Source organism: Thamnophis sirtalis, unplaced genomic scaffold (assembly GCF_051295495.1).
Source record: "Thamnophis sirtalis isolate CommonGarterSnake01/CBP01778 unplaced genomic scaffold, rThaSir2_p1.2 scaffold_11, whole genome shotgun sequence".
NCBI classification, from domain to species: Eukaryota; Metazoa; Chordata; class Lepidosauria; order Squamata; family Natricidae; genus Thamnophis; species Thamnophis sirtalis.
This window is the reverse complement of record NW_028261391.1, coordinates 32482170-32551482: the sequence shown is the minus strand read 5'-3', so window position 1 is coordinate 32551482 and position 69313 is coordinate 32482170. Positions and strand designations below refer to the sequence as shown.

Genomic DNA, 69313 nt, shown 5'->3' with positions numbered 1-69313 from the left:
AGTCTGCCTGTAAGTCTAAAAACCTAGAGAAGGAAAGGAAATTAAGTTTATAAATCATTTAAAGCTTTCATCTTTTTTTCCCTTGCTTACTCCTGGCTTATTTTTGATATTCAGAATTTGAAAACTCACCTGGAAAAACAGATTATGCTCCAACCAGGGAACTGTGTCTGGGGTTTATGTTCCATCCATTTTGGTAATAAATTATTATTGTACTTTTTGTGTTGAAACCTGGCAGGGTGAAGAACTAAAACACTGGGTTTTTTTAAAAAAGGTAACTTTCAAGGGGTGCAGACAGAGCATGCCCCAAGCTAGCTATGGAATTCTGGGAGTTGGTCCACACCTCTTAAAGATGCCAAGCTTAAAAACACAGAGTTTTGTGTATGGAAACAAAGGAAGCAAAAAATCTGGAAGCTGTTCTGAAGAATTAATATGTATGATCCAGGAGGAGTCCCAATGTCCTTTCAGATCTCATCAACAAAAAGAAAACAAAAAGGTACCTGTGAATTGTTCTCAAGCCTGTGGATTATTCTGATCTATTCTTGGGTACGTCTTTCAGAACATGAGGCTTTCTAATGCATCAGTATTACCTTCCAGAAGATCTTACCAGCTGAGCCCTCTTGCATTCTATGGTAGCTTTTGCAATATTATTTTCCAGACTGATGTACAATATTGATACCAGAGCTCTTCTAATGTCTTGATTCTAACATATCTGGAGGATATCTGTTGGCAAAAAGCTGTTTCCTATATTCTGTCATTACCTGAATTTCTTACCCCTGGACAGACTCTGATGCAGCTTCTCTACTATTTCCTCATAAAAGGACTGATACACACACTGAAGATAAGCAACCAGGCATCTTCACAAGTTAGTCAAAATGATTTCATCCTGTGGCTGCATATTCCTTCTTGAGTCTTAAACCTACCCTTGTCGGTACTCCTGGCAAACACAAGAACCCACTAATTGGATGTGCCAGATATGAAAGGTTAAAATGAGTTTGGATAGTTTGAAGCTTCATTGCACATATGCAGATCTACCTAGCATGGCTAGTTAATGGTTGTTTAGCATATCACAAGAACCTAAAAGAATGGGGAATGTTAAATAAATTATGGTTGCTAAGCAGGCCTGCAGGAAAGTAGGCTTTATAAGGTTTGTTGTGCACTATTGAGCACACTGTTTTCAAGAAAAGTTCACAGCTTATCTGAAAATATATTTTATTTGCTCAGAGCAGTGATTCTGCTCTGGGCTTCAGTTAACATTGTTAACCTAGTTTACAGTGAATTTTTATTTGATTAGATAACAGAATAACTTCTGAATTCTGGCATCAGTGCTTCAGATGCTACTGGATTTCTCTTTAGGTTTTGCTGGTTGAAGTAAAAGAGATTACTCAAGAGTAGCAACACATTACCTTAATATGTTGTCTGAATACAATTCCTTTAAAATATATTTTCCTTTAAAAAGTGTTTTTCTGAATTTGGTAGCTTTAAGAAGCTGCAATCTGGATTTGAAAGTTCACACAAAGGTAATAAGAGTTTCCCTTGTGAAACAATTTTTTATCCTCTCTGGGATATTTTCCAGGAGAAAAGATATATTAGAGCCAAAAATTAATAATTCCAAGTATATTAATAATTGATTTAGAGAAGGGGGTTTGCCTAAGTTCACAGAAGGATCCTGACCAAGCAACGACCTGGATTTGCACATTTTTTTAGTACCATGAACCCTTAAAGAAACCTAAGCATTTGCCTAGGGCAGCATGATGGCTAGGAGCACTGGCAGGCACTAAGTGACTTGGGTGAACATCGGAAAGCAGAAAAAGAGTACAGAAAATCCTAACTCTTTGTTGCCATCTGATAGTTATTAGGATTTTACTATTTATATCTGGGTACTTGTAGCTTTGGCATAACCTGCTGATACCAAGCCATCCCCAAGAGATCACTCTGAGCTACCACTGCTGACATTTGTCCCTGAGAATGATTAATATATGCAAGTCTTGGACACAGATGCAAGTCTTTTCCTTCAAATGAAACTAGTGTACTTGCCTTTTAACTGAATACTTATGGTAGAAAGGGAGGCATCATCTCTCTTATTGCCCCAAAAGCTCTATTTCCCCTTGCCAGAAACAAATAAGATACATTAGAGATAATCCAGTCACAGAAATACTGATGTCTAGAAAAAGAGGCCCCTCTTCTTAAAACTGAACTTTGAGTCCAATTGCACTTTGTATCTGTTCACTGTCCTCAAGTATTTTTTTAAAAGAAGGGAAATGTTTACAGTGATGTGGACCTTGACTCAATAGTTAAGATGTTAAAGTGCAAGAGATAGTACTTCAGTTAAAATAACTCCCGAGATACAAATGGGGAGTAAGGTTTCTAATAAAGTTCAAATGTGTTTGCTTAGTTCCAACATGTTAGGTCTGTTTGTTATGCCAGTTTTGAGATCAATGACCAATTTAGGGCACATTAAATATTTCCTTTCTTCGTCTCAGCTTAAAGATTGGTGGACCATTTGTTTCAAAGCTTTGACTAAAAACAAAAAGCAAACAGGATAAATGCAGACGCCCTGCAAATTCAATCAACCATATGTACACTTGGGCAACTCCCATAAAATAGCAAAAGAAATAAAGAGCTTGATGAAATACAAATGGAACCACCAAACATTTTTCTTGAATAAATATTTATTTATATATTTCTACAATTTATCAAGCAGCTTTAACTTGTTGAAACAAATGCCTTGGCAGAATGCCTTAGCAATGTGTTCTGTCATTTGAATCTGTACCTGCAATATTACCTTATAATATAAATTGTAAAATTAATATAATTCCAAACAGAACCTGTTTTCAATAGTATTTTGTTTCACGCTGTCTGCTTTAATTGAAAGATGCAACCCCCCCCCAAAAGAACCCATCAATTTTTGCTTGTTGAAGTCTGTAAAAGAGATTAATTGCTCAAGAGTAGCATTTGAGGAGCTAGACTGATAGATCTTGTCTTTGTCCATCTTGAAATAACTGTTTGCTTTTAATTCATATGACTGCTTGATCCATCCCTTCATCTGAAATATTTTAGTTCATGCACAATATAAATCTTGAGTATAAAAATGCAGGTGCTTCCATTTGGAGACACTTCCAAACAAATGTGCTTTTAATCTGCATGGAGATCTCACTGGGTCAACTCTACCATTAGGCAAAAAGAGATGACCGTTCCATGAAACTCAGTTATTACATACAGTGAGTAATGCTGGGAAATGGGAGAAGCATCTGTCTCAGTCTACATAACTGGATTGGCTTTGGGAAGCCAGGCATCTTGATTAGGGAAGATCAGCACACTGTTTTGCCCAATGTTTTGCAGAACTGCCCTATCACTGAGGGCTCTGGTCAGTGTGCTTTTAAAAATTATTCTCCTTTGGTATCTTTTGCTTCTTTTATGTGCTACTTATTGTAAATATCACTTTGGGAGACAAAGAGCAACAGATGAAACACAGAGAGCTATTATAGGCTTCTAATCCAGATTGGAAGCTATGCTGATGTGGTCTCCTGCTGCTTTCTCTTCACAATCAAAACAGTGAATCTATGTGCCTGTTTAAACATATGAGAATACATGCAATTTGGCCTTTAGGAGCCATACAAAGGAGTGTTCTTATGCCAGTTTAGATTAATACCTAAACATGAGTCAGTATGGGAAATGAAATAGGAGTGACTAATGCTACCTACATAATTACATTTGACTAAATGTAACTCTGCATGGTACACTCTCGAAGAATTGCAAAATATGCACTCTAGGCCAGGCTATCTTTGAACAATAGAATAACAGAGTTGATAGGGACCTTGCAGGCATTCTATCTAGTCCAATCCCCTGCTCAAACAGGAAACTCTATACCATTTCAGACAAATGGTTGTCCAATCTCTTCTTAAAAACCTCCAGTGTTGGAGCACCACAACTTCTCAAGGCAAGTTGTTTTATTGATTTCTTGTCAGGAAATTCCTCATTTCTAGGTTGGTTCTTTTCTTGATTAATTTCCAGCCATTGCTTTTTGGTCTATCTTCAGATGTTTTGGAGAATATATTGACTTCCTCTTCTTTATGGCAGTCGCTTAGATATTGAAACATTATTATGATGTCACTCTTAGTCCTTTTCATTAAACATACCCAATTCCTGAAACCGTTTTTTATATTTTAGTCTCCAGTGCCTTAAACATCTTTGTCATTCTTCCCAGAGTTCCAAAATCTTTTTTATATTGTGACAAAAACTCCAAGACAAAATATTCCAAGTGAATCTTACCAAGGCATCATAAAGTAGTATCATTTCATGTGATCTTGTTTCTATCCCTGTGTTAATGAAGCCTGGGACTATGTTGGTTTTTTTGGCAGCTGCAGCAGACTGGTGGCTCATATTTTAAGTGATTGTCCACTAGGATTCCAAGATTTTTCTCAGTTACTACTACTGAGCCAGGTATCTATGACATACCTGTGCATTTGGTAAAAAATGTAGAACTTTACTTTTCTCACACTGAATTTCATTTTCTTAGATAGGGCCAGTATTCAAGTCTGTTGATATCCTTCTGTACCTTGAATCTATATTTTGAGTGTAGCTATTCCTGCCAATTTGGTATCAACTACATATTTGATCAGTTCTCCTTCTATCCCATTTAAATCATGTATAAAGATATTGAAGAGTACTGGGCTCAAGACAGAGCCTTGGAGGTAGCCCAGTTCATATTTCCCTCCATGTAGATGCAGTTCCATTAAGGATTACACATTGTGATTGGTCAGCCTGTTATGAATTCATCTGGTGATGGCATTGTCTTATCCACCCTTTTTCTATCTTATCAAGTAGTAGGTTGTGGTCTGCTTACTAAAGTTCAAGTAAGTTATATCCACAACATTTCATTTGTCCATTAATTTAGTCACTTTGTTAAAGAATGCAATAACATCTGTCTGGCATGATCTGTTTTTGACAAACCCATGCTGGCTTCTGGTTATGACTTTGTAGACGTTCATAGATTTGTTGCTAATCTTTTCCAGAATTTTCCCAGTTATTGATGTCAGGCTGATAGGTCTGTGGTTTCCTGGATCAATTTCCCCACCCCCACTTTCATCCCTTTTTTGAACATTAGCCCTTTTCTAATCAACTGGTAGTTCCCTGGTGCTCCAAGATCTTTGAAAGATACAGTTTGGTGGTTCTGAGATCATGTCTGCAGTTCCCTCAGAACCTTGGTGTGTAATCCATCTAGACCTGATGATATGAATGTGTCTCATAGGGGATGGATAGGGTTAGGGTTAGTCTTGCCATTTTCTTATTTTATTTCTTGCATTCCTAATCTGCATTTTACAGTATTTTTTTTGATAGTAAATGTTTTACATTTACATACAGTTCTTAAAATTCCCAACTCCACCTAGCCCTTGATTAACACTTTCCTGTTTAGCGACTGTTTCAGGTTAAAATGTCTCTAAAAAGTGCTCCTCACATTTACAACTGGTCCTTACAATTACAATTGTCACAGCATCCAGCAGTCATGTGATCAGCATTTATATGCCTCACAGCCCAGGTGAGACCATATGATGTCTCACAATGAATGTTGTTTTGCAATGGAGTTGCCAGTCTCAACTGTGATTGTTTTTCTAGGATTACCTATAGTTTGTCATATAATCATTCTCAGAACCTTCCAAAACAAAGAAATGGTTGTTCCTCAGTTCTAAAAACTAACTGAATGAGTGAAGGTTTCCCTAATCCTAGTCTAACCCCTTATAGAAATTCAATACATGATTCCACAGTTACTATTATACCATTCCCCTCAGCCCTACAATAGTGAGAATTGATGGGGTTTGCAGTTTTGCTGGGCTACTTGCTACCGACTCCTGCTTCAAAGGATAGCCAACCATGACCTCCATTTGCCCACCACTGAGATAACTAGTAATCCAGCATCACGTTGCTCTTCAAAATGTGGATTTTCCATATTTATCTATTTGGTCTATATTTTGACTTTCCCTGTGACTAACACATTTGTAAAATATTTGTATTAAAAATTGCAACCAGTCCATTTTAGAAGACATTCTACTATATATCCTCATAATGCCAGGATTGCAATGACATCTCTGTTGGTCAAGTTACTGGGGAATCCTTTGCTGACTTCTCCAGTAGCTACTTTATATGTACACAAACTATTGGTGATGATGATGAATAGTATTGTCAGAATGGCCTCACTTAAAGCTTACATGACCTGTTGACTTTACCCTATCTGTTCATTTCTTTCCTATCTGTTGACTTTAGCCTGTCTGCTGATTTTACCCTGATTGCTGTGACACAGTAACACTTTGACTACTGCTGCCACTGCAATATTTTCTCTCCCCCAATACAGAGAAAAAAACTAATAATTTAATAAAAATGAAAACAGAATACTCTTAACAATCATAGAAATAGTAAGGAAAGTGATCCATTCTAATTGCTTGTACAATAGAAAATCTTGCAATTGCAACTTTCCTGACTGATGTTCAGGATTTTCCTTAAGTGTTTCAGTTCTGATGGTTCTTAAAATCTCACCAAAGACTGTATCAAAAGAGACAAAGAAAACAGTTGCATTTCCACATACAGATAGTCCTCAACTTACAATTATAATTGATCCCAAATTTCCATTCTTAAGCAAGGCAGTTAAGTGAGTTTTGCCTCATTTTAAACCTTTTTTTCTCCAATTAAGCAAATTACTGCAGATGGGAAATGAATCATGTGGTCATTAAACGGATGTGGCTTCCTCCCACTGACTTTGTGATTGACTGGGAAAGTTACAAATGGAGATCACATGACCTCAGGAAAGTGATATTACAAAATCACCATCAATCAATTGTATAAATAAACTTATACAATTAACACCTACAAGAGCCGAGGTGGCGCAGTGGTTAAATGCAGCACTGCAGGCTACTTCAGCTGACTGCAGTTCTGTAGTTCGACTGTTCAAATCTCACCGGCTCAGGGTTGACTCAGCCTTCCATCCTTCCGAGGTGGGTCAAATGAGGACCCGGATTGTTGTGGGGGGCAATATGCTGACTCTGTAAACCGCTTAGAGAGGGCTGAAAGCCCTATGAAGCGGTATATAAGTCTAACTGCTATTTTAATGTCATCAAACAATAGCTACCTATTTCAGAGCCTTGAGTAGGGCCCAGTAGGTGGATAAAAATGCCAAATCCAGTATAAACATCTGGCTGAATGTGTGACCAACCATAATAATATCAATCATAATAAACATGAATAAAACATAACAAAACCAAATAAAATATGAGTAACAGAAAAATAACTTAAAAGTGGCAATGTTAAATTATTTCGGATAATTTTTGGAAAAGTTCTGCATAAGCAGCTTATAGAACCTCAAAAAGAATGTAGTGAATATTAATTCTAATGGAAAGTATTTCTCAGCAGCTGAAAAACAGTACCCCTGGCCTCACTTGCCCTTAATTCACAAGACTCTAATATGGTTAAAAGCTTCTCCTTCCAAGAATAAGCTGTTTGGGCCAGATTAGTAGAAGATGGACTTGGGGCTGTATAAATTAATACCAGCACCAGCATTTTAAATTGAGTTGGAAATATTTTGGTAATGGGGAGGGACTGACACACAGGAATAATCTAATATTCATGAGTACCTGAAATGGTCCCCCAAAATTCATTTTCCTTAGCACCAAGTACTTAAATGCCTACTCCTATCTCCACAATAATTTCCAAAAAGGGGAACATTACAATAATTATCAAATATGTCTAGATTGGACACAATTACAGTCTGTTTCAAGATTGCAAGCATCATCCTTGTCAGAAAGAGACACTAATAATTTCCTGAACCCAACTAACCACACCTTCCTCCTATGCCCTAAAGGAGACAAGAAGAGCAGGGATCAAGAGCACAGGTGAACTTCCAGTCATACTGACTGCCTTAGAAAGTTCCATTTTAAATCTTTCATTTGCTATACTGTATACATTTTACAAGGTTTATTGAAATCAAATTTGCAACAAGGAGTCAAAGGCAGAAGACAAATGTTTCCCGATTTAACACTACAGTATATTTTATACCCTTCCTTCAAATCGGCCAAATACAAACGCTGAGTTCTCCCGACGTCATTCATGATTTCCTCCTACAGCGGCAGCACGACCATGAGAGACCAGGAAGCCCAGTACCTGTATTTTAAATTTTTGTTTAGCCTCGGAAGTTAAATTATTAACGCCATTAGCCAATATGGATCTGCATAATAAATTGCCTTCACATGATCAGGTGGCTTGAGAACAAGACTGTACAACGTTGGCGAGAGGCTAATAACGGTGGCAACAATGCTTTAATTCTATCAATTGGGCAGTGCCTGAGCAGTGGACACGCTGGCGTTTAATTTGCAAAGCATAAATGGTATTTCCAGGCAGCTTTCCCCTTTAGCCTCTGCCGCTGCTGTAGCTAGTTCATTGTGTCACCACCACCACCAGCCGCCGCCGCTTTCCTCCAGCGCCCGTGACCCTAAAGCAAAAAATGACCGAGAGTAACCCTGGCGCTGTTCTCTCCCGCGCGCGTGCTTCCCCCCCTCTCACCGACACAACCGTTTTAGAACGTAATAGAGCCAGCCCCTCGCGCGCCACCCTGCGCGAACCAATGAGGATCCGCTGCTGCGGCATACGGAATGAGGATGGACCGCCGCGGCGATTGTGAGGTGCGCCAGCTCGAGGCGGAAGGAGGGGGAGGGGGAGGCTCATCACGGAGACTTGGGCCTTGTTCATTGGCTCGGCGGGGCTGGACCGCCCAAGGCTGGAGTTAACGCGACACCCGCAGAGGGGGCTCCCGGCACACACGAGGAGCGTCGCTTTACCAGCTTCTCCTCTGGCCGCAGTGGTGAGTTCGGCGGGAGCCGGGAAAGGGTACGGAGTGTTTGTGGAGGGAAGAGCGGAGGGGCTTGGAGGACGAGGGCCCCTTTCAGGACCGCGTTGGGAGCCTCCCAGGCTGTGGCAGAGCAAGCGAGGAAGGAAGGAAGGAAGGAAGGCAGTCTTTTCTTAACAGGAGCGGGATCAGGGCCGACCCAGCACGGGCTTGAGGAAGACCCCCGGGGGTGCCTGTGGGAAGCAGGCGAAAGGCTTTGGAACGGCGTCAGACCCGAGAGGCCTGCTGCATAGTTCCAGAATTTATTAATAGGGTTAATCCTGCACGATTTTATAGCATGCAATTCCTCTTCCTGCTTCCACAGTAACCCGGGTTAGGCCGGTGAAGGCTGCAACTCGGTGTAAGCTTACCGGCGAATAAGTCGTGTACGTGGTGAAATGGGGCGAGCTCCTTTTTGAGTAAATGTTTCTGGCTGCCTTGTGTATCCACTTCTTACCTTGCCGTAACCTGCCTCAAGCATGTTCATAGTTGCATCTGATAAATGATACTTCTTGCCACATGTGCAAATTTTAAGCATTATTCACTCACGATGATGCTTTCTTGAGTTCATCCTTGAAGTGTCATCCTGTGCATATTGATTCAAAATAAGCTCCATTATATCCGCTATACTTTCCTTGGTAGTAGTAGAAAGTAGGCTTAAGGTGACACTGCCAATTGCCTAATACGATTTCACATTTTTATGCATAAGTTGATTAAATAATTCTGTAATTTTTAACTCTGCATTCATAAGTGATTGTTGGTTTCTATTTATATTAGTAATTGTGAATATAGAAGTAGGACTTGCTCTATTCATCCAAAAAGCATATGAGCATTTATGCACTTGTGCCAGTTCTATTCTTACTACCACTTCTGCAAACTAACATCACTGATATGAGTACACATGTCTTTCTATAAATGGGATTACATGGCCAGAATCCAGAACTGCTTTAGAATAGTTAGGAGAGACTGTTAAATCAATTTATGATACAATATGATAGTAGATAGTATCACTGCAGTAGGTATATAAAATATTTCAGAAGAATAAGGACTTTTTTACTTTACTTTTTACTTTGCTATTTTTTTACTTCTAGACTATTTTTGCTGTGTACAGGTAGTGTATGAGTATGTTAAATTGCCTTTCATGTATAAGAGAGCAACTTTCACCTACTTCTCTAATCCTTACTTCTCTAAAGCTCTGTTTTCATTAATAGAAATTGCGATAGTATCTGGAATATGGTCCAGTAATCTTCATTATGCTTGGTGAATTTATAGAAAGTTGAAAGTAAGTTTACTTGGGACTTTATTTTCACCACAAAGTTCAACTTTGAGACTCATTTTTATAGCCAAAAATAGAAATAGAGGGTCATATTATTTTTTGCTGTGACTTTGCTAGTTGTAAACCTGTTCATAAAATCAATATTAATTTATGACTGGGGAACTGCGTGGTCATCTAATTAGTTTTTTAGGGCCTCTATGATTTTACACAAAGAGGCTTCTAGGGAAAAAAATAACAGTGGATAATTTTCTCTGTCAGTAAAATAAAGCCAATATTTAAATAAGATCAGTATTATACTGAAAATACTGATAGTAAACTATTTTGGGAAACATTTTATTAAATAATCACTTATAACTTTCTGTAGCAGCTGCTAAGGTATAAAGAATTTTCCGAATATCCTTTTGGTTAGTTGATTCTAACCATCTTGCAATTACTTCTCAGACAAGTTTCTTTAAAAAGTTTACCATCAATTTTGGATCATTGATCTGTAGATTCTTTACTTCAGGCATATGAAATATATGGCCAGCAGAGCCTTACTTTTTTCAGAATTGTACAACAACATACACATTTGATCTGTATCAGTGCCAATCTATAGATATGCTGCATTTACAGCATGGTGTTTAGCTTCATTTGAGTTAGCATTCTGATGAACAAATAATCTTCAGCATTAAGATATTATAAAACCTGACACTCTGTTCCTGAATTGCTGCATTATTTTCAGAGTTTCAGATTCATGTCATCCACCTTTTGGATCACTTTGCTATAATTGAGATACTATAATCAGAAAGTATGCACTGCTTAGAATTTAGCCGTATCTATTTTATATTAGCAAATAACTTATACTCAGGAAATAATTCTGATGAATCTATATACAAATAAGTGATTACTGTTTCTGATCTCAAATGAGTATTTTAATATTCACTCATCATAGAAGTTTTGAAGGCATGGTTTTTATATACTAATCCTTTTAATTTTTCATTTGATTAGGATTTTCCTTCCTGATTTTTTCCCTTGATGTATTATCTAAGTCAGGGATCCCCAACCCCCAGTCTGGACTGGTATGTCAGAAACCGTGTCACACAAATAAGCGAAGCCCCATCCCCAGTATACTGGCAGCACGAAAAGCCATGCCACCTCCTGGTCCACAGAAAAACCTTTCTCCACAGAACTGGTCCCTGATGCGTAAAAGATTGGATGCCACTGTTCTAACTATTCACTTTTTAAAATGCTATTCATATTAAGGAAATTTATTTTTACTTTTAAAAAACACTTATTTTTAAGAGAACCAACAAGATTCAAAAATATTTTTTTTAAAAACCTTTCAAAATTTATACTATCAGTACACAGATTCTTTTACTGGATGGCCATAATAAAAGCAGAAAAGGAATGATGAAAAGCTACCTCATCCAACTGCTCTATATGCAAAAAGTGCCTTTTACACTTAACAATTGCAATTCCTAGAATGGGAGCCTTGCAGACAATCACCCTATCACTTACCATATGGGCTGCTGCAATATGTTCTACATGGTGCTATTGATGAAGACCACTTAGAAATTTGTTGGTCCAGAATGTGTGGGCCATACCATGTTATGGCCATATGATGCCTCTGCTCCATGACCTGTAATAGTTGCCTTCTAGCATGCAGGTACAATTCAAAGTTTTAGTTACCGGTCATAATGACTTTCATGGCATAGACCTGACTATCTGAAGAACCATCTCTCTGATGGTTTTTGCCCCATCCTGGACCATTATACAGAATAAGAATGCTCATATTGAATAAATACTTGGGTTATCGCTCAGATTTTTCTACAGGTACAATTTAAGTAAATAATAAGATATAAGTGTAGGTAATTAATATTGGAGCTGTTTAAAACTACACATTTAATCCTAATAGTATAATGATAGTAATATACTATACATTTTGAATTTTCTAAAGCAAGAAAATAAACAGTATTATGAGGATTGATAATTATCCTAGTTATAAGAGATACACATTGCAAACAGGTCTTTTCTTTATGAATTCATATCAGAAATAATAGACTAGGTAAACTACCCTACATACATGTTTAAAGCTCATCTGTGTATAAACCAACTCTTTGACCAAGATGTTGTGAAAAATGTATCACCCATAGATACACTGATTCTTAAAGTTTTTGTATCCTTTAGTATTCACTATTGACTTATCCATGGATAATCCATGGGTTTCCATTTTTTACCTATTTTGATTAAAAATTTGAGTGTCGGCTTATCCTCAGTTGGATATATTCACTAGTATATACAAGTTATATACATACTTTAAAAAGTATTAATGTATATACTTGTGGATAACCCTATCTATATAGAAGGAAATAAATTTAACAAGTCGAAACTAATTTTGGCATCTAAAACTCTTGTTTTATTTTAAGTATATCAGTGGTGGGTTCTGGATTCACCCACATGGACGCGCATGGTGCGGGCGCAAATGCATGCATGCGTGCATGCATCATGCTTGCAACGCTTCCGCAAGCCTCTGTGATGCTCCAGCTGCTTGGCAGGGCATTGCACAGGTGCTGTACGCGCCATGCACATGCGTGGAAGCGCCAAAGGCTTAAAACACAGGTAAGGAGCTCGGGCAGGAGGGTGGGCCCTCTGGAGCACCGTACCGGAATGGTATCCGGTGCTCCGGGCAGGCTCCGGTACGCCTGTACTGGGGCATACCACCTGCAACCCACCACTGAAGTATATACAGTATGGTAGGTTTATTCTCCAGTAGCTTTAAATTACAAAATCCATTCTACTCAGCCAACCGTTGTGGACATGCTAGTTGTCAGCAATGGTAGTTAAATGCATTTCAATGGTATCCTTTTCAGATAGGCAAACACTGGGCCCAAACATTATATAACAAACCAGGAGTGGTTGAATTTGTGTAATATATAACATTAAAACAAAGCCTATGATGCATTAGGGGTACATGTAAACCTAGTCTGATAGTGTTGTGTATAACATACATATATACTAGTAAAGAAATATAGGGAATTTCTGTTTTTAAAACATGCATGTCTCTAAGAAATATAATTCTTTGCCCCAGACTATAGTCCTCTGTGTGTTCTTTTTCTACTGTATTTGTCCTTCATTTGGGTTTAGCATGGAAACACTTACTGTTGGAAGAATGAGTGCATTGGAATTTCTTCCAAATGCGTTCCGAATTGGATTTATTGTTTATAATAATGTTTTCAACTTTATTCTATGAAAACACTAAACATCAACTTGTCCCTGTGTAGCTCAATGGATTCTGTGAAGTACTCTGTTGGTGATCCTCAATAAAGTACTATTTAAGGCATACAGAAATAGTATATGTGTGGCACACTTTGCTAGTCAGTGGCCAAAGTAATAATTACAAATGACTGTTTGAGGCATATCTTCCCCAAACAGAACGAAGTCCATTAGAGACAAAATAATTACCAATCTCAATTTTGGTATACTGAGATAAAATGATTGAATTACTCAGATGATGTTTTTGGGGCTTTGGGATTAGAGGAACCTATGAAAGATTTAGAGCTAAAATAAAATAAGATTTTGTTCTAGTTAGATTTATGTGTTACTTGGACGTGTCATTAAAAATATTTAAAATAATGGAATGTTTATTTGGAACTTAGACTACTAGGGCCTAGTATTCATGAACAAGCTGAAGACAAGCTGCTTCCCTTCACCAGTAGTAAGAAAATTTGTTTGAAGTATTTTCCACTTTGATAGAATTATCACCTTATATTGATAGGTACTCCAAATATTAAATGTTACAAACTTCAATTACTTTTTGTTGTATCCGCATCTCATGATACCTCTTCAAAAGCAGTCATTTCATTTGATTAGTAGGAAGAATGATAACAACATTAATTTAGTGCTTACTCGAAGAATTCAGCCGTTAGCCCAATTCAGTCTAAGAATTGCCCCCTTCAAGAATGTGCAATCTAAATTCTTAAGGACCATATTTCAAGTCCCATGATTTGTTCCTAATCTGATCTTGAGCCATTGAGGCCAGTGTAATCAAATTGAAATTTGTATTTACATTCCCTCAATGGTTGCATGTACCCCACTTTCCCATAAACTTGACATCTGTGATTTTAAGTAATGACTTTTATTTCATTTTGAGATAGGATATTGTGTGAGAAATTAAAGCATTGTGTTCTCTCACTATAAGGATATTGTGGAACTAGTCAATCATAAAAAAATAGGCTAAATTATGCTGGATCCTTATGATAGTGTTCCAAGTGCTCATATATGCTGCTTAATAATCTATCTTAGAACATTGCTGAAGATCTTTTTTGAACATTAAGGTAACATTTGCTCTTTTGTGGTCAGTTTTAGAGATTCATATTTAATGGCAATGTTATTTCATCTTTCCCATTCCCTGCAATTCTGTTTTAAAAAGAGCTAATATGAAGGCCTGCAGCTGGTTAGCCACTGTTGCTGGCAGACTACTGAGCTAAAAAAAACCTCACTTGTCTGAAACAACATTTCAAGAATGTTGTTTCAGACAAGTGGGGTTTTTTTTTAGCTGGAGTTGTAATAATAATGTAATAAAATTTAAAGCGTCACTGGTAATTGCAGCGTCCTCCAGTTTATGCGGGAAGCTTTTATTCAATACCATTGTTTGATTTCAAAGTAGAATGCATATTTTCCATCTCTTCAAAATCCTATTGATAGAGTAGAAGGTTCTTTTTTCTTTGGCTCATACCCAACAGCAATATTAGAACAGCTTGTTTATTCTAATACATATCATTATTTATAAGAATAGACTGAATCTGAAACATGCTGTCAAGTTAACATCCAGTTCATCTTTCATAATTTTATTGCACAACCATATTTTCATCTTCAGTTCTGAAGTTTACAGACTGCCTTAAAATTGCTGATTAGTTACTATATAGTTGAATAATGGATTTCAATGAGACAGTGCACAGGTCTGCAATTTAATCTTTTTGTATGGCATAATATGATTAGTGGGCTGGAACATTTGAAAATGATTTAAGAAAGTTTCAACATAACTTGAATATATAATTAATTAAGGGTTTAATCTGTTTAGTTAGAACAATTGAAATTATTTTAATAGGCTATATAATAGCTCTTTGTGTCTGCCTAATAAAAAGTTTTAAAGCCTTCCAATATCACTAAAGTTTAATTCAAAATATGTAGAAAATTATGAAAAGACTGATTTTAAAACAAACTCTGATTAAAAGTCTGTACCGTATCAATCAGCATAAATAATAAGTCTGGAGAATGGGAGCTGCAGTACAAAAAAACCTGAAGGGCACTAGGTTGATTATATATCAGGTTTTCCAAACTGCTGATACTTGAAACACTACATTTCTGCTAAAAAACAAACAAAACGAAACCCACAAAATTGAACACTTTGCCAAATCTGTAATTATTCAAAGGAGAAATATCCCCTCCGCCCAAAAAAGACTCCAGCACAAATCCCTTTTCAACACTAAAGTTGCCTTACTTATCTTTAATAGCGAAGTGCTGTAGCCGCGGTTGAAAGCTAGGTTTGTTATCAATGCCTGAACCTTCCGCCGGGGGGCAGTGAGGGGGGGGGGGGGCTTCCAGTGCCTAGGTCGAGCAACCCCCGATAGTCTTGGCTTGGAGCCGGGCAAAGAACGGGCTGCTACTTGGCCGCCTTTGCGTGAGTCAGAAGTGGGGGCCGGGGAGAAAAGCTACTAGAGTGGAATCGCGTCACAAGGCGGATTTTCCGTTTCCACGGCAACCCCTCTTCGGAGGCTGCGTGTAACCCCAAGGTAGAGGAAATAGATGGCCGGGCGCCTGCCTGAGAAAACGGAGGGTGGGAAGGGCTACCCGGTGGATGGGAGGAAAGCGGGAAAAACTTGCTGCCCTCCCGCCCACCGGGGGCTCTCAGGTAAAGTTTACCCATTAGAGAGCTGCGGTTAAAAAAGAACCCGATATGAATCTGAAAGGTGCTGGATAGCACTATTCATCCACTTGCACCCCATGGGTTCCCAGGAAACACGTATATAAACAACAGATTGCAAGAAAGCTGACTAGTTTGAATCGTGCTATTTAAAAAAAGAGCACTAGAGGGCGGTTGTTTTCTCTAATGTACTTTAATTCACAGTACAAACTTTCCCAATTAAATTGACTTGACTCGTGTTAATCCTGGGAATTTAAAGAATAAATATAGGGAAAATTTTAAAACATTTACAGAAAAGCATTCCTCCTCTGATCCCTTGTTTTTTGTTTTTTATAACTTACTAGCATGGTGCCCCTGGACATGTTTGCCTTTTATTATCCAATGAAGATTAACCATTTTTATATTTAAATCCATTTGGGTTCAAAAATTCACATTTTGAGTTGCTTGTTCTTGATAACAGCCTGCAATGACTGCAATGAGATTTAATATTGTGGAGTATCACAATGAACAGTAGAGTTGGATGTTATTAAACTTGTTTTTTTTTCTGTATTACTGCTAAAAGTCAGATATGTTTAATTCTTGGACAACAGACATGCTTGCTGATTTAAATTGTATTTAAGTTGATTTAAGTTGTAGCCACAGTTATGTTGCTAGCAAATGATATTGTGATATTATTTTTATGTTCTATACTGCCACTGAATAGTGATCAGATGTAGTGAATAGATAACATTTTGTGCCTTCAAGTCAATGTTAATTCCTAGTGATTGCTTGGATTAGACCCTGCACTTTACAAAGTTTTAGAAGTGCTTTGCTATTGTCTTTTTCCTAGGACTCAGATAGACAGTTGGTCCAAAGTCTTCAAGCTGGCTTTGTGCCTAAGTACTAGAATTACTGTCTCTAAGTTTCTTGCCTGATGCCCTAAGCACTACCCAAGCCAGCTCTCAATAGATTACTACATTTACTAGTATACTACATATACTAAGCTATATTTAATACATTTTGTAAGATACATTTGACATAATAGAGCTGAATTGGATTCCTTTAAAATACATTTAATACTGCCTATTTGGAAGGTTAAATACAAATATGCAGAAAACCTTGATGTAATCTTATTCTCAAACTAACCCTAGAATCTTTTTCAATTTACTAATTAAACTAAAATCACAAGGTTTTCTTTAGATGCATTAATATATTTGGTCTGCATTTAATTGTTAGAAACCATAACTACAACTTTTGTTTCAAAAAGATCATTTGAAACATGGTTTTTAAGAAGGAGAGAAATTGTTTTAGCATTTTGAACACCTTCCAGAAATGTGCAACTTGATCAAACATGTTTCTACCATAATGTTCTGGGATAGTAAGTCCAGCGATTTTTCAGCACTGTCCTGCAAGATGCCTTTGGAAATTTACAAAATAGCCAAAACAATGGAAGTCTAACACATAATTATAAGTAACATAATTAGCTATCTTAGTGGCATGCATGTTATATATTAATTTACACAGAGCAAGTAAGCCCATTTTACAATAAAGCAGATTTGAGCAGTCCTAAGCACCCTTAACTGCTCATTTAACCATATTGTGATAGTGAACTCCTGTGGCTATATCAATTGAATTGATGGTGGCTGTCGTAAAAAAAAAATTATGCTATAAGAACTAAATCTATTACTGTACATGCTCGTGAATAAGGCAATCTGCAGTTATCTTTTAACCAAAGCATAAAAATGTGGTATCCTGACCCTTAATATTTTTGCATGTAATTTTCATAATTATCTGGGGAGGCACATTTTTCATGGTAGTTTGGTTAAAAATTTGAGAGTTGGCTTTTCTATAGATGGGCTTCTTTATGAGCATATGCAGGTACCTTTAAAAACTTAAAAACTTAAAAATATATTTTAAAGTACCCGGATATCAAATATACTTGCTGATAAGCCCATCTGTGGATGACTAAATCCAATTTTGAGGTGCACTTTGAGATCTAAAATTCATAGTTCATGCACAAGTCAGTTTGGTAAATAAGTTAATAAGACAAAAAGTTTAAGATTTCATAATAGTTGAAATAGTTGCATTTTTAAAATGAATATATAGTTTAAACTATATAATCATAAACAATCATCTGGTTGTTTCCATTTCTTTGTAATCCAGTATAATGATTTTGTCAACATTGTCTATCAGTAACTGCTTCTTTGAGTCATAAAGTCAAGTGTGTCTCATTGACATTTAACCCTTTTATCTTCTCTCTGCTTTTTGTTCAAGAACCTTTGATTTTGCTTTATTTAAAGACTGTTCCAAAATTGCTTTTCAAAAGTCAACTGGACCTTTTTGTTTTTTCTTGGAAGACATTTCCAAAATGAAATGCACAGGTACAGTATAGGTGGTACCTTGCTCAATAGTAGTAACGGTGAGAGGGATCTTGGAATCCTAGTGGACAACCATTTAAATATGAGCCAGCAGTGTGTAGCAGCTGCCAAAAAAGCCAACAGAGTTCTAGGCTACATAAACAGAGGGATAGAATCAAGATCAAGTGAAGTGTTAATACCACTTCTTAATGCCTTGGTAAGGCCACACTTGGAATACTGCATTCAGTTTTGGTTGCCACGATGTAGAAAAGATGTGGAGACTCTAGAAAGAGTGCAGAGAAGAGCAACAAAAATGACTAGGGGACTGGAGACTAAAACATATGAAGAACGGTTGCAGGAACTGGGTATGTCTAGTTTAATAGAAAGAAGGACTAGGGGAGACATGATAGCAGTGTTCCAATATCTCAGGGGTTGCCACAAAGAAGAAGGAGTCAAACTATTCTCCAAGGCACCTGAGGGTAGAACAAGAAGCAACGGGTGGAAACTAATCAAGGAGAGAAGCAACTTAGAACTGAGGAGAAATTTCCTTACAGTTAGAACAATTAATCAGTGGAACAGCTTGCCTCCAGAAGTTGTGAATGCTCCAACACTGGAAGTCTTTAAGAAGATGTTGGATAGCCATTTGTCTGAAATGGTATAGGGCAGTCATGACGAACCTGTGGCACCTGCGGAGCCATTTGTCAGGGCACGTGAGGCGCTGCCCTGTCAGCTGGCCAGCACACATGTGCACGCTGGCCAGCTGAGTTCACCCTTTTTAAAGCCATTTTTCAGCTTCCCCAGGCTCCAGAGGCTTTATAGGACCATGGGAAGGGCGAAAAGAGCCTCCCTTGCCCCCCCCGGGGGCCCTCCGGAGGCTTCATGAGCTTCCCTGAAGCCTCTGGAGCGCAAAAAACTGGCCCTATGGGCAAACCGGAAATTCAAGAACGGACTTCCGGTTTGCTCGGAGGGTTGTTTTGACTGCTCTGCAGGTCCCTGAAGCCTCCAGAGGGCTTCGGGGCGGGGGGGCTGTTTTCACCCTTCCCAGGCTCCTATAAAGCCTCTGGAGCCTGGGGAGTGCAAAAAAAGCATGGAAAAAATGGGGGAGTGCCTGTAGTGCGTGCATGCGCACTGGGGGGTCGTGCATTGCATTATGGGTGTGGCATGCCCGCACACGACCCCCCCTGCGCTCCCCCACCTATGGCACGCGATCCAAAAAAAGTTCTCCATCGCTGGTATAGGGTTTCCTGCCTAGGCAAGGGGTTAGACTAGAAGACCTCCAAGGTTCCTTCCAACTCTGCTATTGTATTGTATTGCATTTCCTTTCTCATGCAAGAAGCTTCTTCAGTTTTGAGAACTGAAATGAACCTTTTGAAAAGCATCCTTGGGACAACTCTGACCTGGATGAATGAGAATCTCCATAGATATATTCTAAGGACTGTTGTCTTTGTGTTAAGATTTATAAAATAGTTAGGCTTTAGGTTCAGTATCTGTGCTCCCTGTGAGGAATCTGGTTCATTTATTACATTTATCCTCAGTGACAGTCTCTGGTCATGGCATTTAAAAAAATACTGTATATAAAGCAAAACAAATCCATGTGGGAGTAAAAATTTAAAGCTGCTAATGTAGTTTTCTTCTTCCTTATGGTTTTGGGTACGTGGAGTTTAAAGAATTAGAGGACCACACCTATACTACAGAGAGATATAAGAAAATATCTGATAGTATAGGGAGTAGTGTAAGAGGGAAGGGTAGTCAAATCAAAACTGAATGAAAAGACAATTGGATGTGTGGAAAAGATGGAAAAGTTTGGTAGGATGAGACTATGAAACTGACATAATTGGAGTAAGAAGCAGCAGAGACTAACAGTCTTCCAAGCCTTTCAAAGAGAGCAGATTAGCTACAAACCAGCCAGTAGCCAGTAATTGTTTTCTAGTGTGATTTCTGATGCTTCTGACTCCTCTTGAGTGCAGCTTATTCATTGGTAGCTGCATTGTTGGAAGTCTGAGAAAAATACAATTGGTCAGTAGTTTGTCTGGTATTGGAATGTAAACTGATCTTTCTGAGTCCTTTTTGAGAGCTTTATTTTTCAAATTGCACACAGCGATTTTAACTAGATCACTTGTATTGTCATGGCATCGTTACATGATGTATTGTGACTTTTTCCCCCTTGCTAAATCAGGCGTGGGTGTGGCCAGTGTGTGAGGCATCCAGCCTGCAGGTGGTGAATTTGACAGCCCTGAGCTAGATCATTGATAAAATGGTAAAGAGTTCTGCCAGAGTTTTATCAGCTTCTGCAGCTTTATTGTTAGCTATATTTTGGAAACCCAATTAACTTAATTTTCAAGGTTGGTTGGCTCTAATTCAGTGATTAAACTTTCATACCTCTCATTGATTTTTGGCATTTTTTGTACAATTCCATTATTTGTAGTCTCTCTTCTTTGTATAGATAATCTTCATTTAATGACCACAGCTGGTGTCAAAAATTGGGTTGTTAAGCAAAGCAGTTACTAAGTGAAACTGTCACTCTGTTTATCTTATTTCAGCTTTGCTTTGCAGACCTGTGAAGATTGTAAATGCAATGGTCATAGAGTCACTGCTTTTCATCACTGTCCTAATTTGGAATAGTTGATAAATGTGGCAGTCACGAAATGAGTACTACCTGTATTTTCTTTCTCCAGTATATATCACATTTCTCCCTCAGTGTCTTTGCATTATTTATATAAATATGACTCTGCCTTTTCCAGCTGTTTTCTGGAACCCAGTACTGTTGAGCAATTTTATCTATCTCTTGTTTTATTTTCTGCCTTCTGTCAGCTATTTTTCAGTCCCAGGCTAGGTCATCTTCTTTTGGTTTTCTTTTTCCATCTGGGGATATATAGTTAGCTACATGTTCAGTATAACTTGCTTAATAATCTACCATTTAAGTGTTTTATTATTTTAAATAATACAGCATCAAAGAATTACATCAATTATGCATAGCAGATCACATCAAAGTTAAAAGGGGGCATTTGAGCTGTCAAGTACAGTTATCTGCTTAGTGTTGAAAATCAACTAAAGCAGCCACGTCATGTTTTATCCAGCCTCTGCTAAGAAATCCACCAGTCTCTGGTATTTGGTTCCATTTGTAAAACTGGTCTTACTGTTTTTCCAACAGTCCAAATCTGCTCCCTGTTAGTTAAACCCATTATGTCCTGTACTCCGAGATGATAGAAAACAGGTTTTAGCTTTCTCTGTGATGCCTTCAGTCTTTCTTCTCAAACTTGCACATTCTTTGTATCTTCACTTATTGTTTTCCTAAATTTGATTATTGATTGTTGCTGTTTTCTATACCTATTCCATTTTAAAAAACATTTCTATGGATTGGTGCCAAAAACGGAATATTCCTGGGTTGGATGCATTATGAGATGAAATATTTTTAAAACTATACTTGAAAACATTTTTTTTTCTTTCATGCAAAATCAACCTGATGCTGATTCATATTTAATTAGTGATAAATAACTGTTTCAAAATCTCTTTCACAAGTATTGCTGTCAAGGCGGATATTCTCTATCTTATAAATAAATTTATTTTTTTCCTCACTAAAAGTCTTCATAGTTACTGTATCTTTTTTACATTTCATTCTGTTATTGTTTCCCCATTTCTCTAACCTATCAAGAATATTTTTTTACTTTGAAATATTATTTCACTGAGTTTATGTCATCTGCAAATTTGATAGATTAGAATTTAAGATACCTCGTTATTTTGTTTTTAACAAAAGTTTAAGAATACAGGCCTTTAAAAAAAACTGGAATAACATATGCCTTCCTTCAATCATTTGATACTACATTTCCTCTCTGGGATTTCTCAAGCATGATAGATAACAAATATTTGGCCAAACTATGAGCAACTTCCTGTAATACTCCATAATTCAATTTTCTGGCTTCAAAAAATTAAACAAATTCAAAGTAAATAGAAATTCCATGGCTATAATTCTTTCAGTCTCAAGTTTCAATTCTGCTTCCTCAGTTTTTCAGAATTGATTGTTGGAATTGTATCTTTTTTTTAAAAAAAACAACAAGTTGATCCTGTAAAGAAAATTAGAGTTATTCAGTTACTATACACTTATTACTTTTCAGGTTATTTTCAAAATAAACTGAAAAATAACAGATTATTAACTGTTCCATGAAAATGTCAATAAACACTAATCAGTTTATTTTGGATACATCTGAAGAAGTGTTTTCCTTTTTCTTTTTATCCTTTGACATTCTCTGATCTTTAGCTATTCTAGCATCTCTATAATTTAGGATTATGGTACTATTCCTTGCTGACCTATCTTATTTCTTATCTCCTACTCTGTTTCCCAGAAAATAAGAGCTCCCTGGATAATAAGCCCAATCAGGCTTTTGAGCACACACGCTAAAATAAGCCCTTCCCGAAAATATTGCAACACAGCAGCAGCCATTAGGTGCCCATGCTTGCCACCTCCTGCACCTCAAAAAATAATAAGACCTCCCTGAAAATAAGACCAACTGCTTATTTCAGGGGTCAAAAGAAAGACGGTATATGCATGTTGTTTTTAGATCTTTATTCATTTTGGATTGTTTGTTATCCTTTCCCCCTTCTTTGGTACTCTTTTTGCTATTGCGTTTTTAATATCTCTTTTTTAAAGGAACTCCCCTGAATCTCAAACTCTTTTCTCATAAGCTTCTCCTGCCATAGAGTTACTTTTGCTCTGCATATACAAAGTGAACTATACTTACGTCCTGTTTTCATTCAAGTGTATTCTAGCATTGTATGGTTATTATAAAGTTATGGATAGCTATCTTCTTCCATTGTCTGAAAATAATCAGCAAAAAAATCTGCCAGAAAAACTGCCATTCATGATATAGTTCGTAGGAAGACAGCTGTTGTTAGTTTATGACAGCAAAAAGCAGAGGAATATTACAGTATTTTTTCCAACTAAGAATTTTATTAAAAGGTAAACATTTTTGTCAGTTGAGAATGCGTTGAAACAGCTCATGGAAGCATTTGTCAATCCTGATTGTTTTGCTTGGCAGATTTTGTGACACATCAATATAGGTCAGTGATGATGAACTTTTTTGGCACGTGTGCCATAAGGGGGGAGTACAGGGGCGGTCGTGCAAGGGCGTGCTGCACCCACAATGCAATGCATGACCCTCCCAGTGCGCATGCGCACAAGACAGGCGCTCCCCCCATTTTTCCATGCTTTTTTCCACCCTCGCTAGGCTCCAGAGGCTTTATAGCCCCCGGAGCCTTCTGGAGGCTTCAGGGACCTTCAGGAGGCTTTCCTGAAGCATCTGAAGGTCAAAAAACGACCCTATGAGCAAAGTGGAGAACTAAAAAGGACCCTATTCCAGAGGCTTCAGGGAAGCCTCCTGAAGGTCCCTGAAGCCTCCAGAGGGCTTAAACTGATCCTCCGAGGAAACTGGAAATGACTTCCGGTTTGCTTGAAGGGTCCTTTTTAGTCCTCCTGAAGGTCCCTGAAGCCTCCGAAGGGCTTAAACCAACCCTCCGAGCAAACCAGAAGTCCATTCCTGAACTTCCTGTTTGCTCATAGAACCGTTTTTTTGCACTCTGGAGGCTTCAGGGAAGCTCCTGAAACGTACGGAGGGCTTCTGGGGGGCGGGGGAGGCTCTTTTTGCCTTCCCCAGGCTCCTATAAAGCCTCTGGAGCCTAGGGAGGGTGAAAAATGGTTTTAAAAAAGGCTGAACTCAGCTGGCCAGCTAACAGGGCAACGCCTCGTGGACCCTGATAAGTGGCTCCGCTTGCCACATGTTGCACATGTGCCATAGGTTCGCCATCCAATCTTCAACTTATGTTTGTTTAACAACTATTCAGAATTACGATAGCACTGATTGAAGAAAGTTAGGAACCCTTCTTGAATATATAATCCTTGCAGCAACCCTGCAATTGTGATGAAAATTCAGGCATTTGGCATTTTGTCAATCCTTATGTCTGCCTCCAGAAAGCACACAAAAACAGGCAGGCTCTTGCATTGTTTATGAAGTCAACAGAAATTACATTTTTTGAGCTAATAGATTATATGACTTATGACTAAAATTTGGGCTCATTTGTGAGTTGTAAGTTGAGTACTACCTATATTGAGATAATCAAAAACATAAATCACTGTTACTACTTGAAGACTGGAAACCTCCACCCATATAGCCAACAGTATTGCTTTTACTTTTCATCTGCTCCTGATGTATTGTTCAAATGCATTTTTGTGCAAATATGTCTATTTTTAACATTAACTGGAACTCTTCTTCCCTGTTTCCCTGAAACTAAGATCTCTCCACATAGTAAGCCCTCCCCAAAAATATTGCAACACAGCAGCAGCTATGACCATCCTTGCTGCCTCCTGCACCTCAAAAATAATAAAACCTCACCAAAAATAAGGCCAAGTGCGGGGAAACACAGTTCTTTTTCTATTGCTTTGGTCTCTCTTAATAAATTGGAATACAATAGTTAAAGGATACAGTCATGTGAGTCATCCTGCTGTGGATTTCTCTTAAGTCACGTTTGCCTTTCTGTACTAAGATGTTAAGCTCATCTTTCTTATTTTCCAGACTGGAACCATTAGACAATGAAGGTCAGGGACTTAATAAGCAAATATTCTGTTTGTTTATTTTTACTGAATGTTTTAACAGTCTTCTTCCTAAATCTTTATCTTAGGTCCTTGGTTCAGCCTTTTCATTTCAGTTCCCACAGAATTCAGTTTGAAGCCTTCCTGATCAAAGTCACTATGCTTCATTAAGTCATATCAATTCTTATGAGAACAACTCACTTTGGGCCAGTAATCTATTATTTTAAAAGTGTTCCAAGAAATAAAGACATCTTCAATTTAGTACCGTTTCCCAATACTCATTTGTAGGGAACTTTTTAAAAAATCCCCAGTGAAATTCCTGTCGGCTCTCTTATTTATTTATTGTGTGAGCTTTCATTCAGGAAATTGCTGCCACTTGTTCCTTCTGTAGTCTCTGCAGTAGTTTCTGCAGCAGGAAGCATTCACTTGATCATTTTATGGTAATGAACATAAACCAAGTTAGAATATTCAACTGTAGCACTAAATATTTTTTTCAAGAGGGGTTCCTCCTCATTTTTTGGAATGTTAGAGTTCACATGCCTTTCTGTGAATATAGGTCTAAAATAGAAGTTTTTGTTTTCTTATTGAACTTGAAATGATATGGGTAGCTGAAACAACAGTTAAAGGGACACGGAAAAGCATATAATAAAGCCAGCTTCTTCAGATATGAGAAGGACCAAAAATTTATACTTTCTATTATTACAATTAGTGTTTGTAAAGCTCTGTTATGAATCATGGCTGACTGAAGACATCTCTGAAAATGAGAGGAAGCAACTCACTGAAAAATGAAAGACCAATGAGTAGACTGGTCCATTGAATCTCCCTTGTTTCTCTGGAGAGAATTGGAGATAGCCCACGTGTGCTAATGACAGCTCTTCGGGAGGAAACCATAACCACAGAAACTTGAGGATTTAATATGTAATTGGCAGAAAGAAAAAAATACTTAGGAAAGTTTTAAATAAATTGGGATATCAGAGAGATTTGGAATATTGGTGATTTTTGCTAAAAGGTTTGAAAAACGAATGTAATTAAATAATATAAAGCAAGTATATAATATATTTGTGGGAAATAATTGAAACAGATCTAAACTGTATCAGAAACTGATACAGGTTGCAAATGGACACTAGAGGGAAAATGCACAGTGATTAGAATGCAGTACTACAGGCTACTTCTGCTGACTGCCGGCTGTCTGCAATTTGGCAGATCAAATCTCACCAGGCTCAAGGTTGATTCAGTCTTCCATCCTTTCTAGGTGGGTAAAATGAAGACCCAGAGTGTTGGGGGCAATATGCTGACTATTTAAACCGCTTATAGAGGGCTGTACTGTGAAGTGCTATATAAGTCTAAGTGCTATTGCTAAAAGTTCAGGCAAAAAGACTTGAAATGGCTAAACCAGTTACAACTTTTTCGTATCTTGATGTTTTTTCCTTTGAAAAATAGACTAAAATATTAGTAACTAATATTGTAGAGAGGATCGAGATTTCAGAGAATAAATTTTTAGAAGATGATGGGAAAAACTTTTATCTCGCATAGATATTATAGAGTTTGAAGGCATGGAAGACAATAAAATTGAGATTACCAAAATGGGAATTCAAAAGACAAATTAAAAGGATCTGGACATGGAACAGCTTCAAGAATAAATTCTGAACAATGTCTCTATGGAATTTATAAAGTAGTCTTTGAAGACTCATTTAAATGCTAAAGGGTGATGAAAGATCCTGTGATGCCATAGGAATGATTTAATAATTGAGATTGTACAGAACAAAAGAAAGAATATGAAGTTGGACTATTTGACGTGGGATAAACTTCGATATTTTTGATATTTGGGGAACTTGTAATGGACTTTTTGCTGAACTAAGACTGAAAAATGAGAATTTCTAAACTGCATATAGATAAAAGTTAAGTTGTGGGAGAAGAGTTTTTTATTTGTAACTTTAAAAATGGTTGAAAACTGATTATATTAGTTTATGGTTGGGATGATGAAGGTTCATAGCCACTTTATTAGTGTTTTGTTTTTCCTTTTTCTTTTGTTTTCCTTTTTCTGCAGGTTCTGAACTTTTGTTTTTCTTTTTGTATTGTATTAGTTTTATTTTGAGCTAAACTGAGAACTAGATCTGATCTCTGGAATCTTTTTAGTTGTGTTTTAGGATTGAGGGAGAGGGAAAGATTTTACTAGAACTCTAGCTGCTCCTTTCATCAAATGGGACCTTGCAGCTTCAGTTTCAGAACATTCTCAATGATTATGTAGGTTTAACATGCTTAAAATCTTATACCTGCCACCTTCCAAACTGCAAACAATTATGTACAATTTTACTGTGAATAGGACATTTTTTTCCTCCTTGTAAATTCTTTCAGTTATATGGGTTATCTACTAATATCATTTTACCTGTGGTAATTGCAACCCTTTATCTGTGGGCTGAAAATCAGTGTATCCCCTGATTTTGGTGTTTGTTCCAAGAATTCATTAACTTGATAATAGTGTCATAACTTGTTTAATTATTAAAGTTAATTTTAAAATTTTCATATAAACTTCTCTACTGTGCTTGTTGCCATATTTTTTGGAGTATAAGACGGACCAAGGTTTTGAAGAGGCAAATTTTTAAAAAAACTTTTTTCCATTCTGCAAACCTCCGTAAAACAGCTCATTTTTCACGAAAACGGACCCGTTTCCCCCCCTCCAAAAAGGGTATGAATAGCCCTTAGGCGGCTTGTAGAGTGCTCCGGGGGGTGTGTGGAGGGGCCAAAAACGAGCAAAAAACAGCCCTTTTTGTCCAAAAACAAGGGTATGGATAGCCTTTAGGAAGGTTATAGAGTGCTCCTGGGGGCTGGGTGGGGGGCAAAATTGAGCAAAAAATGGCCCATTTTTGTTCATTTCTGCCCTCCCCAGCCCCCAGGAGCTCTCTGAAAGCCTACAAGTTATGCATGGCCATTTTGGTGAAGGGGCGGGGTTTCAGGAGGCCAAAAATGCTGTATTCAGTGTATAAGACGCACCCAGATTTTCAGCCTTTTGAGGAAAAAAGGTGCATCTTATACTCTGAAAAATACAGTAGTTATAGCCAGGTAAATGAATGTGAAGTAATTAGAGTGTTAAGAAAACTTTGTAGATATCATTTTGTATCAATTTAGGTAAAAAATTTATTTCTGTTATTTATTAGTTGTTTATTTCATTTTCATTTTTTATTTTTAGGTTTGCTCAGTCAGTATTTGAACAAACCAAGTGAGGCTGAAGTATCTGGAAATTGTTTCCCTATTGATACCAATCATAACAATGACAAGTCATTTAAGGTTTGTGTTGACCCCTTGTGCTTTCTTTTAGGTTAATTTATCTTCATCAGGTTATCCAGTGAAAAAATGAACACATTTATTTATTTGATTTATGTAGTCATCTATGTCAACAAGTGATTGCAGGGTACATCATAAAATATAGAAACAATTACAACACAATAAATATATATGGCACCAAGTAAAACTATTACTATGGATGGTAATACAGCTAGGAACACACTTGGAATCCCAGGCCTGGGCACATAAGCTAGATTTACAACTAAAGAAAGATTGGGATTGTTATTTTTTCTGTTTCTTAGTTAACAAAATACATATTTGAAAGTAATAAAGGTCATGCCTGTTGTTTAATAGTGTATACAAATAGCAATAAATCAAGATGGGAAGCATTTGAGAATGCAAGCAGATAATCCAGAATGGTACCACATTCAACTTCATAGCAGAGAATATCCAGAATTCTCTTCCAGATTCCCTTTCCAAATAGGAAGGTGTGCACATTAAAAAGTCTTCTCAGCTGCTCATACTCCAGAGCAGTTCCCTTGTTAAAATGGTTGCCTCCTTGTCAATATTCAGGAAGACCAGTAAATTAATTTAAATTTAAAAACCTGAGACAGGGGGAAAAAGAGACCCTTTGCCTAGCTCTCTAAAGACAACATCGTAAGTGCTTAACATGTCTTTCTGAAAATGGTAATCTGCTACTTGGAGGCTGGGTATGTATGTGAGAATATGCTACTTATAAGAAAACCCATTCCCAAATAACTACAATTTTTATAATGGTCTTAAGACCGTTTCTTAACCTACTTTTATGCTATCAGTTATTTATGAAGAGCGAGCAGTCATTTTTCATCAGTTGAATGTATTTCTATATATTCATTGTCAATTACTAATTTGCACTATTTTTTTCACTCTCTTGCAGATATCACAGTAAACATTAATGCAAGTTCTAATGAAATTAACCAAGGTTTAAAGGATACATGATATAACAATATGGCTTAAGAAGCATGGTGAACAAGTAAGGTGTGGTGTTTTTTGTGATTAATATAATTTCTCAAAAATGAAAAGTTTTTCTGGCTTAATACAAGAAGTTGTTTGTGGATCTATGTTCCTGAGAAGGCATATTTATTTTATTCATATTTTTAAACTTCCCTTAACTTTATGGTCGCCATCTGTTCAGTTGGTAAAAATGTTTGTGTATGCGTGCATATAACATCCTAACACATTTTAAGACAATTATAATTACATTACAACATATATTCTGACATATATAATGATGTAGCTGTCAGGGTTCCAAAAAGCATCCAAAAGTAAATCAGAGTCCGAGGCAAAAGATTCCCCAAAGTTCTAATTTATTATGAGAGCCATGTTGGTACATCTGAGAAAACCCGAATCTGAAAGCTTCTAGGTTTTCCCACCCAGTTGAAAGTTCAAGATTCTGCCCCCACATCCACACCATCACACGGTCCATTCTTCCACCGACATGTTGGCAGTTTTCACCCATCCAGTTCCGGCCAGGTGCAGAGACAGAGGATGACCTTGGCTTTCTAGAAAGAATGTTGTTATGGCTACATATCACCTAACTCTGTATAATCCTCCCCCCGCCCATTTTCCCACAATAGAAAATGAATAATAGAAAGTGTGGCAGGTCTGAAGTCCAAAAGAAAAGATGGCTTGCAGACCTGACAGTAGTTTAGTAATTTATCTAAATTAGAGATCACCAGTCTTTTGACTTTTTAAACAAGAATTGAATTTTGTGTAGCATATATTATGGACTAGGTGTAATAAGAAAAAAGCAAGATTTTTTTCTTGCTTTAATCAGGATAGACCCAGGCAGTAATTTGTTCAGGATTCAGGTGAACCTAACAATGTAATTTGTACATTATGCTAAGCTATGGTTTGCTTACTATTGGATTAATAACACTAGGTGATTTCACACAATATATTAGGACACTGTCTGGTTTATGTTTTGTCTTACTATTTTGCATGAGCCCAACCTCTGTGATTCATTCAATAAAACAATGATGATTGGTTAAACAATAAATGAATTACTTTTTGTGTTCCAATCTGCCGAATCTGATATACAGTTCTTGTATTTCTGGTAACATGAATGGAGAAAAAAACTAAGAAACTTAAGAAAATGTCAGGGGGGTGGGGTTGAGAAAAAAAAACCCAATTCAGTAAAAAATACAGTTGCTTTGTATATGAGGATTAGAAACTTTTTTCATTATTTACATTAAGAAAATTTATATAAATGTAATTGATGAAGAAAAAATTATATATTCACTACACACACACTACATACATACATACATGCATGCATGCATACATACATACGTACACACACACACACACACGTACACACACACACACTGGGGCAAAAAAGTATTTAGTCAGCCACCAATTGTACAAGTTCTCACACTTAAAAAGATGAGAGAGGCCTGTAATTGATATCATAGGTAGACCTCAACTGTGAGAGACAAAATGAGAAAACAAATCCAGACAATCACATTGTCTGATTTGGAAAGAATGTTTTTGCAAATTATGGTGGAAAATAAGTATTTGATTACCTACAAACAAGCAAGTTTTCTGGCTCTCACAAACCTGTAATTTCTTCTTTAAGAGGCTCCTCTGTCCTCCACTCATTACCTGTATTAATGTTAGCAGTATAAAACACACCTGTCCACAACCTCAAACAGTCACACTCCAAACTCCACTATGATGAAGACCAAAGAGCTGTTGAAGGACACCAGAAACAAAATTGTAGACCTGTACCAGGCTGGGAAGACTGAATAATAATTAGAAAATGGAAGACATACAAGACCACTGATAATCTCCCTCGATCTGGGGCTCCACATAAGATCTCACCCCGTGGGGTCAAAATGATCATAAGAACGGTGAGCAAAAAACCCAGAATCACATGGGGGGACCTAGTGAATGACCTGCAGAGAGCTGGGACCAATGTACCAGTGTGTTACCATCAGTAACACACTGCACCGCCAGGGACTCAGATCCTGCAGTGCCAGACGTGTCCCTCTGCTTAAGCCAGTACATGTCTGGGCCCGTGTGAAGTTTGCTAGAGCAGTGTTTTTCAACCTTGGCAACTTGAAGATGTCTGGACTTCAACTCCCAGAATTCCCCAGCCAGCGAATGCTGGCTGGGGAATTCTGGGAGTTGAAGTCCAGACATCTTCAAGTTGCCAAGGTTGAAAAACACTGTGCTAGAGAGCATTTGGATGATCCAGAAGAGGACTGGGAGAATGTCATATGGTCAGATGAAACCAAAGTAGAATAGTTTGATGGAAATACAACTCGTTGTGTTTGGAGGAGAGAGAATGCTGAGTTGCATCCAAAGAACATCATACCTACTGTGAAGCACGGGGGTGGCAACATCATGCTTTGGGGTTATTTCTCTGCAAAAGGACCAGGATGATTAATCCATGTACAGGAAAGAATGAGTGGGGCCATGTATCGTGAGATTTTGAGTGCAAACCTCCTTCCATCAGCAAGGGCATTGAAGATGAAACGTGGCTGGGTCTTTCAGCGTAACAATGATCTCAAGCACACCGCCCGGGCAATGAAGGAGTGGCTTCGTAAGAAGCATTTCAAGGTCCTGGAGTGGCCTAGCCAGTCTCCATATCTCAACCCCATAGAAAACCTTTGGAGGGAGTTGAAAGTCTGTGTTGCCCAGTGACAGCCCCAAAACATCACTGCTCTAGAGGAGATCTGCATGGAGGAATGGGCCAGCATACCAGCAACACTGTGTGCCAACCTTGTGAAGACTTACAGAAAACGTTTGACCTCTGTCATTGCCAACAAAGGATATATAACAAAGTATTGAGATGAACTTTTGATATTGACCAAATACTTATTTTCCACCATAATTTGCAAAAAAAAAAAAAAAATTCTTTCCAAATCAGACAATGTGATTGGATTTGTTTTCTCATTTTGTGTCTCATACTTGAAGTCTACCTATGATGTCAATTACAGGCCTCTCTCATCTTTTTAAGTGGGAGAACTTGCACAATTGGTGGCTGACTAAATACTTTTTTGCCCCTGTATGTGTGTGTTTGAGAGCGCGCGTGTGCGTGCACACACATGGTGGCTCAGTGGCTAAGACACTGAGCTTGTCAATCAGAAGGTCGGCAGTTCAGTGGTTCGTATCCCTAGTACCGCGTAACGGAGTGAGCTCCCGTTACTTGTCCCACCTTCTGCCAACCTAGAAGTTCGAAAGCATGTAAAAAAGCAAGTAGAAAAATAGGAACCATCTTTGGTAGGAAGGTAACAGCGTTCCATGTGCCTTTGGCATTTACTCATGTAGGCCACATGACCACGGAGAACATAGTAATACAAGTTGATTTCAAAAATAATAAACCAAATCATAATATAAGATCATTTAGTCCTTCCAAACAAATTTGGTCTTATTTGGAGCCTATGTGCTCATCTTACTTTGTCAGTTAATGGTTTCTAGTACCAAGTGAGAAGGAATATAAATGTGATGGTAGCAGGTAAGGATACTGCATAATCCCAAGTATCCAATTCATTCATGAATTGTAAACTAGTTTACAACTAGTACCAAACTTCTGAGGCTTAGTAAATATCTTCAATTCTCATATCTAATAATGGTTGAGATACTGGATATCAAACATTTTGGCTTAATTAAGTAAATATGGAATAAAATACAACAGCTTTGTCTTGTCTTCCTTTTAATTGCACTTTATAAAAATATATTTGTCTTATTAAATCCTTACGGCTATTATTATGTGACATTATACTTTGTTCCTATTTCAGGTCTTCGTTGGTTTTTATGTGATACATAGGACTTGTCAGGTTCTTCTGAATAACTTACAGTCTTCAAAGATGGATACAATGAAGTTAAAGCATGATATTAATCCTCTTCTTCTTCATATTATAAACTTTGCAGTTTTGGTATACACATTTTTAACTTTTATTCCATGGTATTTATTTTCTGGATCAAAATCTGTCATAACCAAATCAAATCAAATTAAAGCAAAACCAGTGAACAGCACACCTGGAAATGCATATAGATCTGTTAATAGTTTGCACTGCTTAGCATCTGTATTATATCCTGGATGCGATACCCTCGATAAAGCTTTCAAATATGCTCGAAATAAATTTAAGGACAAGAATCTCCTGGGGACAAGGGAAATATTACAAGAAGAAGATGAAATCCAACCATCTGGAAAAGTTTTTAAAAAGGTACATAGTGTCTATTTTTTATGAGAAAGAGGGAAATATTTATAATTTTATTCTCTATGACCTGGAAACTCATTATCCTGCAGTTCAACTTCATCCATGGGCCTGTTGAAACTCTAAAACAACTATAGAAGGTTATTGAGGCAGGATTAACCTTTGCCAAATCAATGCTGATTTTCCTTTTTTCTTTGATTACCTTTCTACCAATTTCTGAAACAGATTTTAAATTGAGCAACCTGCAACTCCCTGCATCCCCACTGAACCCCTTTTTAAAAACTGATGTCACATTTCTTACCTCCAGTTTGTTTGCACTGAGACCAATTTGAGAAAGAAATATATATTTTGCTAACAGATCAGCATTTTCACTTTTGTGTTCTTTAATAATTCTTGGGTTTGTGTGATTTGGATTTGATGCTTTGTTACCTTTTGTGTGGACTCTCAAGATTAGAAATTAGATATATGAATTTCTTCTGAGATGCCCTATACAGAGACTAGCATAGGTGCATGTGTCTTAGAGAGTCCACAAAGCTGTACCCTCACTGGGGATTGCTGCTGAATATGTTTTTATAATGCCCCTGTATTCATCCCAGTGAAATTTTACTTTTAAACTGAGAGGTAACTAGGATGGTGTATCGTGTATGTTTGAGAACAATCCATCAACTATAGGGTTGGATGTGAGGCCTAGACTAGTTTGGAGAGCACTATGACAGATAGGCTGCCTAAGTTGACTCCTGGCATTTTCAAACTCAAAATTGGTAGAGTCTCTCCAAAGAGAAACTTAAAGGTTGGAGTTTGCTATTAGCTCTTATTAACCAGTCTGATTTAAGGAAGAGTCTGAAAACTAGTGGAACCAGATCCACAAGAAAAAAAGAGTAAACAGAATTTAATGAAAGAGGCTCTGGCCCCCATAAAACCAGGACCTGTGCTAAATTGTGAGGTACCTTTTTGATGCAATTTGAAGCTGCAATGCTAACTCTTATAAACTTGGACTGGGCAGCAGCTTCTAACACATTAAAATGTGCAAATGTGGACACCATAAATAAACTGAGAAATAACTTTAGCAAGAAAAATCTTACAAGCTCTGAAAATAGGATGAGTTTGAATGGAAGTATCTTAAGACAGCCATATAAACAAGGGCACATTTTATTTGTTTTTCTTAATTATTTATTATACTGCCTTTATGTTTTACAAAACAAGGTGGAAAACATGCTTAATACTCTTTCCTCCTATTTTCTCCACAATAATAACCCTGTGAGGTGGGCTGGGCTGAGGCAGAATGACTGGAGCAAAGTCATCAAGCCGGGTTTGATACCTAGGGTATTAAAAAGCCTACTGAGCAAGCACAAGTTAGTTATATAACTTATATTTTATAGTTAGTAGTTACAAGTTAGTTATAAAATAAGTTATAACTTATCACTTATAACTAACTATAAAACATAAGTTTTATAACTAACTTTTAGTGCTTTATGTTTAACTTATATTTTATAACTAAATTTAAAATTAATATTAACATTAATAAGTTAGAATAGATAAAAAATTAAGAAGTTAATACATAATAAAGTCTATGAAGAAATAAAAACATATTTTTCTGTAAGGAGGATAATAAAGTAGGCTTCAGATGTGCCTCATTAGGAAGAATTCTCCATATAAACATACTGTATGTTTATATATTATGCCCAGTTTATGATTCAATAGTGTTAAAATTGTGTTGAGAAATTTTAAAACAATGTGTTTCTGATATAGATTAAAAACAAAGCTATCTGAATAAAATTGGACTTTGTGCCAATACATTGATCTGACAATAAATTTAAATCTTACTGCGAATAAGTTGTTTGTAAATGAATAATACTGCTTAAATGATATTTAATTCAATTATTATTAATCTAAATGTTATAGCAAGTAGCACACACTAGAGGGCACAGTTTATCTCTTTATCCTTTTCAAAAACTTAAAAGAGTATATGGATTGCTGTTTTATATATGTGCATGCATGTATTAGACCAACATACTAAATACCGCATTTAAAAGCTGATTGGCTCCGTTATGCTAAGCTGCCTCTTTCTTAGTTGTTGTTCTGATACTAAAAGAGGAAGAATAAAGACAACAAGAGCTATGCCTGGATATAAAGCAGCAATGCAATTACATTGTGCAATTGCTCCAGTAGCCTTAGTTTCTTTAGCTGGAAAAATAGATGCCAAAACAAGAAGTGGTTTAAAAATCAAATTTGTAATTAGTTTTTACATTTGAAATAACCTGTTTAAATCTTAAATATTAAACAATTTTTTTTTAATTTTTAAATTACCTTTATTAATAATGCATGCTTTTTGATTTCTTTGAAACGGCAACATTGAAATGGAGAGGGTCATACAGTTTTTAGATTAAAAGAATCTGAACAGATAGCAAAATTTGAGATTTTCTGTATCTCTTATCTACTGAGGTGTAATATATCTTCTGAAAAAAACTGCACAGAGAACTGGCTGTGACTGGCTGCATGATAAGTTTAAACTATATACATTGTATTATGTAAATCAAATAGAATTTATGGATCATATAGCTATAGTATGCTGGATTGTGTCAGTGAAGAGTGTGCTCACTTTTAGAAATGGACTATGGCAATGTTACTAAATATTTGCTGTTCTTAAGCAGTCCATATAGATAATAGATATCATTTTCATATTTCATAATTGGAAGGCAAAATATCTTATTAAAATATAAATAAGGGTATGTCCAATTGATTACTGTTTTTTAAAATTATATGAACATTTTTAATTTTATAATTTGCTTTCTGGTACATTTTCAACAAAGGTAAATTTTACCCCCTAGATTTAAATTCTGATAAAGAAGAAAAAACATGGGAGGATGACTAAAAGGCAAGAAGAGCACAGGGCACAGGATACATAATTACAGAACATATTTGTATGTGTCTTTGTATGTAGTTTCTATATTGTACATTATAAAATGTACATATGTATAATAAACATTATAAAATGTTTATAAAATTTCAGGTGATACTTGGAGAATATAATTGGCTATCATATGATGATGTTTTTAAAAAAGCTAAAGCATTTGGTGATGGATTAATAATGTTAGGCCAACAACCAAAGACCAATATTGCCATCTTCTGTGAAACTAGAGCAGAATGGATGATTGTAGCACAAGCTTGCTTCATGAACAACTTCCAACGTAAGTATGTGTACAGTATCAGTCTTTGGTGTTTTTCTTCTGTGCCTCTGTGTGTATGCTCGTTTCTGTGCCTCTGTGTGTATGCTCGTTTAACTTAATTATCCCGGCATTCAAAGAGAATCTACAATTCGGAGAAATACTCATCTGGGAATTGTGGAAACTGCAGTTCGAACCTACCTAGATTTTCACAGAAGGGTTGGCCTGTCATCTTTCTGGAATGCCATTCTCTTTTTCAGGGTCCTACCTGGTTTAAGACTGCAGTCTTCTGCCCACTTCTGTGGTAATAATATTTACTAAATCCCAATTACTTTGGAATAAGGATACAATATAGTAATTTGACTGTGATATAGTAGTTTGCTTTAATGGTGAAAGATACTGAGCTACATGCTGAGAGATCTTCCTTTTAAAGCCCAGGAGTCAGCTGAGTGATTTTAGGCTAGTTTTTCTCTCAGCCAAAATAATTGCCGAAAAAACTGTGTGTATTTGTTTGTTACTCACCTGGAGTCAATACTGAGTCAAAAACATACATAAATGTATAATTTGCCTGTAGTAAATTATCAACTCTGGACATGGTATTTTAATTTGTTTATTAAGGCCCTTATAATCTTGAAGCTTGTAGTTCCTACATGGTATCGGACCTGGGTACTTGAGAGACCGCCTCCTGCCAATTACCTCCCTATGACCGATCAGATCCCACAGATTAGGCCTCCTCCGAATTCCATCTGCCAGCCAGTGCCGACTGGCAAATCCCCGGGGGAGGGCCTTCTCTGTGGCTGCTCTGGCCCTCTGGAACGATCTCCCCGTGGAGATCTGGACCCTCACCACCCTCCAGGCTTTCCGCAAAGCCATGAAGATCTGGTTGTTCCGGCAGGCCTGGGGCTGAAGAATTTTCAGCCCCACTTGAAATGTTGTGACTGCTGTTGTTTTTACTTTGTCTGTCTTTTGTCTTATTTGTATCCCCTCCCCCCTTTTGGTTGTTAGCCGCCCCGAGTCCCTCGGGAGTGGGGCGGCATACAAATTAAATAAACTAAACTAAACTATTTCCAGCTGTGGTTTAATTAAGTAAACTGATTTAATCTAGCAAAAAATTGGGCTTTTTACATGTTGAATTAAAGAAGAATAAGGTAGTTTGATTGTAATGTGGCTTAGTACAGAATAACATCCTCATCCACAGTAATATTTTTGCGGTAGAACTCCATCTAAACAGGTCAGTTGTGAAGTATGGACAGAAATTAATTTGTAAACTTTAATCTCAAACAGGAGAAAAAGACTTGTTTATACTAACCTGTTCCAAACAGAATGAATAACCATGGGCTTATTCTGTATAAAGTCTGATATGTGCTGCCATCTTCCTCTTCTTATATGTGAATAAACAAAATACTTAGTTTGTTTAGAATTTTTATTCAAGAGAGAGAACTGAAGTTATGTCAGCCCTCCCAGGTAAACTAGACAAGAAATGTAAATAGATAAACTAATTCTACTTTATTGTAAGGTTAATTAACAGAATCTTGGAAGTCTGAAAGTATAAACTTCCCACCTCCATCTATAACTGCTTGATCTGTCAGGGTAGGTCCTTCCTAAATTTCTTTCTCTGACCCTTAAATTGTTTCCTAGGCAGCGTATCTTTGATCTTATTCCCAAGGTCATCCACAAATTCTATTACAAGTTAGGAATGGAAACATATAGATTATTCCCTTTATTTGAAAATTAATATTGTGTTTGAACAACCCTAGTATATATACATTGCAGACTCTAGAGTGAGTTACATTGGAAGTTACTGTGTTGAATCAATGTCAGCTATAAAGAAAATCCTCAAGAGACTTAATAAGGAAATGACAGCTAAGAAAGAAATCAAAGTATTTTAATAATATTATATATTTCTTAAGAGGAAATTTGGCAAGCTTGTCTTCAATAAATGTAACTTTTCAAAAAGAGGATTCTGTTTACAGTGTGATAATGTAATGAAACAATGAAACATCTGGTATAGAAATGTTTGCAATTATGATTTTAATAGGATAACAAGAGAGATAGTATTTAACTGGACATTTGAAGTTCCTGAGACGTGCTTCAGCTCACAGCATGACGCAGTATTTGATGATCCCAAATTAATGAACTTGGCTGACTTACTTGCTGGCAGATGGAAGCATTGCCGTACACTTTTCACGTAGACATCTTTTTAAAGTCAGAGTTGACCAGTGAAATACAATGAATTAAAACTTATTTAAGTTTGCACAATAAATTTACTTGCTATTACAATGTTTGTTAGTTGCTAATTTTTAAAATCCTACCTTATTTTTAGCATAAAATAGCACAAAATAGTATCATTTTTAAACCTATCTTGATATTTTGAGAGAATTATGTACGCATTGGTACTGAAAAAGCTCTGATCCCGGGTGATCCCAAATCCAACCCTGATTGGATCCTGGTACTGAATTTTGTTTGAGAATTGTGTTAGTGTACAATTTGTTTTATTGTAGTGTAGTTTGTTTTATTCATTTAAGATAGACAAAATGTCAAACCTTATAATAAATGGAAATATAGCATCCACTCTCTCGATTCATTTCCTTTTTAAACATGTACAGTTTGTCATTCACTTATGACCATCATTTAGTGACCATTCAAAGTTACAATGGTACTGAAAAAAATGACTGACAACTGGCCATCATACTTAACAATTATTGCAGTGTTCCCATGGTTGTGTACTCATCATCTGGGCACATGGCAGTTGGTCTGTACCTATGCAACTACAGTGTCCTACAGTGACATGATTACTATTTGTAGCATTCCAAGTTGGCTTCCGACAAGTAAAGTCAATGGGGATGCTGATAGAAGGTTGCAACTACCTCCTATCGGCTTCCCCATTGACTTTGCAGTCACGTAATATCTTACTTAATGATCATAGGTGGCTTTCTTTATGACCATGGTAAAAAAGATTTTAAAATTGGGTGTGGTCATGTGATGCCCTAGTTAATGACACACTGTAACAATGTTTTTTTTTGTCCTTATTGTGCTAGAAAGTTGAGGATTACATTTATTTACTCTTATAATTTCAAGATCGATAACCATTTGGTTGTTGACAGTCAACCTGACTATGTATTTTTGCAGCCAACTTTAGAGCAACATTGAGCATAATAATTATTTGTCACAACTGGGAGGCAACCTCAAGTACCTCTGTTCTGAGGCTGTGCATTTCTTTTCTGTGATTTTTCTTTTTAACTTGAATCACTGTTAGAAAGCAACAAATATTAACCTAACAGGTATAGTTCCTTGTTACTTTTATTTTGACATGTGTGCATAAAAAGGCTTATGTGCAGTGCTAAGACCAGATTCTTCAAAAATTTGGATTGCAACTGGTATAGCTTATCTTGCCTCTTGTTCCATAACTTCACTGGGCCATGGACTTGATGATGTTATCTGATGATTATTTTTGATTCATTCATCACCATTTTTCAATATTTATACAGTTACTTAAGAGATTGGTTGTTGTTGTTTTTGTTATAGCTTGCTGAGAGCTGGCTAGGAAAGGCTTATGTTTCATAATAGGGGTCACTGGAATAAGCACAAGCAGCACATGGAAACTAACATTTTTGTAATTTCTCCTACCAAATTAAATGTGAATATGCTTTGCAACAATTTGGAATTATATTCTGTACAAAATACATCTTTTGTCCCAGCTCCTTGTTTCCAAGTAAATATTTTTATCATTACCCAAAACAAGTGACTTGAAAAACTACTCTTCTTCTAACATTCTGTATACCCATGTTCTTAGAGAATAAAGGAATGGTTGTCTGAAGATGACCTGCATTGGTAGTGCTATTGGCAAAGCAATTGATAGAGGAATAAGAAAGATAATAGTTTCCATCATTATAGTATTCGATTTATGTTTATAATGAAGCCAGAAACCAGAATCACTTAACAACCTTCTTACTAAGTGTAGCTGCAGAGATTCGTTTAACAACTGTGGCAAGAAAGCTGGGGCAGAATTCACTTAACTGTCTTCCTTAGAAATGTAAATTTTGGACTCAATTCCTGAATTTCTAAAATTTTTGCAGTTGAAAATATTGAATTTAAATCACTGTTACACTTTGTATTTACACTGTGTCATACATGTTTGATATATTCTGAATATTTGCAATAGGAAATGTATTGTTTCTTTCCCCTTTATCACTAGTTGTCACACTTTATGCTACTCTGGGAGGTCCTGCAATAGTCCATGGATTAAATGAAACTGAGGTGACAACCATTATTACAAGCAAGGAACTGATAGAAACAAAATTGAAGGTAAATATAGCCTTCAGGTATATAAACTTCTTTTACCCCTTTAATATTGGGGAGGAAAATGTTACATATGGCTTATTAGGTGTTGGGTCAGAGTGTTAGTGAATTCTTTTGTTTTGTGTTTTTTTATTGTTATATTGCTTTGTACTCCAGGTTGTTATGTTTTGTAAAACATCCAGAGTCTTCTGGAGTGTGAAGCCATAAAAATTAAATAATAATATAACATCTTTTCTTCTTTTCTGCTTTCTAGAGATTTTGTTTTCTTATAAAATAATACAAATACAAAAATATGGATGGCTCGTATGCAGGAAATGTTGATTAATAATTTCTGTGGTCCTTAAGTTAATGCTTAGATAATTCTGATATTTAGATGTGTTTATGTATCATTCTAAAGAATAATATAGTTATTTAGTTTTAATTTAGTGTGATGTGGAAACCCAACAGCAGCCTGTAAACTATATCTTATGGATTAACAGTTTATATGAATCCAGTCCATTGTGTGTGTTTTTTTAATATGTAGCATAGAGCAAACAAGGGCCTACTGAAATGCGTCAGCATAATCTTTTGCATTCCTAGAGGACTCAAGTATATTTACCTCTTTATAAAAGAGTCATTTCTGCTTGGTACAATGCAGTTTATATGAATGACACAGCATACTGTATCTATCGTTCTTGATAGCCATTTCATGTTAACTAGGGCTGCACAGCATTTCAGAGTTGAAGGCAGAAAGGTGCTCTGCTATTGTTAGGACCTCTCTGCAACTCCTGAAATCTAATTCCATTTTTCCAGGGTTGTGCTGCAATTATAGAGGGCAGCTGTATGGTCCCTGGGAAAGATTCAGCTACTTTAAGAAGTGGCAAAGAGATAATGCATGAACAACTCTGTGTAGTCCAAAGCATCTTTTTGCCTTTGCGTCATAAGTGCCGCATAGACCTGATGTTCATAATATATATAACTTACATGCGAAGGAAGAGTGCAGGCAACTTTGAGCAGCTATCTTATAAATGCTGTGTTATACCCATTAATCATTCCTACAGTGTAAGCAACTTAAAATGGAAAGGAGGGAAAGGCTGGTAAATTTTAAAAATGACAAAATGGGTTATTATCTGTTTGTACCCACTGGAACAAAGCATGGAAAAATCATGTCATATCTGAGGATTTTTCCATAAAAGGACTGCTAACATCTTTTTTGAATATTAGCTTCATAGGCCAAAAATTTGATGCCCAGAATGTATCTTTGAATAATCTGCTATATATCAAAACAGATAATATGTTGCCAAGTGTTTGTAAAGATGTCTGTCAAAGAAGAGTGTCAGCAGTAGAATGCACCAAAGTGGATGTGAAGTAAATGTATATTTTAATGTCTGGTTACTTGATCTTAAGTTGATTATAGTTTAATTTAGCAGATTTTAAAAAGTCTATGCACTGTGAAGATACTAAGCACTATATGTGTTTCTTCTCTATAGTTCATTATTTCTCAGATTCCTCTACTACGTCACATTATTACTGTAGATGGCAAGCCAACATCATGGTCTGATTTTCCAAAAGGTGTTAGTATTCAAACGATGTCATCTGTTGAAGCTATTGGAGAAAAAACAGAAAATAGTACGTACTGTTAAATCAATTGATTTTTTTCCTTATGGTGATGGAATAGAAAAGGCAAACAGAGATTGAACAATTGAACGATTGAATGCTATCAATATTGGACAAGTAGGACCTGTTCTGACTATGTGTGTCCTTGGGAGAGGGAGGAACCAAGAGAGGATAATAATATGTTTAATATGAATATGTTTTAGGTTAAAGCTTCATTACAAGAGTGTATCCAAACAATCATATTTTTTTAAAAAAAATGTTATATCATGCCAATCCTTTAAAAGAAGATATCAGTTAAATTCAGTTCCTTGAACAGGGAGTGGAATGAATTCAGCTTCAGCAATAGGAGTGTTGACATCAGATTTCTTGAGCCTCCCTTCAGAAATCGATCCACAGATGTCTACCAGTGGAGGCCAAGATATATGATAACTTTGATCTGAAGGAAAATAGAGCGTACTTGGGGATACATGTAGCTTCTGTTAGCAGCTCCTTAAAGTATCTGTATCTTTTCTTAAGAACATGTGGCTAACACTTATTTATCAATCTCTACAAAATTGCAGTAAACCTAAAACAAAAGTGCTTACTTCTTTTTGTTGATTTCAGAGTGGAAAACTTAAAAGCACAAGAAAGAAATAAAGAATATAATATTTATTTTGAGTTTTAGCAAAAAAAAAATCAAAGTAACATCCACATAGAAACAAAACTACAGAAATTTTTTTCTTAAGTGAAGACAATTAATTTTGCAATCTCAATCAGTACCATTAACTTAAATATCCATTAATTGTGGGAATCTATAAGTATTTCCATCTTTGTGCATACAAAGGTCTTGCTGCAGTTATCATATATTAAAACAAAATCTCATGTTTTTTCAATCTCTTATCCATTACACCTAAAAGAAATATCTACAGTTTCTATTGTACATTTATTTTAAAAATTCTCTGAATTAAAGTAGCAATAGCAATAGGACTTAAACTTATATACCGCTTCATAGTGCTTTACAGCCCACTCTAAGCAGTTTACAAAGTCAGCATATTGCCCCCAACAATCTTATCAACCTAGGAAGCATGGAAAGCTGAGTCAACCTTAAGCCGGTGAAATTCGATCTGTCAAACTACTGGCAGCCAATGATCAGCAGAAGTAGCCTCCAGGATTGCAGTCTAACCACTGTGCCACTGTGGCGTACATACATGATCCCAATAATTCTTAGCCTTCTTGTTACTTACTCTTGCAAACATGATAAAAGGTGTCTTCAGAGTTCTTACATTTCCAGCATATCTTTGAGACGCCTTTGAAAATTTATCAGTTATTAAATATCAACTTTATCAGAGAAAAATGGGCCCCGTTTTCACTCGTTTTTGCCTTCCCCAGCCCCTAGGAGCACTCTACAGATCTCCCAAAATCTTTGCACACCTCATTTTTTTTGCAAAAAAATGGGCCCATTTTTCACTTGTTTTTGCCCTCGCCAGCCCCCAGGAGCACTACATGCCTCCTGAACCCTCTCTGTGCCTCGTTTTTTACGAAAAATGGTCCCATTTTTTGCTTGTTCTTGCCCTTATCAGCCCCCAGGAGCACTTTGCAGGCCTCCCAAACTCTCTACGCATCCATTTTTGCATTTTTGTTTTGGAAGGCCAACAGTGAATGGCTGTATTCAGTGTATAAGACACACCCAGTTTTTCAGCCTCTTTTTGGGGGGAAAAAGGTGCATCATATTCTGAAAAATATGGTATATTCAAATTTTTTCCCATTTAATTAGTTTGCCGCTTTCAGTTATTTATAAAAATAACAAAGGTAGAATATAAATAAATACATAAATAAATAACATTCATTTTCAATAAAAGTTGATGTTTATTAACAATAACATGCTCATTAATTTGGGGATTTGGGGATTAGAATTGTCTATTATAGAAATATTGGATAATATTTAATGTTCAATCAAAAGGTTAATTGATCTAAAGTACTGTATATTTTAACTATATATTAAAAAGTTGGAAGTGATTTTCTCTTTTTTCTCTTTTCTTTTATACTTTTGCATTTGGCCCTTTCCTATTTTTTCCTTTTTAATTCCTTTTTCTTTTTGTTTATATTTTTTCAGAAATTTAATAAAGTATATATATATTTTTTAAAATATCTGAAAACATTTTTCATTCTCGTTTCAATGTGCTATTTCAAAAGGCAACTGGACTTTTTTCCCCTTGAAGATAATTCACTTCTCATCCAAGAAGCTTCTTCAGTTTTGACTAAAAGATCTTCAAGAAAAAAAAAACACAAGGAAGTCCAGTTGCCTTTTGAAAAAGCATTTTTGGGACCACCGTGATCTACATGACTGAAAATCTCCATAGGCATTTTTTTATATTAGTATGACTACTGAAAGTTTACAAGACTATGGATGTGTTGGCTGTTTCTTTGTCAAGAAAAGGAAATTGGTTATATTTATTTGAATGTGTATGCTTGGGGACAATTTAAAAATGTTTTTATCTAATGAATATTTATGTTTGTACCTTTTCTTTTTGTAAAGCTTCTTTCAAACAGAAGTTGAAACCAGTATCATCAGACATTGCAGTTATTATGTATACAAGTGGTTCTACAGGAGTCCCAAAAGGTGTCATGATCTCTCATTATAATCTTATTTCTAGCATAACGGGGATGGCTGAAAGGATTCCAAATTTGGGGTATGTATTAATTTCACTTTAGGGGTTTAAATAGCGTTTATATTTCTTAACAATACTATAATAAATCATAACGCTTTCATTAAATCAAGGATAATATAAAGCTAAATAATAGAAGAAAATCTGACTGGAAAGAATGGTTTCTTTTCAGTTGTGCTAAACTACTGTTAACAAGGAATAGTGCAAGGAGAAAAGCTACTAAATAGAACTGTAAACAATTTATATTGTTAAATGCATTTGGGCTTCATCCTTAGGAACATATGTGCTTTTCTTTATGCCATAAAATAATTTGCATCTTTTATCCATATTGTTATGCTTTCTTCTGTTTGTTTTCTTGATGCAGCAGTATGCCAAGATGTGTTTTAGAATATATTATTATCGTCTTAGCAATGAGTTGGCATAATTTGACAAATACCTTAATTTGTTTTCAGAGAGAAAGATACCTACATCGGCTACTTGCCCCTTGCTCATGTTTTAGAGTTAAGTGCTGAACTTGTTTGTTTGACCCATGGTTGCCAAATTGGTTATTCATCACCTCAAACTCTAAGTGATCAGGTAAGCTTTTTCAACACATAAACATCTCCAAATATGGCATGATACATTTCACAGTATTTCCTAAATACAAAATGAAAGAGTTTGTCTTATTTTTTAAAAAAATCAGTGCTTTTTTGTATTTCTGACAAAATATTGTTGGGTTATTTTCTGAAGTTACAGTAAAACCTTTTCCTTTAGTATAAGCTACATTGTGAACAAATAAAACAGATTCAATAAAGACTGCATTATTTTGTTCATTTTTCTTTCAGTCATCTAAAATAAAGAAAGGGAGTAAAGGTGATGTGTCTACATTGAAGCCAACTTTAATGGCAGCTGTTCCAGTAAGTTGATGTCTGCAACTATAAAATAATGTTTAATATATGTGGAAAATATTTTGTGAACAGTGTGTAAGCTTTGTGATTATGGAGAGTGTGTTTTTAAAGAAAAATAATTCATATTTATGTATTGTATGCTTAGAACCTTCTTAAAATGCATGAATAAAGAGTGATTGATTGTTCCAGGCTGAGTAAACAGAACCTGGAATATAAGGGAGCCAACATCCAGGGACCAAGTTCACTGACCAAATGAGCAAGCACAGCTAATAGGCAACATAGTGTTTAACAACTTTTCCTTCTAAATGGGTGAAACAATTAGATAGGAACAAGAAATAGCCTAGTTATTACCCTAGGAAATACCCTAGGAAATGCACATAAAATGCAGATGCAGCCGATTGAGCATATCTGGCTTGGTAGAATACTTATTTGAAAAAATGCTTAAACCATATTTAATTTGGAATGAGCCTCCACAAAGCTAAATGGAATTTTAGGTGCATCATTACTTTACAATACTGCTACATATTGTTGTGATAGAATAAATGTATAAGCACATTACAGTTTATCACTGTTTGATGTAATTTATTTCTACAACTAGGAAATCATGGATCGAATATTCAAAAATAAATTTCATGAATTGAGTGGGTACTAACTAATCAATGACTTTAACTATTCCACTAAATTTTGCATTGATCAAAATATAATTCAGCTACGTATCTAGTTCTAGGGAATATATTTTAAGAAGAATTTGGACAAATTAGAATGGGGATCAGAGAATGACAGTGAGGATAATTGGGGACTAGAAATTAAGCCTTGTGAAGAAACATTAAAGGGAATTGAGAATGTTGACTTTTGAGAAGAGAAAGCTAAGGGTATGTAAATACATGAAGGGTCTTGCAGAGAAGACTAAGGTTTTTATTCTACAGGACAGAATATGGAAGGGTGAAGGGTATTGATCAGGATAGGGGCTACTACAGAAAAATGCACTTTTCCTAGGTCCCACTAGATGTAATATTTAAGGAAAGGAATCTGGATTGTGCCCAGTTTACTCAACTGATGGGGAAACCATCCTGCAAATAATTTTTTCCCTCCAAACATTTTTATTAAGTTATTAAGTATTATAAAATACAAAAGTAAATAAAAGAGCAATGAGGAAGGCAGCGAGAGAGAAAAGAGAAGTGAAAAGCCCAAAGTCAAGGTTACATTCTTTTACACATCAAACATGAAATTCAGAAGCAGTTTCCAGTTTTCTTTAATCAGAGTAGTCAGTTTTGCCATTTCAGCCAATGGCAAAACCACCCTGCAAATAATTTGATTTTGTGCCATGTAAAGCTTTAGAGGAGATAACCAGTACCTAGAATTTGTATCCACAAAGAAATAAACTTGAAATCTGTGCAGTCTTCATAATAGCGGTATGATATGGACATGTACCACATATGTATACTACATTGTTTTAAACATGTAATATTAATTAGAATTTGATAACTACAAATGAAAAGAAGCTTATAAAATTCTTTTAAACATATAGTATTAGTTAGAATCTGATAACTACAGATTAAAAGAAGCTTATAAAATTTTCCTTTTTTTGCTTTTCATTCCCATTTCAGCTGTTTGCACCTTTTCCCATGAAAATGACATATGATTAATTTAAGGTGCTACAGAATAACTAAAAATGCAACTTATTTTCTAATTATGCTTCATGCCTCATATTATTTGACAGCTTTATTAAAAAAAGTTCTATTAATGACATTGATGTATGGAAATTATTTAGGCATTTATGTCTTTTAAACATTTGAGTTTAAAAGATAATCAAGCAACGAATTAGCGAACACCTAGAAGTAAACAAAGTAATAGCCAAAAGCCAACATGGTTTTGTCAAAAACAGATCATGCCAGACCAATCTTATTGCATTCTTTGACAAAGTGACAAAATTAGTGGACCAGAGGAATGCCATCGATATAGTTTACTTGGACTACAGTAAGGCATTTGATAAGGTAGACCATAACTTACTACTAGATAAAGTAGAAGAATGTGGTTTGGACAGCATCACCACCAGATGGATTCGTAACTGGCTGACCAACCGCACTCAAGGTTTAGAATTACATCATGTAATTCCTTGCTTGAAAAAACAAAATAAAAGCAAAAAGCAGTTTCCTGTGCTCTATGATACTATGCATTCTTCTTTCTTCTGTCTTCCAGGCTTTCAAAGGCTCCAATCATACAAAATGTATAAATAATCATTATAGCCTTATGTTAAAGTAGTGCTTAGGCACTTGAAAAGTAATGTGAATTGAGCATGGGAAAAAAATTGGGGACCATTGTAATAATTTTTGATTACTTTCTTTTTCAGTAATAGTTTCAAAGCTTTGCCTTTTATGTGAAATTGTATTCTTATATGTTTGAATTATTGGAGAATTCATATTATTGGGGAAATCTTTTTATCTAATGTTAAACCATATAGTACTCTTCCAGATTACTGTAATGGAGTAAATGTATAACCATGGCAATTTATCTCTGCTTGATGTCATTTATTTCTATAACTAGGAAATCATGGATCGAATCTACAAAAATGTTATGAATCGAGTTAATGAAATGTCCAGTTTTCAGCGCAATTTGTTTACTTTAGCTTATAATTACAAGATGGAACAGATTTCAAAAGGCTACAGTACTCCAGTATGTGACAGGTTGGTAAGAGAGTTTGATTTGTTTTTCTCTAAAGAGCAACATTTTCATGAAGGGCTGGTACGCTCCAAAAAAGAGCCCATTTGGGAAATGATAGAAGTTAAGCTTATAAAACAGTAATGTTGTTCTGGAGAGTTACTTCCAGCTACACTGTTTAAAAGAAAATAATAACTTATTGTATAAATATATCTGTCTTTTACTGTAACATGCTTTCTTATTAGGATGTGTTCTACTGAGAAGGGGATAATTTATTTCTTGGTAGCCATGTATAGGATGCAATTGCATTTTTCCTAAAACATCATTTTGCAAAATTAGTTAAATCTTCTGATTAGTTATATATGCCATGCCAGTTAAACTGATGTTTTTAAGTAAAAGAAACAACTTCTTCATGTTCTTCTTCCTCCCAACTCCTCTCTCTCTTTTAGCCTTGTTTTCCGGAAAGTCCGGATGCTGCTAGGTGGGAAGATACGGGTCTTACTGTGTGGAGGAGCTCCACTTTCTGCAGCAACTCAGAGATTTATGAACATCTGTTTTTGTTGTTCTGTGGGACAGGGCTATGGCCTCACAGAATCCTCTGGGGCTGGAACAATTACAGAAGGTGAGTAGTATTTGTAAATCAACATGGCAGTAGATTGTAACAATATATAACTGCTTATTATCAGCATACTGGATGATATTATTTCAAAACACTGACATTGCATATTGTTAGTTGTTCAGATTCATGATAAATTGCTACTGAAACTATGTCTGAATTTTTTGATTATATTTTATTTTCCTAAATTTCAGTTTGGGACTACACAACAGGCAGAGTGGGAGCACCCTTAATTTGTTGTGAAATCAAGCTGATGAATTGGGAAGAAGGTAGGAAAATGTTTTAATGATTGTGTGATGGTTCTTTTTGGAAAAGGTTGAATACATTAACATATCAGAAAGGCTTGATTGTTAGTGGCATAAATGAGGGCAGGTTCTGTATTTAGTTTTTCTGAGTTTTAAACTAAGCCTCTCCGAAGCTCTGAAGCATTTGCAGGACATGTGGGCATTACGTTGATGACTTCCTGGGGTGTTTGTGTGTATGTGTTCTTCCTCAGTCATTTTGAGAAGTTTTTTATTTTTTTAAAGAACATAAAATACAAGCACATTTTCAATAATTTTGCTATCAAAATTTGATCGGACATGGTTCTGAGCTCTTAGGTTCCAGCCCCAGAGGATTCTGTGAGGCCATAGTCCTGTTGCTGACCATTTTAGATTGTTTCAGTCCTACTAAGTTTAAGACCAGCACCTCAAACTATCTTGTTCTAGGTTTGTATAGTTCCCACCAACATGTTGTGAAATGCCTCTTAAATCCTGTCAAAGTAAAGGGGGAGCTGAGATCCTGAACCTCTTACTAAATTGCAATGACTGAAAAATCAGTGATTATCTCTTTTCCTCCAACATAGGAAATGAGAGATTTTGAATTTTTCACCTCATATAATGCTGATGCCATTATCTTTGGAATTACGGACATTTGTTTTTCAATATTATTGTTAATATCAGTTACATTTATTTGCTGCATATTTCATTGTGAGTCTATTCTAGACGGTTTACAATAATAAAAAGGAAGAAATGAAAAAGAGTTTTAAACAGAACAGAAGTTAGATAATAGAACAATAAACTTTCTTAGACATAAATAAACAAACGTTTTATCGATTATGTGGCATCTACCAAATTAACAAAAATTAAAGTAGTTATCCAATGAAAGGCAGTATATATAGCTTATAAAAATAAATCTTAAATGTAGCACATATGTCACTAGTGGTGATAAGCCAAGAGAAAATATAATTCATCTTGGTAAGATGGAATCCTATGAAGTTCAATTTTCACAGAAAGATTGTGTATAGACTAATTCTTCCATTGTAAGTGGATTTTTTATTTCAGTATAAAAATATTAGTAGTATTGTTGATATTATGTGATTGTCCCAAGGCACAGACATTGATCTTGTTATCTCAGGAGAATATTTTATTTATATATTACTAAAACTCTACTGTCAGTTTTTCTCTTTGCAACCTTAAATTAGCCAAATGGTGCCTCATAGTATATTTTTGAATCCTTTGGCTGAGGGCTCAGGCAACTCACATTCAATAGAATAGCTCTGCAGCAACCCAGATAATTCAAATGAAGCAATGCAGATAGTCCAAATGAACAGACACGACTAGAATACACAGATAGATTTTCTTAACTAATTCGAACGGTTGTTTCCTGCAAATGTCCCCTCCCAACCCCTCATCTATAATCTCTCTTGGGAGGGGCCAATCAACAACCACCTGTGCTTAATCATCATCTGTGAGTCTGCCTACAGAGTTGCTGCTTCCGTTTCTTAGCCCTTCTCAATCTCAATCAGGGACAAACTGCCTTTGATCCTCCTCACTGCTCCATGCCTCAGGCACCTCCTGGTGGCCAACCAGCCTTTCTGGTCCCTGCTCTGAGTCTGAACCCTGCCCAGGGTCCTCCACATCATCCAGGGCAGACTCATATGGTTCCTCGCTATCCAAGTCCATCAGCAGCTCAACCGGATCCTGCTGGGCCACAACAGAGGCCTATCTGACACAGGGTGAATTTGGGGGCATACAATAAAACCAACAATTTACACACGTGCTAAAACCATTTAAAACATTTCAATTAATATTAAAACCAAGATCAAAATGTTATATGTGTTGTAGCTACTATGCAGGTTCTCCTGCTGTCAAGAGGGCTTTCTGAAAGAAAGAGAATTAGCATCTAATGTGTGCATGTCAACACCTTTTTAAGTATTATCAAGAAACCATAAACCTTTTACAGAAGCATACAGTTTTTTTTTTCATATGTAATATAGAATATAGAAGTGCGTGCATGATACATGCTGACAACTCAGGAACAGGTCGGGAAAACTTTGCTGACACATGCTTTTTTAATATATATTTTCTAGCTGGACTTCCTATAGCCAGATCTTAAAATAAGTAATCTGTCACATGGTACACATAAAATTTAACAAAAAATATTTTTTTAAAATGCAAGACGACAAATTATTAATACTTTTTGCATGTATATTCTATTTCAAGTAGTTAGGGTTCTTTCACTAAATATTGCATTTTAAAATTACATACTTTAAGCATTATCAATAAATATTAAGTGAAAAGAATACACAGAAGAATTTGCTGGCCTTAAAATCTTATTTCTATAATATTTGCAATGACTTTATCAAAATTCTCATAAATTATTTTTGCTGTTTATACTTGAATCACACAATGGAAAAATTTAGTCACTGTTAATAAGATAAATATAAAAGGCTAGTACTGTGGAGCTGGCACTCTAACTGTGGTAACAGTAGCTTATACTGGATTTAGCTAAAGAAGCCTTGAATTCAAATATTTATTATAGGTGCCTATTACCTACACTATACCCTTTTTACTTAACCTGTTTTGCATAATTTGTTTGTAATTACATCTTTACTGAAAACGTTAACCTTTGTTTTTACTCTGCAAACCTGAGTTTATCTTGAATGTTTTGGGAATGATAGAAAGAAAAATGAACATTGCATTTTGATTCCAAGCCAAGTCAGCTCTTTTTGGATTTATTTTTCTTGAACAGAATTTATAGATTGATAGAACTTCATTTCAGTTCTTAGCTAAGCAGATGACCAGTGTTGAATGATAGAACAATCACTTCCATGTAGGATGCTGGAATGACAGCTGTGAATTCATTGTTTAGAATTATGCCTGCAGCTTTAATTATTGTATTACACAATTCACTATGTCTAGTTGAACCATTTGCATAGTAGGTGTGTGTGTGTGTGTGTGTGTGTGTGTGTGTGTGTGTGTGTGTGTTTGAATACTTTCTAGTCCATGAAAGTGTTTTATTGTAGAACTCTTCCAGTCCACATTTTCAGTGTATCCTTAGTGTATGGTAGTTTAATGCTAGCATTTCCACACAACATTAATAAGCAACCTACTTGGTTCTTTTTTTCACTGGGAACAGCTGAAGAACCCATGTGTTTCTTACTTATCTATATGAACTGGTTGTTTCTCTCCATAGAAGTCAACATTTAACAATATTCCATGCCTTCTTTTCCTTTCTTGTTTTCTCACATAATAACACAGCATTCCTGTTTATATATAATAATAAACCAAAACTAGCACATTAAAAATTAGAGTTGCTAACTACATCATTGGCTGGAACAGGAACAAATTTATGGAAATCCTGTCTTGCTGCTTTTTCTATGTATGATAGTGCATATATATATGTGTGCAGCTTTGAAAAAAAATGTGTCCGTATATACAAATTCACTTGTGTTGAATTTGAAATATATCTGTTCTATAGGTGGATACTTTAATACAGATAAACCATACCCTAGAGGTGAGATTGTTATTGGTGGTCCAAACATAACTATGGGATACTACAAAAACGAAGAACGAACCAAAAGTGATTTTATGGTTGATGAGAATGGACAGAGGTGGCTCTATACTGGAGATATTGGGGAATTCCAATCAGATGGGTGTCTAAAAATTATTGGTGAGTGTAGTGTGCAGAACTTAAGTAATTGAAATACTTTTTGTTGCAAAATCATTTAACTATGGTAGAATTGGTTCTCTATTACTTATTTGAATATATTTAATGCTAAGTATATGCATGTTCTATTGATAGTTCGTTTCTTATTTATTTTCAATATGTTGGAGAATCAGTTTGGTATAGTTTGGTATAAGCATCAGGTTAAAAACTGGTAGACCAAGAATTCTAAACGGGTGGGCTGCTGGGGGTTCACAAGTACTCGGAGAACCTCTAGCTAAGTTTATGTACAGTTTGGAGAACCCCCAAATCCCACTCCTGGCTGGCCCCGACCATGCCTTCTCTCTCAGGTGTCCCCACGTGACCCTATTTTGGATGCAGGTAAGTGCAGGGCCCGAATGGAGGGTCGGGGAGGGTGAAAAACTGGCCTATCCAAAGTTCAGGAAGGCCGGAAACAGGCCTGTTTCTGGCCTCCAGGGGGCCTCCAGAGTCTGGGGAGGCCATTTTATTCCTCCGGAGTCCAGGGAGGGCAAAAACACTGCACACCCCCTGTGGTGCTGGAGGCTCACTAGGCCATGCCCACCATGGCCATACCCACCCAGCAACTGGGCAGAAAACCCCTTGCTAAAAAGCTTTGAAGCCCACCCCTGGTTCTAAACCTATTTTAGGCATAAAGCCAGTGGGTGACCTTGGGCCAGTCACATTTTCTTTGTCCTAAGAAGGAGATGATGGCAAACCACTTCTGAAAAACTTTGCCAACAAAAATGCAGGGATTTGTCCAGACAGCCTCCAAGGACAAGATTGAACAGAGGAAAACAAAACCTTTGATTCATTGGATTTATTAAGGCTCTCCCTAGAAGAGGCCTGTAACATTAGATTAGTCTTCTCTAGCTGAAGCATCTTCCAAATATATAGAGTTATGTTCTCAGAATTCCTAGTCAGTGGTGATTGGTAAGAATTCTAGGTGTTGAACACAACACACTGGGACGAGTGTAAGACACAATTTATTAAATTTACACATTCTTACAATCAGAATGAATAGTAGGACCATCATAAATCTAACCTTTTACATATAATTTTCATGTTCTTTATTCATTATAGCATTCATTTTAATTTCCCATTCAATAGATCGTAAAAAGGATCTTGTAAAGCTTCAAGCAGGTGAATATGTTTCTCTTGGTAAAGTTGAAGCAGCTTTGAAGAATTTCCCCTTGGTAGATAATATTTGTGTATATGCAAGCAGGTAAGGCAGTATAACTTTTTGTTCATTTTTGCATGGGCAACAAATATTTTCTAGAAATGTCTTTCTTGGTATTGTGTATTTTTATGAAAAAAACAGTAATTGCCTTTTAAACCTGTTCACATTTTGTGGAAAAAATATATTTCTTTTGGCTGTACTCAACATTAGGCACTATTAGGTTACTTCAGTTAATGCTGAATTATTGTCCAGAAATGCCCATATGTAGCTCTTTCTGAAAGATAGCTGTTGATAGGTTTTTTTCCCCCCAATGCCCCCAGAATCAGAATTTTTATATGATCCCTCAACTAGAGCCTGTTTGTTTCTTACAGCTGTGTATACTAGAAGGAGACTTTTTAAAATCCTGAAGTTCTCCTTCCCACAGCTATCTCACCGGGCAGGTTCCCTAGAGTGTTTTGAAGCCCTGACTCACCATCACCTTTCTCTGCCCTTTTAAGAAAAATAAAGAACTCCAAATAAGAGAAGAGAAGTAAAGAATAGATTTTTGCCTGAGGAAAAAGATCATGTTTCTGCCTGACTGACTTTATTTTTTGTTTTTCATTTTGTGTTTTTAGTTGATAGAGCATTAACTCTCAAATTCCAAATCTCTTTTGTCTCTTCCTTAATAATTCTAGATGTTTAACAAATTAAAGTCCACTAGTCATTAGATGAAAAGATAGTGCTGACTTTTCCTGACTTTCCTATTATTTTATCACTACTAGTCTAAGATTTCTCTATTCTCCCAATTTAACATATTTTCATTATTTTGATGTCCAAATTCTGTTTTGTTATTTTGGTTTTATCAGACCTTGCAGTTAAGTTCCTTGTAGATAAGGTATGATAATAATAATAAAACTGATTATTAATGCTTAGGATAATAGTTACATTACTTTTTGTTTATATTATTTCAGTTTTGAATCATGTATTTTTATTTTACATTCTTAATTTTATACTGTAAACTGACTAAGAGAAATTATGTAGCAGTATAAAATGTTCAGGCTGGATATGGCATTTTTGTCTACCTAGCAACTCCTTTCCAAGGACCTGGGATAGACAGATGTGGATGTTTGATAGCATTACGTGCTCATAAAATTTGGGGATGCCACAAAACTTGAGGAATTGCCCTGGAAGACAGGCTCAAGGTTCAAAAGAATCTTGGAAGACTTCACTTTGGCCTATCAAAAAAATGTTTTTTGGTTATACGAAATACAAGGTTCTAGGTACTTAGGAAAAATCAGTTGCACAAGTACAAGAGAAATGGTACCTGGCTTAGTGGTAGTACTTTTTAAAGAGATATCTGGATGTCTTGGTGGGTCATATAAATGTAAGCCAGTAATGTCCTGCAGCTGCCACAAAAGCCAGTACAGTTTGGTTTTTTAAAATAAAGGTATGGTACTCATAAGCCCACAGTAAAAAAAAATGCTGAGTGACAAAGATGGTAAAAAACTTTGGGATTAAATCCTACAATGAGGTTGAAACCTTAAGAAGATAATTTTAAGGCTTGTAGAAATCTTCCATTACATCAGTGGATGTCACGAGGAAGAGGGTGTAGACTTATTCTCTGGAGCACCCAAGAACTAATGAGTGAAAGCTTTTTAGTCAGAAATCCAAATTTGAAATAAGGAATAATTTCCTGACAGAGAGAGTTATGAAACAATTCAGCCTGCTTTCAGAAGTTGTGAATGCTATTCAGTGGTTGGATACTGCCAGTTTAACAACTGGTTCAGAGAGCGTGGGCTTTGCACACATGCGTGGTTTGCGCACGCATGCAGCGCTGAACATGGACATTTAGAAGCTTAGCTGCTTACCTTCCAAGTCAGCAACGGTAAAACAGCTGTTGTGGTGGTGGGCGAATCAGCTATGCCATGCGATTGAGATCAACTAGAAAGCAGGAAATAAAGGACAGGCTAGAGCAGGAATGGGTGGGTGGGCCCAGCTGATCATCAAAGCTACCAGTTTGCCTGAATCGGTAGAATCCAACCCCAATGTTATTTCACTGAACCTTTTCAAGAAAATATTGGATATATATTTCTCCAGGATGGTATGAGAATTTCTGTACTGAGCATAGGGTTGGATCAGAAAGCCTCTAAAGTCCCTTCCAACATTGGCAGTTAAAGGAATCTTCCATAATGCCATTATGTTGCTAAATATATCTGATTTATAACCAGTGTGATGGATTTCCTGCCTTTTTGAGGAACATAAAAATAATGTAATAAGAGCTGTGAAAAAATAGGGATGCTGTTACAATTGAAACCTTTGTAACTAAAGTAATATTTCTTCTATATATTTGTGGGGGAAGTTTTTAGAAAAATATATAATAGCATGTAGAAGATTACTAATGTTTTATAAAACAGATGAGCAACTTAATTATGAAATTGTACATATCTCTTTCTATTAGTTTCCATTCTTATATCATTGGATTTATTGTGCCAAATCATAAAGAACTTAAAGAGTTAGCAAGAAAGAAAGGATTCAGAGGAACTTTGGAAGAGATTTGTAATAATTCTGAAGTGGAGAAAGAAGTACAGAAGCTTTTAGCTGAGGCTTCTAGAACAGGTAAGTTACCAATTTTGTTCAAGTTATCATGTAAAACAAAATTATTAAGAATTCATGAATTTACTAGTATCCCCTAGAGATATTCTGAAATATATTCTTAAGATTCATATTTATTTTGATTATAATAACAGAATAGGGACAAACAAATCCCATAGGACTATCCAAACGTGTATCAACACCCTGTTTCCCATTATGACAAACCAGATGATTCCAAGAAGCCCACCATCAGAATATGAAAGATACTTTCTCTTTGGAAGGAGGCATGCTGGCAAAAATATTAAATTTTGTTCTTCCCCTGGTTGCCATTTCTGCAACCAGGACCTCTGTCTACCAAAGAAATGTCCAATGTGTCTTGTCATCCCTTTCAGTCTTGATCATATAGGCTAGAAAATTCTTCTCAAATCCAAAGGTTACTGCAATAATGCCACTGCATTATTTTACATTCTGGCCTGCCAATTTCTCCTGGAGTTCACCCAAGGATATATTTCTAAGAAGATGTGGGGGGAAATGACAAAACATGCTTGTTGTAGCTTTCTATCAGAGATAGGTTGCTCCTGGATTGGGGACCGGATTGGGACCGGATTGGGTGAACCAATAGTGGCGGCGGAGGCTATGCCCACTCGCCCGGATACTTTATGCATAAGCATTGCACATGAGTAAACCGGTAATAAAAAAATGGAACCCCACCACTGCTTTCTGTGTATTGTAAAGATTCTTCATAAAGAAAACTGAAGTGCAGAAATTGCCTTGCCTATAAATTTCTACTCCCAGGGATCTAAAGTATCTATGAAGGTTGCCTCGAAGTTAAAGAGGCAACCAGAAACCTTAATACCAGTCCCCATTATTCCAGCTAAAGCATCTATTCAGCACTGATTCCTCAAGGTTGGTTCTTCCTTTGGGGTTAGTTTTCTAATAAGTCTTTTAACAACACATGTCCAGAAGAGCTGCTTTGTAGCACATGCTATTTAAATGCCTGATGCATCACTTCATAATTGTACCCAGATACCTCTGTCCCACTTCAACCTATGTCAGGAGCAGTCAGGATGTAATCATTTCTTTGCAGAAGAATGCAAAAAATAACACATAATGCTTAAAAAATAATCAACTTTCAATCTGAGCAACAGAACACTGAAAATACTTCAATCTGAAATAACCAAGTTTCTAGAATAAGACATCAAAACAGCTTTTTCAAAGATGCATAAACAATATGAAAATATTTCTGTGCATGTGCAAAATAGTTTTCAGTGCCATCCTCCTGCTACTATTACTCACATGCAGATTTTCTTTGAAATAATTAGTTACTATGAGAACTGATTACAGGGCCAGATGAATTGCATTCCAGGTTATTGAAGGAAGTTTTATATACAGGTAGTCCTTGACCTATGACCACAATTGGGACCAGAATGTTCGTTGTCAAGCAAGGCAATTATAAAGTGAGTTGTGCCTGATTTTGCTACATTTTTTTTTGCCAGAACTATTAAGCAAATCACTGCAGTTGTTAAGTGAATCTGAATCTTCCCACATACTTTGCTTGTTTAGAAGCTACTGGGAAAGTTGCAAATAGCAATCACATGATCCCAGAACACTGTAACTATCATAAATATATGCCGTTGCCAAGCCCAAATTTTGATCATGAGACCCCAGGGATGCTGCACTGATAGTAAGTGTGAGGGCTGGTTGTAAGTCACTTTTTTCAGTGCCATTGCAACTTTGTTCACTGAATGGTTAGAGGTCAAGGACTACCTGTATTGTACTATATTTAGAAAATCCTGGAAAAATATAAATAGTCAGAAAATGCCTCTGTTTTTAAAATGGAAAAAAGATCCAGGGAACCACAGGTTTCATACTGATGCTTTGGGATAGTTTAGAATTTCGGTTCTGCCTTAAACACAGAGCCAACTGGGTGACTTTGGTCAGTCTTTCTTTCACATCTTTAAGAAGAAAGCAGTGGCAAATTATTTCCAAAAATATCATGAAGAAAACTTTAGGGACTAAAAGTCAAGAATGTCTTGAAGATATCCTTCACCCATCACAAAAAAACCTTGGCAATAATTCTGTTACAAACTAAATATATGCCATTGATCAAGTTATATCTAGACTTTATGGTTAGATTTGGGTACCATAGTTAAAAATAATTTAGGCAAATTCAAAATAATTCAGAACAGTGGAATGAAAATTATTAGAGGACTAAAAATCAGGCTCTGTGAAGAGATATTGAAAGTAGCAGGAATTTTAATCATAGGAAGCGAAGAAAATATATTGCCTGGATAAAACCTAAATCTCTACTCCAGCTGCTCCCAACTTTTTGGGGACCAGGCACCGATTCCATGGAGGGCACTTTTTCCACAGAGTAAGAGGGCATGGTTTCGTGTGCTGCCTGGATCCTTTGTCTGCACAGATGGGGCATCATTCACTTGCGTGGCCAGGTTCCTGGGATACCGCAGAATGGTGCCAGATCATGGCTGGAGTTGGGGACCCCTGCTCTACTCCATTGTTCCAGGATATGGGCTACCAAATAATGCATTTTAAGTTGTAGAAGATAGATTCTAACTGAATAGTTCAGAATATTTTTTTTCTAACATTAAAACAATGGAAAATGTTACCCCACTACTTTTGCTAGATATGTTCAGAGAGAGGCTGGCTAGCCTTCCATCAGGGATACTTTAAATAGGGATATTTTAAATTCATCCACTGAACTGGGCACTGGACTTGATTGTGCAAATACTATACTGCATTCTAACTTTTATGATTTGACTTCTCTCACTGAGTTGTGTAAGTGCTTTTTAAAGACTTCAGAGCTATCCATCTTTAAATTTTGGTTCCAGACACTTCAATAAGAAATACTACACGGTATTTCTTAAAACTTGCTACCCTTTTTATGATCCTAAATTTTAATATTATTTCAAAATATTAGAGAAAAAGTTCTTTCCCACACTATATGTTTCTTAATATTTGTAATTGCCATATCCCTGATTCTAGGGGAAATAATCCAGAGATTTTAGAGGTTTCCTAAGCCTTTAAAAGTGTTAAAATTTATCTTTTATCTTTTTCTGCATCCATTCCAAGTTTATAGCATTTGTTCCAGGATTATAATAACCTTTTAAATATATAATTTGTAAGATAATTTTTATCTTTCTGTTACAGCTAATCTGGAGAAATTTGAAATTCCCCTCAAAATTCGGTTGTCCCCTGAACCTTGGACCCCTGAAACGGGTTTGGTGACAGATGCCTTCAAACTAAAGCGTAAAGAGCTTACTGCACATTATCAAGAAGATATTAATCGAATGTATGGAACAAAAGTAAAATAACTCATCCCTCTCTTTTTCTCTCTGTCTTTTTTTTATTTTATATCACTTTGCTATGGTGAGCTCAGATCAAATAGGAAATACTTGAACTCTTAAGTCCTACCACTTGGGACCAACCTTAAAACATCTCTCCTTCCTTTTAGCATTTGCTGTTATTTCTGATATCATCACCATCTTTAAACTTGCAGGATTAGTAAAATTCTAAGACAGCAATTTTTTGTCTGTCTTCATTTGTTCCAGTCTCTTGACCTATCTTGTTAATGTGCGGATTTTCCTATAAGTCCATTTGTACTACCATGATTTTGAAGCCTCAAATTTTTAAACCGGATTTATAGATCCTGTATAATGTTCTGTTTATTTGTAACTTTTTTGAAGTTTGGCTAAATAGAGGAAGAACATGGCTATAAAACAAATTATTATTCTAAGTCTTTTTTACATGCAGATTTAAATATTCAAGAGCTATCAATGTGAAATTATGTACAATGAAATCATTTATAGTTGAAAATCATTGTTAGCCTGAAGATGGAGGTTATTTGTTGCTGTGCAATTATTTTGGATCAAATTATAAGAGAAATCGTCTGAGATTCTGACTAATAGAGAACAACTGAAATATATGCCTGACAATTTCCTCCTCCATATATATTTTATTTTTAATCTCAATAAGGAAAATGGTCATGGCAAATGCTGTATGTGTGAGAACACCTGCAAAACAAAGTATATCAATATTTTACTTGTGCAGAGAATGCTGTCACATAGAAAATGTTACATCTGTGAATCACCTACCTAACACAGGTAATTCACTTTTCAAAATGCATTTAGACCATTTCACAAAAATTGAATTATCGAAACTAGTGAGCTCAGTTTTAATTGAATTACATTTTGATTGGTAATGTGTTTTACTCAATGGGTCTTTTATTGTATTGATTGTATTGTTTTACAGTTCAGGCCTATTCCTTTGTGTGTGTAAATCAACAGTTCAATTAAATAAATTTAAAGTCCATTATGGCCATTTCCTGCATGAGTCACCTAAAATGGATCAGCATTCTTGCATACCTTTCAATAGGGAAGAGGGTGTGGTGAGGTGGGAAAGTTCCCTGTATCACTTTATAATGGATTGTGTACTTGGAGTCTATTTCCATTGAACCATTGTTTGTTTTTATATTCTCTTTGTTTTAACTGTCATGAATGATAATAGAAGTGACATTTTAATTACCTGGTTATAGGAATCTTGGTGGTATTATTTGGAAAGAATGTTTGTAAACAATTCTTACTAGTTAATTATGCTTGTGGACATAATCCATGACAATTTTCTTTGGATTTCTAAACATTGTTTTATGCACTATATGGTCCCTTTGAAATAGTACTGAACATGTTTGGCTCTTGACCATCTGCTGTTGTTCATATAGATGTTTTTTGCAAAGCAGAGCAGACCTGACCCCAAACTGGGAAAAGCCCAGGTGGACAAGGAAAGTGTTTTTTTCTTGCCATTCAAGAAATGGTATTTGTTCTCTTCTGCATGAATATCTATTTCATGATGATATAAATTAGTTCCATATATATAAGGTCTAAATATGAGTTTTATTTATCCAATTATATAGGCAATTTTAGAACATAAAACATATCTAATGTTATTTGCAAATAGCAAAATGCTTTTATTTCTTTTCTGTGATGCAACAAACTAGCACACCTTATGATTTTTAATCTGCATCTGAGTAATGCGGCAATGATTACCAAATTGTTTTGAATACTGTTCAGCCAGCTTTAAGTACTTTTGAAACTTTTGGCTTCAGTTGACAATTTAGTGCTTGTTGCTTCTTCTTTTTTTGTCTGAAATGGTGGATTTCCAATTGTTTAATTTTGCATAGACTCTGCTGTTCTATGTTTGCCACAATAGCTTTTATTTGAGAAACAATACAATTTGATTGCCTTTTAATTAGAAAGACAAAAATTGTCTACAGTGGAACATTTTCTTCTAATATGCAGAGATTAGAACAGGAGGTTATTTATAATGGTTAGTGCTTTATTTTTTGGAAAATTAATCTGTACTAAGAGTGATCTGTATTGGGTTCCAATTCATGAGAACGTTATTCTGCTTACCACATAGAATGAAATTGGTCAGTGGAAAAATACAAATTTAAAAGTCTCATTATTAAATCAACAATGTGTTTTTCTGTTAAAATTCACTTTAAGTATACTTTATAAAAAAAATGAAAACTAGGTGTGTGTTGTAAAAAAAAACCCTAATTGATATTGTCTGGATTTCACATATTTCTAGTTCTATTATATAAAAACTGGGTGTGACATTTGGATGCAAATAATCATCTGTTTTAATATTTGGATTCTATGGGGCTAATCGCTTTCACTGATATTTCTAGAATTGTTTAAATTTATTCCTCCATTCGAAGGACTATGTGAGGAATTGAAATATGTAATGGGAGTAACTGCACACTGTGCTCTTCCATATGTTTTCAGTCCCAGACTTCCTTGTGTAGAGGTTTACAACAAAGGGGGTATAGATGTATGGGCTACATAGAATGTGGTGCAATATACACCTTTCTCTCCCCCTACAAAACTTAGAACCATTATTCAAATAGGTTTACACTTTAAAAATGCTTATGATATAATTTCCTCTACTGAGGTTCTTCACATGGAATTACAATAGGAAATATCTCATTATTACTATGTAATGTTTTTATGCCTGTAGTTTTTTGATTGGGTAATAAGCAGATTTGCTGTATTTATGTTAAACCCTTAGGCTTTACAGATGTGTGGGATCATTGACTTTTTCTCATTGGAAAGAATTAGTTTTCAAAGACTAATTACAGCAGTAAAAGTGATTATGGTCATCTTCCCATTGACTTATTGCCAAGGTATATTTGTTTCATGTTTCATCTCCACAATATGTGGACAAAAATACAATAATGTTAATGGGGGCAATCACGTGCATGTTTTTTGCCTTGTTGTCTTCCCTTTGAAAACGAGATAAGAACTGAAAAGCTTGTTTCTTCGTCAATAAAATTTCAGTCTCTCTGGGTGTGGGTATGCTGCATGAAAGAGTCAAAGCACTACTTCCACCTAGTTTTAGTTCATTTCACTTAGATGGAATCCCATGGAAATTCTGTTAAAAATAACTATAGTAGCAGTTATTATATCCTTAGTGTCAGAAAACAGTTTTCAGTGGATGCAGTTTACAGATAGGCTACTTCTGTTTACCTCAGGGGAAACTGTCCTTTAGCAGTAAAATATTTTGCTGGATTTGAAAGCTATTTTGCCACAATTGCTAAAATACAGTGTGCAGTTAAAACCATAATAAAGCCCTATACCTGTGTTATAGGTTCTCATTTGCTTTAAACAAAGTTAAGAAAAACATATTGAGTTGAAACACAGATGAGTTTCGTCCATTAAAGCTTGAGATTTTGTGCAATAACTCAACAAAATTGAAATCCTTTGAAAATAACATAACAATAAACAAGTTTGTTTTTCTGTTTTTCATTTCCACTTATTTTTATTTTTCAAGTATATTCATTGTTAATGTTCTTTTATATTGTAAAAAATTATTTGCAACAGATATCTTCTAACCAGGTAAAAAGAGGGGAATTTAAGGCTGTATCCATATTACATCAACCTAAAATGGAACTGGATGACCAGTTGTTCTAGCAATTGGTTATTTAATGTAAATTCATGAACTTGGTTATTATTCTGAATGGCCTACAATGTGTCTATTACTACAGAGTTTTATTGTATGATTATTTATTTTTCATTGGACATTTCATTGGACATTGGACAAAATAAAATTGAGTTTCACAAGTTTATTTCCTTTTTGTATCTGAGTTTTCTCTTTAGGGGCATTAATTCTAATCCTGACTTCCCAGAATGGGGTGAGCAGCAAGTGGCCTTATAGATATCTTCAGTTTGCACAAAGAATGAATTTTGTTGTTTTAATGCCTAGATAATCACAATCATTATATTAGGTCACATTCTCTTTTCCCATTACCCATCTTGCTTGTGCGAGCATTAAAGAAGAAGAAAAGTGGCTTGAAATACTTCTTAGCTCAAACAATGCCTATTAGTCAGAAGAAAAAATATTTTAAAATGTAATCTTCTAATTTTTGTAAGCAGTTGAGCATTTTGTCTTAAATTAGTAAGTTGCTATAAAAAATGATGACTATGAACCAATACCAAATATAGTGTAGTGAGGGCTACAGAGAGATACAGTGGAACAAAAAAATATTTAGTCAGCCACCAATTGTGCAAGTTCTCCCACTTAAAAAGATGAGAGAGGCCTGTAGTTGACATCATAGGTAGATCTCAACTGTGAGAGACAAAATGAGAAAACAAATCCAGACAATCACATCTGATTTGGAAAGAATTGTTTTGCAAATTATGGTGGAAAATAAGTATTTGGTCAATATCAAAAGTTCATCTCAATACTTTGTTATATATCCTTTGTTGGCAATGACAGAAGTCAAACGTTTTCTGTAAGTCTTCACAAGGTTGGCACACACTGTTGCTGGTATGTTGGCCCATTCCTCCATGCATATCTCCTCTAGAGCAGTGATGTTTTAGGGCTGTCACTGGGCAACACGGACTTTCAACTCCCTCCAAAGGTTTTCTATGGGGTTGAGATCTGGAGACTGGCTAGGCCACTCCAGGACCTTGAAATGCTTCTTACGAAGCCACTCCTTCATTACCCGGGCGGTGTGTTTGGGATCATTGTCATGCTGAAAGACCCAGCCACGTTTCATCTTCAATGCCCTTGCTGATGGAAGGAGGTTTGCACTCCAAATCTCATAATACATGGCCCCATTCATTCTTTCCTGTACACGGATCAGTCATCCTGGTCCCTTTGCAGAAAAACAGCCCCAAAGCATGATGTTGCCACCTCCATGCTTCACAGTATGTATGATGTTCTTTGGATGCAACTCAGCATTCTCTCTCCTCCAAACATGACGAGTTGTGTTTCTACTAAACAGTTCTACTTTGGTTTCATCTGACCATATGACATTCTCTTCTGGATCATCCAAATGCTCTCTAGCAAACTTCAGACGGGCCCGGACATGTACTGGCTTAAGTAGGGGGATACGTCTGGCACTGCAGGATCTGAGTCCCTGGCGGTGCAGTGTGTTACTGATGGTAGCCTTTGTTACATTGGTCCCAGCTCTCTGCAGGTCATTCACTAGGTCCCCCCGTGTGGTTCTGGGATTTTTGCTCACCGTTCTTATGATCATTTTGACCCCACAAGGTGAGATCTTGCGTGGAGCTCCAGATCGAGGGAGATTATCAGTGGTCTTGTATGTCTTCCATTTTCTAATTATTGCTTCTACAGTTGATTTCTTCATATCAAGCTGCTTGCCTATTGCAGATTCAGTCTTTCCAGCCTGGTGCAGGTCTACAATTTTGTTTCTGGTGTCCTTCGACAGCTCTTTGGTCTTCACCATAGTGGAGTTTGGAGTGTGACTGTTTGAGGTTTTTGGCAGGTGTCTTTTATACTGCTAACAAGTTCAAACAGGTGCCATTAATACAGGTAAATGAGTGGAGGACAGAGGAGCCTCTTGAAGAAGTTACAGGTCTGTGAGAGCCAGAAATCTTGCTTGTTTGTAGGTGACCAAATACTTAATTTTCCACCATAATTTGCAAAAACATTCTTTCCAAATCAGACAATGTGATTGTCTGGATTTGTTTTCTCATTTTGTTTCTCATAGTTGAGGTCTACCTATGATGTCAATAACAGGCCTCTCTCATTTTTTTTAAGTGGGAGAATTTGCACAGTTGGTGGCTGACTAAATACTTTTTTGCCCCATTGTATATAATTTTTTACAGTTTGGTATAATGGACAGAATAAATGAGAAAAGTCTTTGGACTTATTACAGTGGTGGTACTCTACTGCTTTGAAAATCGTTGAATTTGGTACTTGTTGCATTTTGATGCAAAACCTTTGTCCCAGTACTCTTTGCTTGGTACTTGATGCACAAGCTAGAACTTGGTGTTGGCTGCTTTGTGACTCGCTACATTATTCCTTATGGGAAAAATTGTTTGAAACATATTATTTTTGATACTCATTGCACCTCCTGGAATCAATTAACAATGAGTACCGTGGTATCACTGCAGACCAGGTAGAAATCTTATCAATGAATTAGTTAATGTAATACATCTCAATGCAACAATTTTCAGAGCATCTTCCAATGTATAATTCAACACAAGAAAAATAGCATTGATTGTAATGAGAATTTTTTTGCCAGCATAACACTATAAATACATATTGCTTTCTATACCTTTTTCAAATAGACTCACAAGGATAATGATGGTTTATAAATCGCAATGGCTGGATTCACTCAATATGCTAAGCCAAGATTAAATAAACTGCTTTATTGCTTACACAATATATGAACTTGTCTTGAAAGCAAGCTGGTTAAAAAATGTGAATTCTAGAGCTATAGTTACGTATATGAATGGTACAGTATTTTATTTTATGTCAAGTTACATGGTCAAGTCTATAATTATTTTTTTGCCTTAGTTTTTTATCTCTAAAAACTGCTGGCAAGAAAAAGAGAAGATGTGCATTATTTTGTATGAACTTTATTTTAAGGTTATCTTTTGAAACAATATTCTGTAAATCTTGATGCTGATGGAGATTGTGCAGAGAGCAAACCCACTGCCTTCTAACACTGAAGATGTTACCTAGTTGGAAAATGAAATGTCTGCAAGAAAACAACTTCAGAGAGCACCAACGTTGTGGCCTGTCAACTGCCAGCAGAGCTAGCAGCAGAGTCAGATGAGAAGGTTGAGGGGAACCTGGGCTGGCTACAGAGCCTTTGGAAGGCTCTGACGAGGGAGCAGAGGCAGAGCTGGGGCTTTCTGCCCTGTCTCAGGTGGAGAAGCAGCTATCTTAGGGCCTTAGGCTGAGTGAGGGGGAGGAACACCCAGATGCGCATATGGATAGAGAGGAAAGGAGAAGAGAGCAATGGAAAGCAATAAGCCGGCTCTCAGGGACTTTCATTTGTGACTAATTACTTTTGGTTTATCCAACAAAGATTGTTCCTGCCCTGACTTAAATAAAAAAAAGGGCTTGCGTTACTTGTGAGTAAGCAGTTTCTCATTGCTTGGGAAGGCTGGATCAGAACAACCAAGAACCCCATAGTTCAAACCTGAGTTACAAATATTGTCTATTGTGCAATTTGGCAGTGTTGTTTTTGTATAATGACATTGATTTTCACAAAAAAGTTCTAGCCCTTCTCAATCTGCCCTCAGACTTGTAAATGGCAACCGTGGTCCAACTTATCAAAGAGTAACAAATAAGATCATATCACAGTTTAATATTGAGTGCTATAGTATGTCTCCTGTAAGAGAATTTGCAACACAAAACTTATTCACACATGCTATTACCCCACCCTATAAATTTATCAGGAAGCTGCTGCTTTTAAAACAAAATTTATTTCATTACAGGTAAACAGCAATGGTTGCTAAGAATTTCTTAAACAGCAATTTTGGTTACTGGAGGATTCTACTTCAAGTTTGTTCTAATTATCAGATCATATCAACTAATTCTGGTGACTGTAGGAATCAAAATATTTTCTACATTTTCCTACATTCCTACCAGCAACATTAAGAGAACTTGTCCTCTTGCCCTTTTGCCTTAAATATTCATCTATGTGCAAAGTTCCTGACTTGACCTTGACATAATCTGATGTGCTTACTCCCAGAGTATGCCAAGTGGTTAACAATTTAATTATTTTCATCTGTTACTGGCTCTTTTATATTTATTTTAAAAATTATTTTCACAACAGAGTTAATATTTTTTGAAATATTGACTGAGCAAGCATATTTAAGTGCACTGCAAAACAGCAACAACCCTGGTATTTCTGTTATCTGTACCACTTTATTTCTAAAAGTATAGGATCATCACTATCCTATATGTAGAGAATTTTTCACATTCATAAGTGTCAGGAATCTTATGCATGAGGTTCAGTGAAGTTGGTTCTAAGAGAAGTAAAAATAATATACCATATAGAAGATAAAATCACACTGAAATGCAATCAGATACATAGACTGGAAGTTTCTTCATGTTGGGGAAAATTTATATAAAAAAGCATAATTTGTGTCAAATTATACAGAAACTGGGAAATTGAGAAGAGTTTTTTCCTGGTCTTCCAGTGAAACGGGTACATGTGAAGTTAAGGAAAGAGAAATGTTCATTTAATAATCTCATAAGAATACTATTTAATCCAACATTTAGTTGCTATGTGATTCAGTTAGAATCCTGCTTGTAAACGTATCTGATTTACTTTGTAAGAATAGATACACTTCTTATCTGATTCCATTTAACTCTGTTTAGGTTAAAATTATGCAAAGGGATGTTGTCATTTTCATAAGATAGTCCTCGACTTACAACCATTCATTTAGCAGCCGTTTGAAGTTGCAATGGCACTGAGAAAAAGTGACTTACAAGTGGTCTCACACTTATGATCATCATAACAGGACCATATGACCAAAATTAGAGTGCTTGACAACCAGCAGATATTAATAATGGTCGCAGCGCCCAGGGTCATGTGATTGCCATTTGCAACCTTCCCAGTCAGCTTCTGAAAAGCAGAGCCAACAGGAAAAGCCAGTTTGGTTTAACAGCCATATGATTCACTTAACTATTACAGTGATTTGCTTAACAATTGTGGCTAAAAATCATAAAATTGGGTGTGACTCACTTAACCACAGGAATAGAACTTCTTGTCCCACTTGTGGTCGTAAGTTGAGGACTACCTGTATGTGTACTACATTGTCCATATTTATATTATAAAACCTGTCAACTATAAAGTGCACCAATTTTTAAATTCGTTACTCTCTCATTGCACTCTACACCACAATGTAATCTACATTCAGCTTTGTGGAGGAGTAGGAAATTTATACCTTTGGGATCCTTGGTGCTTTCTCAGTTTGCGTAATGAAATGTCTACAAGAAAAATACCAAGATCAGAAAGCACTA

The 69313-nt window shown here is 36.1% G+C and overlaps 1 protein-coding gene across 2 annotated transcripts; it reads left to right on the top strand.

Moving 5' to 3' along the window:
- The first annotated feature begins 8691 nt into the window (after positions 1 to 8691).
- ACSL3 (acyl-CoA synthetase long chain family member 3) lies at positions 8692 to 64148 on the top strand. 2 transcript variants are annotated; one of them, XM_087725487.1, is made up of 17 exons: positions 8692 to 8842; positions 28148 to 28245; positions 29159 to 29254; positions 33027 to 33455; positions 36457 to 36634; positions 40806 to 40915; positions 42379 to 42517; positions 45021 to 45174; positions 45603 to 45726; positions 45975 to 46046; positions 48582 to 48721; positions 49145 to 49317; positions 49506 to 49580; positions 53053 to 53244; positions 54367 to 54481; positions 56874 to 57031; positions 60176 to 64148. In XM_087725487.1, the coding sequence occupies exons 4-17, from the start codon at positions 33096 to 33098 to the stop codon at positions 60337 to 60339; spliced, it is 2154 nt and encodes a 717-aa protein (XP_087581613.1). In that variant the 5' UTR covers positions 8692 to 8842; positions 28148 to 28245; positions 29159 to 29254; positions 33027 to 33095; the 3' UTR covers positions 60340 to 64148. The 2 variants fall into 2 exon arrangements, with proteins under 2 accessions (XP_087581613.1, XP_087581612.1); XM_087725486.1 differs by having other exon boundaries at positions 29159 to 29259.
- Positions 64149 to 69313: the final 5165 nt, after the last annotated feature.

Coding starts and splice junctions, on each gene's coding strand:
- ACSL3 (XM_087725487.1), top strand. CDS start 33,096: ATGGATACAATGAAGTTAAAGCATGATATTAATCCTCTTCTTCTTCAT. Junction 33,456..36,456: donor CTGGAAAAGTTTTTAAAAAG/GTACATAGTGTC, acceptor ATAAAATTTCAG/GTGATACTTGGAGAATATAA. Junction 54,482..56,873: donor ATTTGTGTATATGCAAGCAG/GTAAGGCAGTAT, acceptor TCTTTCTATTAG/TTTCCATTCTTATATCATTG.